At 49.9% G+C, this 71,181-nt stretch overlaps 1 protein-coding gene and 1 long non-coding RNA gene across 6 annotated transcripts; one reads left to right on the forward strand and one right to left on the reverse strand.

The window, feature by feature from the left end:
- Positions 1 to 4,411: 4,411 nt before the first annotated feature.
- Positions 4,412 to 28,189, reverse strand: LOC309842989. Its single transcript, XR_014299898.1, has 3 exons — positions 27,779 to 28,189; positions 7,143 to 7,309; positions 4,412 to 4,536 (listed from the first exon to the last, which is right to left on the reverse strand). It is a non-coding gene; the product is annotated as an uncharacterized lncRNA (long non-coding RNA).
- Positions 28,190 to 39,931: 11,742 nt separating this feature from the next.
- KCNA2 (potassium voltage-gated channel subfamily A member 2) lies at positions 39,932 to 54,704 on the forward strand. Of its 5 annotated transcripts, none has more exons than XM_082688038.1 (3): positions 39,932 to 40,006; positions 42,255 to 42,592; positions 43,082 to 54,704. In XM_082688038.1, exon 3 carries the CDS (start codon positions 43,245 to 43,247, stop codon positions 44,742 to 44,744), a length of 1,500 nt encoding a protein of 499 aa, XP_082544164.1. In that variant the 5' UTR covers positions 39,932 to 40,006; positions 42,255 to 42,592; positions 43,082 to 43,244; the 3' UTR covers positions 44,745 to 54,704. The 5 variants fall into 5 exon arrangements, with proteins under 5 accessions (XP_082544164.1, XP_082544161.1, XP_082544160.1 ...); XM_082688035.1 differs by lacking the exon at positions 39,932 to 40,006 and adding an exon at positions 40,152 to 40,468; XM_082688034.1 differs by lacking the exon at positions 39,932 to 40,006 and adding an exon at positions 40,659 to 40,800.
- Positions 54,705 to 71,181: the final 16,477 nt, after the last annotated feature.

The following is a 71,181-nucleotide window of genomic DNA, read 5'->3' on the forward strand; positions in this document are numbered from 1 at the left end:
CGCCCCTGATGCAGACGTATTTATTCAGTGCCTCTTCTATGCCATTTTCCCCTCTCACTTCAGTGAAAATGGTGTCTCAACCTCTGGAGCTCTGGCTTATCCACCATTCAACCTCGTCCCAGACTTGACTGCATCAAATATTGTCTGGCTTGGCCGTGGACTCAGTATCTCCGGACGCTGGGGTGTGGGATTACTACAAAAATGCTTCCTCAGCCACGTGTCCGTCCTCAGCTCTATTTGCCCCCTTTCCATTCAAAGTCAATCTTTTTAGACAGAACTTGCCTCTGCTCCCCACCCCTCATTTCCTTGACATTCTACTATCACATCATCCCCTGTCATCTGGCTTCTGTCTCCACTTCCTCGCTGGATAGCCCCTCTCTCCGCTTTCCTTATGGGCGGCTTTTAGTGCTCATCCTACCCGATCCCTGTAGAATCTGATGCCTTTGACCCCTCCCTCCTTCAGTTTTGTGACACCGTCCTCCTCCTTACTTCTCTTTCCATCTCTTCCTAGTCACATTCACTGACCAGTCTTTCTCTTGTCACTTCTTAAATCCTGCTACTCCCCAAATTTCTGATCTCAGTCCTGACCTATCAGAGTCTAAACTCTCCCCCAGGATATATCAACCAATCTCTTAGTTTTAACTGCTTCCCCAAATCCTTCTCTCCAGCCCAGATCTAGCTCCCGAGTCCTACCCCTACTGTAGCCAGGTATCGGTTGCTTTCCCAGCCAGTCATTTCCTCCCTGTCCAAATTCCCTTCTTTGAGAACCCACCACCCACAGTCTATAAGGGATAGCCCTGGAACCCACATAAACCCATTCTCTGTCCACCAGTGGTCACCTAACCCACACTGAGCCAGTAGATTTTCTCTCCCTGGAATTTGTAATTGAGTCTTGAAGACTTAGAAGCAATTAAGCAGAGATCTAGGTCTCGTGAAGTTGAGCCAAGGTCAGTCTCTTGACAACCCTAAATCCATGCAATGCACGTTCTAGTGAAGCAGTACTAAGCCTAGTAGAGAAGCAAAGAGAATGAAACAGAGATAAAGCAGAATCATCGGACTGTCTCAGGGAAAGATATGTAGTAGCTACAGACAAATTTCCAGTCTATGAGCGCCCCGAATCTAGCCACTGCCCCTGGGTTCAATGAGATTCGTCTACAACCTTCCCACAGACAATATTTTGTTTGCCAGCCTTATGGGGTTTTCTGACCCACACAATCTATCTTTTGTACACCAATCTCTTTGTTAGAAATATCTTATTGGATGGTCTCCAGGCTATCCAAGGTACCTCACTGTCAACATGCCCAACCCAGAGTGACTCACTTCCCACACTCAGCACCGCATTGTACCCTAACTATATTTCATAATCTGGGGAATGGAACCACTTCTCCTTAATGCTATTATTTAGAACTCTGAGATCATCTAATCTCAGACTTCTCCTTCTCACTCACTCTTTACAGCCAATAAATTCTTGCCACAACTTTCTCCACCCCCTCCATCTCTGAGTTGCTTCTGTGTCTTGTAATTTCTTGCCTATTTTGTTCCCATAGCCCTGTAAATTTTTCATACTATAGCCCAAGTGGTCACTGGAAACCAAAAATATGCTGATAGCTCTCTTGGCTAAAACACAGTGACTTGTCCTTTAGCCTTTCAGGAGAAAGCCCAATCTTTTTAGCATGACATCCAAGACCCTTCATCATCTAACTGCTGTTGACCTTTCTCACTGTGTAACAGGTGCTCTCTGCTTCAGTCACCCCGAGTTACTGTGAATTCCTTGTGTGCGATATGCTCTTTCTTCTATATACCTTCATATCTGCTGCTCCCTCTGCCCACATGCTTTTCTGCCCCATGCCACCCATCCATACTGTTTTCCTCAGCAGGGCAAACGCTACTTACCTTTCAAGACTGACTTTAAGTGATATCTCCTCTGGAAGACCTGGGGCAAGTGTCTTTCTGATGTACCTTCAGCTGACCCCTGTCAAAGAACCTAACACAAACTATCACTGTCCTCTCTTCTGTCTCCTTCTCAAAACTGCAAGCAACTGGAAAGACAACTCTGTGTCCCCGTCATCGCCGTATATCCAGTGACTGCTTAATAAACATTTGTTAAGAAGATGGAATTTTTGTCCTCAAAGACCTCACAGTATTAGTGGGAAATGAGAAAGCCTACGATTAAGGCATGGTGACAAGTTCTATACCAGGTAGGTTCTGGGTACTAGGAGAAAGAAGAAAAGGACCATTAGCTCAGCTCCCGGGCTTTCTGGAAAACAGAAGTTCAGGGGTGATAAATAAGTAGAAAGAACTGAGTGAAGCAAATGAAGAGGGGGAAGTGTGTTCAGCTCCTTGCAGCCCTGGCCAGGCTACTTGTCCTGTGCATATTGCAAAAGCTGCTACATATCGATAGACCACTGTTGAGAGCCTCTCAACTCTAGATTTGTAAGACAAATGCACTCCGAGGAAACGAGATCGTTGTCTTAGCAGTGAAAAAAAACCTTAAAAAACATGTCAAACTTTTGCAGTACTTAAAAGTATTTTGGAGTCAATATAACTCCAAATACGTCTCTCTCTTGGAAATTTTCCCTCTTAATTTTGAAACACATGAGTCGTGTTGAGGAACTTAATCTGTACTTTCAAGTCAGCCACACTTACCTCATCTCGTTGCTGTTTTAGAAGATCTGTTTATTATTCCAGGAACCTTCAAGGTCCTTATTGTAAGCTTTTAGACTAAGAAACAGGAAATCAGATTTTATCTCTAGGGTAATTTTAACCTTAACACTTAAACATTTCCAGTAGTTTCTAGATTTCATGAGAGGGCTACTTCAATCTCCGAGCCTTTGAAGTAGTCCACTTGGACAAGAGCTCTTGTGTTTAAACTGTACAGAATTTGCCTGTTGATATCTCTATAAACCCTCAGTCAGAATGATTCCCAGTTCAAAAATTATACACATTCTCTTATTCATGTGGAATCTGCTGGAAACAAGCCTACAGAAGGCACCAAACTTCAGATCATTACAATCACTAAGCACCATTCACTTAAAGCAAGAGTTGAGTTACTGATAATCCCAAACAAACTTCTTAACAAAACTTTAAATATGGGTTTTCCTGCTTGCGATAAAAGAGAAAGGCTATAGATTTACTGGAAAGGAAAAACTAACTCTAAAGGTTGCAAATGGGTCCCAATCCATATTATTCATTGCAACTCCTTCAGGCCTATTAAAGAGGAATTTAGGGAACCAAAGAGTAAGATATAATTAATGTTACTTGGTGTTGGTGATTTATTCACTGACAAATTATACGGCTGCTACAGTAACAGGTTCCCTCTAGCTCAGAAGGAACAAAGCTCTTCTGTTTTAAAGATGGGTCATAATAGCAATTCTCAGATAAATCTCATTTCATCTTTCCTGGTGGTTATATGCGAACTGAGGAGACTTTAATCTGGAATCCCTATTTGTGTGGTTTCCATTTGAAAAGACTTTTAACATCTAATGCTGAAAAAATAAAACCCTTTGTATTTTGAAATATATATTATTGTCCATTTCTGCCATATTTGCACCATCTCCTGACCAGGTTGGCACTTGCAAGGGTTACATCTGACATTAAAGGAACAATTTGTCCTTGGTTGGCATCAACATCTCTTGATCTGTGGGATTTTTTTTTTTTAAGATTTATTTATTTGTCTTAGAGAGGGATAGTTAAGTGGAGAGAGGCAGAGGAAGAGGGAGAGAGAAACTCAAGCAGACTCCCTGCTGAGTGCAGAGCCTGATGCAGGATTCAATCTCAACACATGATCTGAGCCAAAACCAAGAGTCTGGCACTCAACCAACTGCATCACCAGGTGCCCCAATCTGTGGGCTTTTTGGAGAAATGAGGCAGACCTTGTTTAATAACCTAGTAGGGGTAGATCACATGGCTAAAAGCCTACATCCGGTTGAGATGTCCTTTTTAATGAAAGGAGCATATGTAGTCCTACCATGATCTTTTGAATTATGGTCAATCTTGAATTTAAAATACACTTCACATTTCTTTCCCTAATGTCACGTATTTCTTCAAAGATTGCCCATCTCCAAAGTGAAGCTCACAGCTACTGGGATTTTTAAATCACACAACTGGTAATTGTGAGTCACTGGCTGATTCATCTTATAAAGTAGCTAAACCTCTCATCTTATACCATGGACCTTTAATTCCTCCACTGGTAATTCAGAAGCCAGCTTGCAGCTGTTACATATCACCATTATTGTTACTTGTTACAAGCATGTCAAGAGTTTTGTTTTGAGGTTGTTGGTTTTTTTTTTTAAACAAAGCTTAAACTGAAATAACAGATTGCTAGAGATTTATAGCAGGAAAGCCGTGCTTTTAAGCAGGAGTCGAAATTTCAAGTTAATGTTTTAATAATTATGTTTTTATTTGGCTCAGTTTCACTTGGGTTTCAGTCCAACAATCATCTCTTCAAAATATTCTGAATCAAGCTGTTGGGTATTATGGAGGGCACGTATTGCATGGAGCAGTGGGTGTGGTGCTTAAGCAATGAATTCTGGAACACTGAAAAGAAATAGAAAAAAATAAAAATAAAATAAAATCTAAAAAATCAAGCAATGCCCCCTCCCTCCTAAAATGTCACCCTAAAAATGATGGGCTTTATTGGCTTTATTTTATTTTTATCTGAAAAGACTTCAAGAACAAAACAAAGGGAGTCATCACACTTGTAAAGCAAGAGGAAATCACTTAACGCAGTCCGGGGCACCTCTGAGCTTTCTGGCCAAAAAACCAGATAATTGCATACAGCTTTACTTGACTTCTTTTGTCAAAAAGATCTCAGTTTAAAAAGAGACTACTAGCTTCTACTGGTCATTCTTAATCTCATCCATTCATGAGGACCCAGCCCTAGTAATATGGGATGATTTCAGCTTTGTATGTTAGATAAGAAATGGGAGGAATCCCTTCCTTTAAACCTACACCTCTGTTTAAAATAATCTTTGGGGAAAAAATTTTTTTAAAGTCATCTTTGGGAAGAGCTGGACTCAAAAACCTCATCATCTTGGTACTAAATGGTCCCTGAGGACCAGTGGCATCAGCATCACCGAAGAGCTTGTTGGAAATGCAGACTCTCAGACTCCACCCCAAGCCTACTGAATTAGAATTAGAATTTTAATAAAATCATAGGCACCTGAGAGTTTAAGCAGCACTGTTCTCAGGGTGCTTCTACACCACCTCACTCAAAGACTGTCCACCTGTGAGCCATCAGAGTGGCTGAACAATATCTTAAATTCAAATCAGATTTAAGCTAAAATAATCCACCTTGCTTCTATATAAATTTGTTTTTATCAAGTCCAGAAACACCAGGGTGAAGAATGATATTTTCATTTGTGAATACTAGAAGTAGAAAAGCTACCATATTTTCCCACTTACGATCAGATTCTATTTCATAATGCAGTCTACATGTTTCATTTCATAACGAAATGGCCCTCTGCCAAACCTATCCCTCAACAGAGAGGTAAAGGGTTTATCCTTGGTAAAGTCCTGTGTTTTATGAGTGTTGATAAACTGGTAAAACAGGAGTTCTTGTGTATCAAATGGTAATAATCAACAGTAGACACTTTAACAGGCAGTATTCCAAGTCTTTACCATATTAACTTAGTGCATTCTCAAAACAACCCTAAAAGACAGATTCTATGATTAGTGTCCCTATATGAGAGATAAGGAAGTTGATTGATGGACAGGGTAGTAACTTGCCTCATGTCATAAAGCAAGAGGTTTCAGAGCTGAAATCTGAAGCCACTCCAGAGCCCTGATGCTTAACCACACAGCCCTATAATCACCAAATGCCTAGAGTACAATATCTCTGCCCCTCCTAGCTGTCCTACAAGGTAGATAGTTTGCAGTTGAGAACACTGAGGTTTTAGAGCTGGTAAATGATAAAGTCTCTGTGTTCCCCTCCCTCATGTTTCCATGCTAGCTTTGAACCACCTTTCATTCTACAAATCCCAAGCATTCCTAAACAGGCTGGCTCTGCGTCAGCTTGGTGCAATCAGACCCCAAGACTTCAGTTCCCTCTGTCAGTGTAACAATGTGTATATTTTATGTGAATCTAGCATGGCATATTTCACAAGCCTGGGTGTTCAGCCCTGTCCCACTTATGGTTCTTCCTGTATACAGGTCAAACCCTGGTCCAGAATGCTTGCCCTGGAGGGCCCCTTCGCTGCCTCACTGGAAAGCCACGTTTTAGTCATTAGTATTCTGGTCAGACAGGAGACCTCACTTGCAGAGCAGCGGTGGAGGGGAATGAAGATTTGCTCACTATAAATAGTGATTTTATTAAAATGTGGCAAAGTTGTTGAGAAACAGAAAAGAGGTGGGGGTAAGGGGTTGCCACGGCAACTCAACCCTCCCTCAGTTTTCAACGAGCAGGGAAGACTAAGGAATAGTAAATAGAGAAAAGGAACTAGAGGAAGTCTGGGGGGCACGTGATCACTAATGGAATGAGACAGATCGGGAGAGACAGAGACAGAGACGAGTTTCAGACTGAGAGGTGAGCTGGGAAGCAGAGGGTGAGTCTCGCAAGGGGATGCCCTTCCTTGATGTACAAGGAGGCTAGCAGAGGTAAATGTGTGTTATCAGCTTTACCACACGGCTCAGCCACACAGGTCAGCAAGCAACACGGCCCTAGATAGATGATTTATTGATAAGCGAATAGATCTCCCAAAGAAGCCGGAATTCTCCTTCCATCCTTCAGAGAACTATCCGCCATGAATTCTGTGCATACTTTTAGACACTAGCTCTGGAACCACCATGCCTCATCCCCACCACTTACTCCTAGATCACTGATGGACTCCAGGCAGATCAGGACCGCCCAGGACTCCACTCATTCATTAGACATTAGATAAATCTACTTATAATGCATCCAAAATATATTATTGCAGGAAACTAGAATAAAAGAATAACTTTGACTCAGCACTGCGCAAGTTACCGAGTACTCCCACATTCGTTTGATGCATGGGAGAGCAACCCCAGGAATCTGGGATTCCTCAAGCCTACAGTAGCTCATGGAATTCGGTGTGCAGCACAGGCTGAAATAAAGTGGTTACACTCTCTTGCATGCAAGAATTTCCCATCTCTCCAGGAGAATGGAATTAATGCTGATGGCTTACATCATCTTCTGTCTTCACCGCACATTGTGACAGCTTGAACCAGGCACTATCCCCACTAATTAACACTTCCGCCTTGGAGGATGGTGGGGTTGGGGCTGGAATGGGTCAGCGGAGAGAGAGAGATGTCCATGTAGATTCATACGAACAGCTCCTGGAGAGGAGCAATGCTGGAGGTAAACAAAAGATTATCCAAATGTCATTTTTAAGACTTCAAAACGCTTGAAATATATTGTAGTGGAGGCCACTGCAGATGTTTGACTTAATTTGTAAGTGAGATTGCATTCCCCGCCCCCTTCAGGCACTCTGCAAGAGGAAGCTGGTTAAGGGGAGAGTAGTCTGGGATTAAAAGCTGGGTACCCACAGATTGCCTTACAGAGCAGCGAGCCATGCCACATCCTGCTGGGGTACAGTATTCATTCTACTGCCTTCTCACTGGTCAGCCCGTGCATGCATGGGGCAGGTCTCAGGAACTCCAGTATTGTGACTGAAGGGAGGAAGGTTGCTGGATGGTAAAGCTGTCTCCCCAGGCAGAGTAAGGGGTCCTCGGACTGGAAAAAATGATGCACGAGAGCGAAGGTTCTAGATGACATCAATGCATACTTGAGCACCGTATCTTAGAAGAGCACCCTCCCGTTACCAAATACTTGGAGACTTAAGTGTTGTTAAGTCCATAGACATTCAAAATAGTGCATAGTAGGTCATCATCAGAGAGGAAACCCAAATCTTTGGGTCTGATACTCTCAGTAGTCCTTTCATTTCTTAAGGTAGGGACTGGGGAGAAGGAGAATAGATAATCATTGATAAGAACAGCTTGCTAAAAAGTCAAAATGAGAGAACTCTGTGGCTCTGGACCATAAATTTGCAGGCTTGGCTGGGGAGTTGAAAAGGGGCACCAATATTCACAAGTGCAAACTGGGAAGCCCCACTCGGTGGGGTTTCCTGTAGTAAAGTCAGCCACGCAGTGGTGCAGTGGAATTCATTTCTACCAGTCATAAAATGCTGCCTGCCCCTAGTTTTGTCTTCTCTCCCTAAACACACACACACACACACACGTGTACATCTGTTATTTCCCCAATCTCCCCCTTCTCTTCCTTTTGTGAAGTCACACGCAATCTTTCCCCTCTACATCCGCTGCATTTATCTACCCAGGGCAAGTGTTAGCATCTGCCCAGCTAAACCCCAGGATCCTGACTGCCCACCTATTCCCTACAAGACTGCCAAAAAAGCTTATAGTAATGATAACTGGTATTGATGGAGCACTTACCTGCTCACAATATGGAAAGCATGGGGGTAATAGCTCTCACACATTCGGATTCCTGAATATCTCATCCAATCCTTACAACAATGCAACGACCTTGGGGAATGCTACCTTCCCTATTATACGGATGACAATCTGTTTCAACCTTGGCTTTGCATTTCCTCTCTCCATAGGTAGCCCAAAATCACAACACTGGTCAAGGACAGCGTTGGAGAAACATGAAAGCCTTCCCCTTTGCCTCTCCAGCATTCTAAATATATTTGATATCATCTAAGTCGTGTTCCTTAAGAATAAATATTTATATTAAAGTATTCTAACTGATTCAATATTCAGTTCATAATTGGGCAACTCTATTTTGTAAGTCATCTCTGTTTTCACAATGATTGAGTTTGTAAACACTGTCTCCTACTCTGCATTTCTGCCACTCACATCAACTTCTTCATAGTCTGGTGTCCAGCAACCATCCAGCCATCTTCTCTTTTTCTCTTTCCTGATCTTAATTTCCTGAATTAGGAAGGTAGGCGGGACAGGGTGAGCGCAGCAGTGCATTTTTCCTTGAGTCTACAAAGCCCCTCGGGTTTCCCACAACGCTCTGAACCGCCTCTTCCTTGCACTACCTTACTCTCACTCCTCACTTTCCCTTACTCTTAAACGTTCGGTCCTCACAGAGTCTGTTCTTTTTCAATAACCAACAATTATTCGGACCCTGTCGATATGGCCCCATCCCAGAACTGTATGCAGACGGCTTTCGGAGGTCAGCAGCAGCCTCCAATGAGCCTTTTCTCCGGTCTTACCCCCTTGACTTCTCCATTTTTGTTTGTTTGTTTGTTTGTTTCCATGACACTGAACTGCTTTGCTCCTCCTCATTAGTATTATTCCTCTGCAGTCTTCCTTGTGGCTTCTCTTCATCCACCTGTCCCATCAGTGTTCTGTCACCAAGGTCCAGCCTTAGTCCTCTTTCCTTGTCCTATAGTCCCTTCCTATAATTCATTCCCATGATGTGACTCTCTTTGGAGCTAGCTCCCAAATCCGTCTCCCTGTCCTTAGGCTCTCTCTTCAGTGCCTCCGTTTCCAGGGGTCTGGAGGTCACTGCCACTGCGATGACTCACCAGCACTTCCAACCCAAACTGTCTAAGCAGAGCCATTTCTGCCTTTTACTGAACCAGCGCCTTCTTCTGACTTCCCCATTTCTAGCATATATCACCATGCCCTCAGTCACCTGGGTAGAAAATTGTGTTGTAATCTTTGATTCTTTCATCTTTGTGACCCACTATAGGCTATTAGTTTTAAAATATAGAAAGACTCGACCTCCAATATCTCTTATTACTGCCCCATCGGATGGCCCTCTGTTGCCTGTTGACAAAGTGCCAAGTCTCAACGTTGGTTTTGCATTTCCTCTCTCCATGGGTAGCCCAAACCAACCCTTCTTATTCCAGAACCAAATTCGATTCTGCCCTGTTCTCAAATACATGTCAAATTTTCCTGCCTCCTCTGATCTCTGCTGTTCTTAACACCTGCAGCAGTTTTCTCCAATACACACAAGTCTTTCCTGACCTCCTACCCCACCACTTAAGGAGTCTTCCTAAGTTTCTGTGGCATTTCTCATGGCCTACTCTTTGTTTTTACCTGTCTGTTTGTTTCACCTCCTAAAGTAGACTGTGGATTCCACGCCTCAACTATCTCTGTTTTCACACAACCCTACATAACGTATGCATGGGAGGCTCCCATATAGGTTGGATGAGTGGAACTGAGTTGAGACTCACTGACTATGTGGAAAGCACCAAGTTGCCAGAACCCTCTCCTCTCCTACAACGAGGCCAATATTCTCTGAGTTGTCCCCATCCCAGAAATGAACCTCATTTTCCCTACCATGGCCTGAGCACTGCTCATGTGTCTCGTACTTTTCTAAGCAGGCGCCTGTTTTCCCTCCTTTAAACCTCTGAGCAGCCCTGTGAAGTAGACGCTGGAATCTCTCTGAAACACAGAGAGGTTGTGTGGTGTGTCGAAATTCAAACAGCTAGCGTGGAGGGATCCAGATTCTCACCCAGACCCTCTGTCTCCAGAGCCCATCTCAGACCACAACCCTATAATGAAATGCAGATTCAAAAAGGGTAGATTTTGCTTGTAGGTTTTGATGGTCAAAATCTCAAAATCCACAGCCTGGGGAGGTCTTCCCATATGTAGCCTAGTATGTACAGATGTGTAGCTGATTGTGAGTGTGTGTGCACCGGAAGGAGGGCTATGTCTGTCCTCACACTCTGCTTTCAGCTGATGCCTGTGTATTTGCTATTCTATGTCCAGCACAAACTTCCTAAGAGAAGACAGTCCCATCTGTGACTTTATTCTGCCACTGGCGTCTAATCCAGGGTTTGTCATATAGTAGGTGACCCACAATTTTAGGACCGAATTGTATTTTTAGATATCAAATGCTCATGCCATGCATTTCTGTTAAAGCTTCTGTTGTCTGCCCTCATTTCTCCCAGCCTCCTGACACACACCCTCTCAACAGAGCAGGTGCCGTTCAGCAGAATGCAAGCAAACCAGCTCTGAATGTCCAAACAGGAGTTTACACAATTATTACTTTGGGAGAACCAGGAGAACAGCAAACAAATACCCCAATGAGGTCATGCTATGAAGTATGTGAAACCCTCTCAGATCTACTTAATTTAGACTCTACTGTCTGAACAAATTTTCAGCTTTCCAGAGTCGAGCCAGAGGCCATCAGATGTGGCTTAGAATGATAGCTCAGCAGCTATGGAGGCCCAGTGCAAAGCCCAAGGTGGAATGATGGACAGCTTCCCTGTGTGCTCAGAGGGCAGAGTCTGAAATGTTTCTCCAACCAGACCAACTAGCTCAAGCACAGGAACCAGAGCCTTGGACTCTGGTTGAGTCTGCCACTTCCTTTTCTGCTGCAGAATTACTTTGTATTCACTGGCAGCATTTCCTCCCTCAGTAGCTGGCACAGGCTCATCAGTCAGCTCTGCAGACTGAGCGGTCCCAGGACAGCCAAACCCATCCATATCCCTTAGCTCTGTCACGGAGCCTTCGGGACATCAGGACCTGCCTGGGACCTGGGTCTCCCCCTGGGTGGGGCCTAAACACTACAGTTCAGGAGCACAGAAGTACAAGGGAAACATCCCACGTGTACCCCATATGTCTGGATCCTGACATCCGGGTAAGTCAGGCTGCAGATCAGGGCTTGGCCTAAAGATTCTGCAGGTGGCCAGGCTCTGGACCAGCATTAGCCTCCTGCTGCTTCCTGCCCTTCAGGCCAGCCAGAAGGGAGATCCAAGCACAGGAAGTGCCCCCTAGGGCTGAGGAAAGTTGGCAGGTTCCTGATGGCTGCTCTCTGACTGTAACAATTTGTAGGTTTGGGGGCCACCGTGAGTGCCACCGTGAGTGCCGAAGAGGAGAGGGGAAGAAGAATGGAGGAGCGGAGAAGCAACGGAGGAAAGAGATTCAGAGACTGAATGCCCTACTCCTTCAACTCAGCCCACTTCACCTGCCATCCTTGGCACCTATGTCTACAGCCGCTGTCCTCTAATCCAACAGGCTGACTTCCTGTGTCTTCCAGACCTGGAGGTCCCTCCCCATCTCTCCCAAGCTTCTGCCCAGACATATGGGGTACACGTGGGATGTTTCCCTTGTACTTCTGTGCTCCTGAACTGTAGTGTTTAGGCCCCACCCAGGGGGAGACCCAGGTCCCAGGCAGGTCCTGATGTCCCGAAGGCTCCGTGACAGAGCTAAGGGATATGGATGGGTTTGGCTGTCCTGGGACCGCTCAGTCTGCAGAGCTGACTGATGAGCCTGTGCCAGCTACTGAGGGAGGAAATGCTGCCAGTGAATACAAAGTAATTCTGCAGCAGAAAAGGAAGTGGCAGCCAGGGCCGGAACCCCGCCTCACTCGGAGCATTCCGCAGCCGCCCAAGCAGGTGCAAGTTTCTCAAGGTAGCACATTCTATTTTTTTGTTTAAGAATTTATTTATTTATTTGTTAGAGAGAGAGAGAAAGAGCAGGAAGAGTGGCAGGCAGAGGGAGAAGCAGGCTCCCCGCCGAGCAAGGAGCCCGATCCCAGGACCCTGGGACCATGACCTGAGCCGAAGGCAGACACTTAACCGACTGAGTCACCCAGGCGTCCCAAGGTAACACATTCTTTCCTGCTCCTCAAAGTTCCTTTCAGACAAAATCTGATTTTAATGAGCATCAAAGGCAGCCCTAAACCAATACCTCTGACTCAGTCTTTGGGGAAGGCCGAAGGAGAGAACTGACGTATGACCTATTTATTCCAGAGATCTTTGGTGGCTTTCCCCTCCCACAGTCCCTGGTTTCTGCAGGCCTGGTGTTGGGGATGGAGCCCCAAGGCTTTATGAGACTGTCCCCTCCACAGCTGGAGAGGTCCCAGGCAGCTAAGTGTTGGCGAGCTCTCACCAAGGGTCCCACTGTGTTAGCCACTGTCCATGTCTCTAACTCTGCCAGGTCAGTATTGCTATGATTTCCATATTCAGAAAAGGATATGGTGGCTTGGAGAGGTCAGCTCACTTGTTTAAGATCACGAATGCTTGAAAGTGGCAAAGGCAGGATTCAAACCCTGAGTTCTTAACTAGAGCAGGGTTAAGTCCCTCGAAGGGGCTGGGCCCCTGTGAATCAGTGAAGCTGTACAGGTATAAGGAAGGTGGGAGCAGGTGGCACTTGTGATGAACTGGGGTGCAACTGCCTTATTCAGGTTTACTGTTCCAGGACAGAATACGCACCTGGGGGATTAGCCCTTCAGCTTTTTCAAGAAAGGTTACAAATGTAGACTTATACGCATAAGTTCCCACTTTGTATCAGTTACCAATGCAACTTTTAAAAAAATCATGGTGCAGGTCAACACTGGATGGATCCCGTAACCACATTTGTGAGCAGGTTCATGACCATGCCCATTGAGCCCAGGGTCTTAACCCCTGGGCTTTACTGTGTTAAAGTGATTAAATTGGTCTATTCCTGGTGATTCACAGCATTTCTTCCTGTTATTACCATCTGCTGGCCTCAGTTCTGCCATCTGAAGCAACAGGAGTTCCAAAACACTCTTCTGTCCTCTTCTCTAGACTAAATGTCCCCCAAAGCTTCAAGCATTCCCCTCCCGGTCAGTTTGCAGGATCTTTGCACACTGGCTGCTCCTCCAGGCATGCCCCAGGCCCATTCCCACTCGCTCACACAACTCCCCAGATCCACTGCTTGGATCCGAGCCCTCTGTTTGAGGTCTGTGTGTGCCCTGTAGAGCAAGGCAGGCTCCCTACCCCACGAAGACTCATCCAAGAATGGAACCCAAGGCCCCTCGGCTTGTCGGGAGCTAAGGATTTGCCTCAAGTGAAGAGACTCCGATCCTCACGTCTGTGAAGGGCTTCTCAGTCTCCCAAGTGATAGGTGATTGTCACTGTGGTGGGGAGTGACAGCCCTTGTCAGCAGCGCTTCCCACCGAGTCTTAAACAAGACTCCAGTCCTTGCAGGGTCTGCTCCAGGGTTGCCAAGCTAACTCCTCTGGCTGTCGGGCCCACACCAGGCTGAAAACTGTGCACGGCACCAAGGATCCATCCCTCTGTGTTGTGATGCAAACCCCCTCCTCCTTCCCAGTTCCTCTCTCCTGATATCTGGGGGGACTTTTCCATGACTCAGCATGCCCACCTTAAGATGCACCCCGATTTCCTGACACTCACTGTCCGGAACATACCACAGGCAGTCAGAAACAAAGCGGGTGAGTCCATGGTGAGAAGCCCATGGGTCTGAGGAATAATTCCAATGGCTCCGCCCAAACCCTCCTCCCTCAATAGCTGTGGGCTTTCCCACCGGCCACAGGGTGGGGGGCCTCTTTGCTTCTAGTCCCACCTCCCAACTTCCCTTCTGAGATTGGGGGGGGAATGCAAATCCGGCAATCTGCTGAGAAAACTGAGGAAAGCAAAGGGGCCCATCTTCTACTCTTGCTGGGCCTGCTGGCCCTTCCCCGTGGCCACTGGGGCCGGAACTGAATAGAGCAGCTGGGCTCCCCCCCCTCCCCCGAGCGATGACTCACAGATGTCGTTTCTCTGGCACAGACTCTCCCAAAGGTCCCAGCTGGGAAGGTTTCCTGGTGGCCAAGTGATCCCTCACAGCTGTCAGCTTGGCGACAAGGGATTCCAGCTGGTGCTAGGTGACGAAGAACAGGTCCAGGCTTTGTCCCTTGGCTATGGGACCTGTCTGTCCCACTTGCTCGACTCAGGATGTAATTCATCATCGAGCTTACTGTGAAGCTCTCGAGCCCTCAGGCCAACACAAATACTTTAGGAAAACCAGATTTCTGGAAGGGCATTACGACCACCGAAGAAGAGCACTGGCTTTTCAGTGAGCTCCGTGCAGAGGTCCAGGAGCTGCTCAGTTGCCCACCACTCAAACTGACAATGGCCCCAAGATAAGGGCACATGGCCAAGGACACGCCCTACAGCACCGGATTGTGAAAGGTTCCTGCAGGGTAAGGCCCAAGTGAGACCCTGGATTTTAACATGATTTTGGACAGCTGAATCCTCACTCTGAACAAAATCTCATGCAGAACCACAGTATTCAGGCAGATCCAAGGGTAACTTAACTGCATGGGTGGACACCACGGTAGAGCCCATCCCCACTCAGACTCCCTACAATCCTGTCCCTGGGGGCCCCTCAGCCTCCTCCACTGAGTCCCTGGGGCTCCACATAACATAGCTGAGAACCCGTGGTTTAAGCCCTCATTGTACAGAGGTCCACAGAACATGTCATGCATTTCCCAAGGTCACATGGTAGATCCATGCTACAAATTCAACCAGACCACGCTTTCAGTGAATCAAAACAGCTGTACAAATGGACCGCTCGTGAAGATGGGGAAAGTAAGTGAATACACACATTAGGTTCATTTTAATTTTGTCTCAGCCACTTTCTAGCTGCCTGTCCTCAGGCAAGTCACTGCATCTCAGCTGGCCTGAGGCTGCAGCTAGATCCAGCACTGCCTGCACTCCTCACCTGAAGGAAACCTCACTCTCTCCTGCAGCCACGTAGTCTGCAGCCCTTTCAGATAGCAATGGTTCATTGTCCCCCATGCCCCTCTTCTCAAAGCCACTACCCCTGGCCTTCTATAAAATCCCTGCTCTATGAAGATCCTAGGACCTGGTTGCAGCACCAGCTTCCCCTCCTCATTGGTGTCTGTCAACAACCCGGCCCTTCTCCAGGCATGGAAAGCCTTGGCCCCTGGCCTGAAGGCTGCCCCTTAAGTCCAGCATCACCGTGACATCAGGCTCCTATGCTCTGTCCATCCAGCTCCTCTCCCTCTTCCAGTCCAAGATCTCACATCCTGATTCCACTTGGGTTCCCACCCAGGGTCACATCCAGGACTTTGATGAGACCTGCTACTTCTTGGGAATTTTAAACTCTCACACCCCATCTCACCCAGGCCTCAAGCTCTCCTGACTCCCTCTGCTTGGCTTGGACACCTTATCCACACCTCCCACCTTTGATCACTCTCTTTCCCCCCATCCTACCCACCTCCTCCTGTCGTCACTCCCACCTAGAGGTGGCCCAGAGCCCTTGATTATTGCTTTAAGTACTTTCTTGCTGAACTATCAACTCTAAGAACCCTCACTGTACTGCTCTCGCCTTCCCCCCCAGCAAATCACACGCTGGAACTGAATGGAGGCCACGGTGTCTTCCCGACTCCTTTCTCCAGAATAAAAGATGGCAGAGCCATGAGGGTAGAGGACTTCCCTCCCACTGTGCTCTGGACAGAGCTCAGTCTGCCTCAGTGAACAGTTTTCTGCTCCAGGCTCCAGACCCCGACTCCCACCAGCCTGGCTCTCAAGAAAGCCCACCGCCCTCTCTCTCTCAACAAGTGCCCCCGGCCTCACCTGATGGCTCTCCCCCACCTTGTCCTCCCCCTGGGAATTCTCTCCTTATTCTCCTGCACCCCTAACTGCTCATTCTATAGCCATTTCCCTCCATACGTTTCTTCCATCCCAAACCAAAAAGCCTCAAACAAACAAGACTCCTCTTGACTCTGAAATCCCCTTCTCCCACTGTCCTTTAAATTTTTTCTTTTATATTCATATTTCTTGCAAGGGTAGCTTTGAGTCCTTTTCCCTGCCTCCTCATTGCCCACTCACCCCCTGGCCCACGGCCAAGGCCTCTGCCCCACACGGTCCCACTGAAACCACCACCTCTGTGTTGCTGTCTCCAAATGATTTAGCTCAGCTGCTTTTGACATTACCGTCTGCCCCTATTGGGACTTCTCCATCATCACTGCTCCCAACTTACCTTCCTAATCTCTGGACCTGCCTTCTCCATTCCCCTGGCAGCTCTTCTTCTAGGTCTCTGAATGTCCCTGCTTCCCTCTCTAGGGCACCACTGCTCCTAGTGTCCTCTCATTCATATTGGAGGCCTCATCCGTGAAGACTCCAGATCTCCCTGGGGATCAGGCCCCTGAGCTCAGCCAACCTCTAAATCCCACTGCATATCCCACTCAGGCCTGCCATGGACCCCTCAGACTCTGCAAGGTCCACCCAGGTCACTGACCCACCTCTGCACCTGTCAGTTCATGCCCACATGGTGTCTGCGGGGACAAGCAGTACCTTCCCCACGGGCCTCCTCACCCCTGCACCACTCATTCCCCTCTCTCTCTCTGCAGCCAAACTGAATGTCCTTAACAGGAAAATCCAACCCTGTCGCCCCTCCACTTAAAATCCTTCCAGGCTATCTACCTCCAACAAAAAGTCCAAATGGCCTTTGCAGAGCCTTCTGGACAGACACAGTGAGATCTGGCTCCTGCTACCCTCTCCGTGCGCCTCTCTGTGATTTCCTGCATGGGATACTCTGGTCATAATAAATTGCTTATAGATCCCTGGCCCTTCCGTATTGTCTCCCCTCGTGGTTTCCCAAGTTCTGATTCCTCTTCCTGATTCTTCCCATGGCTAACTAGCTCCTACTGGCCCTTTGGTGCTCAACTCCTAGTCACTGAACCTTCCATGGCCTCACCCAGCCCCTCCCTTTCTGTGCTCCCACAGCACCCTGAACTTCCTTCCCTCATGGCACTTCTGCTCCACAATAATTGCCTGTTCACTAGCCTGTGTCCCCCTTAGGCTTTGAAGGTTTTGAGGACAGTCACTGGGTCTTTTTTTTTTTTTTTTTTCAGTCACTGGGTCTTATCTGTGTGTTCCTAGTACCTACAGCCCAGTCAGTGTGCAACACGTTGTTCTGAATAAATGAATCAATGAACGAGGACATGGCATTTTCTCAGTGAGCCTCAGAAAGCACTAGATTTCCAAGAAGAACAAAAATCCAGTTTCCCTGGGACTTTTGGCTTCTGTAGTGTCCTTCCCATCCTGTTCACCAAGGAGCCTTGGGCTCCCAGGGGATCCGGATGGTTTCCCCAAAGCTTCTTTCCAGGGTACCCTGTGCTCTCATCCCCCACACATCATCCACAGACCTCCTTCTTTCTCTCATCAGCTCATCTGGGATGATTAAGGGCTTGATGAATGCAGGGCACAGGCCAGAGGAGGTGGAAAGGACTTGATTTCCTTTGAGGACAACGACTTATTTTTGCCCTCCCCTACTGGGGTGACAAGAAACACCTGGAGATTGTTGGTAAAATATCATGTAACCAGGTCAAACCACCAAACCTGAAACCAAGAGGGCACTTACCAAGAAAGGAAATGCTGATAGGGCAGTCCACAGAGGAGATCTTCATCTGGTATCAGATTAGAAGACTTCCTAGAGGTGAGCTTTTGGCTGGGTCTTCAAGGAGGTGAGAGAAAAAGAGGGGCAGCAAATAGGAGTATGACGGGTGCATATTAACAGACAAGGAGCGATGTGAGCTAAGTACAGAGAGGATGGGAGAGGCCTCACGAGCCATACAGAGGAGCGATAGGCATAAGATGGTGAACTTTGGCGGGGACACATCTTAAGGGCCAAAAAGGGTTTTCTGAGCCTTCATGAAAATCACTATGTGGGTCTGTAGTGGAATGAAGGTGAAAGGAATGCGTTCTGGGAAGGATTATGAATAAAGATCCTACAGATACAAGGTGACCTCAGGGCAATAGGCTGGGATCCGGAGATTGAAAATTGAAAGGAAGAGGCCAATACCACAGCCTCGATTGTAACTCCCAAACAGCACATCAAGAACAGAGGGGCAAGGGTTAGTCCCTTCCTTCTTCGGGGTTTCAGAAGGAGACCAGGTGCAGGCGTGGACCCATCCCTGGCCTGTCTTGGGCCCAGCAATCAGTGGGCTTTGTGCTGCCATCTGGTGGTGGTGGAGTGGAAGAACAGTCTCCGTGGTTCCTGGAGTCACTGCGCCTGGCGGGGTGGGGCAGGGAGGGGTGGTGGCCAGGGAGGGTGTTAATGCTGCAGTTTGCTGAGGTTCTTTGAGCTATGAAGGTGGCGACATAGGGGCCCTGAAATCCTTACTCTTTCTAAAAGGTGCAATTGCTTTGCTCTTTGAGTTGTCTCTTTCTGGCCATTATTTAGCACAGTGGCTGGCACAGAGTAGGCATTTTCTATTTCTTAATAATAATTATGAATTAACAATTATGGAATGCTACCATGCACCAGGGACTTACATATATTATTATCTTAATTATTCCTTTGAATAACCCTGAGATGAGTATATTATGATTTTCTTAATAGAAGAAAGAACTGAAGCCATGACCAATCTGCTGAGTCACTTGGTAAATATTTACTGAGCACCGTATGTCATCCTGAGCTAGGCACTGGGGACACGGGGTTGAGTGCCATGTGTAAGGTCTGCCTTCCTGAAGTTAACAGCCTGGAGGAGGAAAAAGACATTATGCAAATAGCACCGTAGTAATTAATAGATGTTACTGTGATTAATAGACTAAAAAGGAGAAAAAGTACAGAGTACTTTCAGATGGTAACTAACTTTTGAGTCCATTTGATTAAAAAATGTAAGCTTCTTCCTGCCTGGCTTGCGTGCTGCTGCGCTACATGAATGAATGCTCTTTTCTCTTTTCTTCTTTGACTCTTACTCCCCTACTCCTCATGGAATCTGTATCGTTTTCTCTCTCTCCCTTCCTAATTAAATCCACTTCTCTGCTCATGCTTTACCTTCTGTCTGCCATTATTACCATTTGGTGACTGTGTACCTGCATAAATGAATGAATGAGTCAATGAATTAATGAATGAACTCAAGGACATGATGATAGCACAAACACGTTTCACTCATCCAACACGGGTCAGGCGCTTGGTGTGCTTATAAAGACATGGGTCCTGCTCTTGAGTTGTTCACGATCGAGTGAAGGCAAAAACATGGCAAGAAACAATCACAGGACTAAATAAGAACGCAGGAAAAAGAGAGCAGTCGAGGTGCCTGAGCCTTCTCCAGTGATCTGTAATTTCTGGCTGTCACAGCAGATGCTTTGCTCTTTGATAAATGTCCTAGGATGGTTACCGCATTTATGTTGTGCCAGAGGTCTGGGTGTCCTTCTTAATTTAACTTTCTACTTTATTGGAATACCTTCCAAACAAGTGGTTCCAAAATTTAGAGGCATTTGCAATCACCTGGGAATCTTTAAAAATCACTCACGCCAGGCTCTTACCCATCCCAAACATTCTTTTTTTTTTTTTTAAGATTTTATTTATTTATTTGATAGAGATCACAAGTAGGCATAGAGACAGGCAGAGAGAGGAGGAAGCAGGCGTCCCATTGAGCAGAGAGCCTGACGTGGGGCTTGATCCCAGGACCCTGAGATCATGACCTGAGCCGAAGGCAGAGACTTAACCCACTGAGCCAGCCAGGTATTCCCATCCCAAACATTCTTATTTATTTGATCTGAAATGTGGCTGGGATACCAGGAATTTTTAAAACTCCCCAGGAGGTTCTTGTGCACAAGTTTGGGAACCACTCTTGTGGGTCAACATGGATCTGGCCTGGAAAGTGGATGAAATGAGATGGGAGTTTGAGGAGAGCAAGTGAGGTCCTGTCACGAGGGACTCGCTCCTGGGTTTGAAGGGTAAGACCATGACGCCCAGAGGAAATGGCTCTGCTGGGCTCTAAGTCATTGGATGTCCACCATTGAACAATCATTGAACAGTCATTCTGCACTCACTTGGTGCCTGCTTTGAGCCCAAGCCAGTCCATCTCTGCTCTCAAGGATCTGGTGTGGGGACATGGGTCTAAAACAAACAAGAGAATCTTGTATGATTGCTGAAAAGATGTCCAGGGTGCCACAGGGATACTATGGTGGGACATCTAATCTGGGCTCCCTGTCCCTTACCTCATCTGCTGTTTTCCAGCCCTTTACAAAGAATCCTCGACCCATACAAATATACAGGGGATGCAGGGCAGGGGATGAGGTCCCTGAGGCAGTACAAGGATGAAGATAGATTCCTCCCCTCAAAGTGTTCACAGACAAGAGAGAAAAGTTTTTCTCTCTCATTCCTCTCACAGGAAACAGTTTGGGGTAAACCCGGTCACAGAGTGGAAAAATATGCTGTGGAACATGGAGGATGGCCAGGTCAGCTCCAACATCTTGAAGGATCTTTTGCAGCAAACTTTAAAAGATGGGTGAGGCCGGGGGCGCCTGGGTGGCTCAGTGGGTTAAAGCCTCTGCCTTCAGCTCAGGTCATGATTCCAGGGTCCTGGGGTCAAGCCCCACATTGGGGGTCTCTGTGCTTTCTCCTCTCTCTCTGCCTGCCTCTCTGCCTACTTGTGATCTCTGTCTGTCAAATAGATAATAAAATCTTTAAATAAATAAATAAATAAATAAATAAATAATGGGTGGGATTTCTGAGGGTGAATATGGAAGAAGTGGAAAGCAATTCACTCCTCCTCCCCTATTTTGCTAAATTCAGGACATGCCCAGGGTGGAGGACAGAGTTGGGGATTGCTTCTTGGCCTGGCACAGCCCATGCCCACTAACATTCTCGCTGCATACTACCTTCTCCTGCCCATCGGGGCACACAAGTAGCCTGTGATTAGTGAAAAGCCCTATCAACCACCACCATCGCCTGGAAACAATAAGGTTTCATGGAGTAAGGCACATGGGTACTAGCAGTAGCTTTTGACTCTCATTTCAATCATCCGTATTGTATTGAATTCAAGAAAAGGGGAAATTCAGCATTGCACAGGAGAAGCCCCTCTAAATATAAATGTCTCCTAAAGGCACGGCACTGCTTTCAACATCTCTTTTCCCCATTCCTGTCCTTGCTGTTTCACTTCCTGTCCACCCCATAGGGTTCCTGCCTCTCTTACTTCCTCCTGCAACCAAATCTGGCACCAACACTTTCTATAATTAAACTTTAATTTAAACCTTAAGATATCTCTAGTTTTATTTTAGTTTTCTTCTCCTACCTTTTCTCCCCTTCCTGTTATCTTTCTTCAGATTTAATTAATCATCAAATTTTCAATGAACATCTATTTCATGCTGGGTCTGATCATGGAGTGTCCATACAGAGAAGTGCAGAGCTAGTCCTGGTCCTGATCCCTTACAACCCAACTGATAAGGACACACGGAAGTGGGTAGAGATAACAAGGCATTAGCTGGCGTGATGGTGGTGACAAGAGAAGGCTCAGGTGGTTAGGACTTCGCATTTCAAGGGAGAGAGTCTTCTACATGGGGGGTAGTAGCTGAAGTCTGGAACTACAGACCCTTTGTGACTTGACATTAACTGAACATTTACTCTGCACATTGTGTGGAATGTTTTCTTCCCGGTGTCTCATGTAATCCTCAACAACTTCTTCAAGTAGGAACTTTTTATTATGCTCATTTTACTGATGATTAAATTAAAGCTTCTGTAGATGATGTCTCTTTCCAAAAATCACAGAGTCGGGAAGGAGCTGAGCTTGGAGTCTAGCCCAGGCCCATGTGACCCCAAACATTAAGATTAAGATTGTGGTCCTTGTGCAGAGCCATCTCTGGCTCGAGTTTCCTGTGTGTGACATAACAATTCCTCCTTCCTTGGTAGGAAGATTCAAAGAGGGGCAAAGGAAGGGTGCCAGGGTGGCTCAGTTGGTTAAGCGTCTGCCTTTAGCTCAGGTCATGATCCCTGGGATCCAGCCCCACATGGCCGGGAAGCCTGCTTCTCCCTCCCCCACTCCTCTTGCTTGTGTTCCTGCTCTCGCTGTCTCTCTCTCTCTCTCCCTGTATCAATTAAATAAATAAAATACTAAACAACAACAACAACAACAAAACCAAAACAGGTGCAAAAGAACACCTACCACAGTGCCCACACAGAAAGCTCCTAGTAAGTAGTGGTTACAACCATCGCCATCATCATCATCACCATCATCATCATCGTCATCCTTGTTACAGTCTTCGTATTAAGAATGCCTCCCAGGGAAGCAGGAGAGGGCACAAGACATTATTGCTTAAGAGGAAGGGTATGGCACTCCATGCAGGGAGGTCAAAGGAAAAGATTCAGGCCCCAGAGCACGAGGTGATCTTAGGGATTTAGGACCAACCTTCTTTGGCTGAAGCCTGAGGTCCCGGCAAGGCGGAGGCGGAGATGAAGCTGGGAAACGGAGACTCTGGAGTACAGGCTTAGAAGCCGTGTCTCATCCCGTGGACCATGGCAATGGTGTCTCAAAGCAGTGTGTGTATGTGTTTTATAACATACACTAACGGCGACCTCTAAAAATAGGATTTGTTGTTGTTTTGAAGGGTAACATTCCATATAGATCAAAATCAAAATAATAAAGGTATACATTGAGAAGTCTCATTCGCACTCTGCCCTGACCACCTCATTTTATAACACTTCATTTATCTTACATCCTTGCAGTACTTCTTTGTGCAGATATGAACAAATACAAATATATGTTTTTATTCCCCCGACTTTTATATTCAAATGGTAGAGTACTAAATATCCTATTTCCCCGGGGCTTTTTTTTCTTCACTTTATATGACATTCTGATGATATACACAGGCATACTTGTAGGATAAACTCCTAGGATGCGATTGCTGGCTGAAGGAGTAAATGCATTTGTAATTTTAAAAACTATTGCCAAATTGCCCTCCATGGGGGGTCGAACCAATTAGCACCGCTATCAACAACCTACTGATAAGAGCCCCAGCTTCTTCAGAGCCCAGAAAACAAAGTGCATAGTCAATCTTGAATTCTGGCCAAACTGATGTAGAAAAAAAAATGATGTCTCAGTATAGAATTAATACGCAATTCCTCTTAATTATGAGAGAGAGGGTGTATCCTTTCACTACTGTTTACTATTTTCTATTGTATTCATTTCCATCCTACTCTTTTTTCCCGTTCCTTTTGCTTATTTGGGGCTTCATTTGTTCCCCCTTTTTCTAGTTTCTTAAGGTGGAAACTCAGGTCAATGATTTGAGATTTTTTCTAATATTGGCCTATAAGGCCATTAATTTCCCCTAATTACTGCTTTTATGGCATCCCACAAAGTTGGATGCATTAGGCTTTCCTTTTTTAATTTATCTTTTTTGTATTATTCTCTTTTTTTAAAGATTTTATTTATTTATTTGACCAGAGAGAGATCACAAGTAGGCAGAGAGGCGGGGGGCGGGGGAGACTACCTGCCGAGCAGAGAGCTCGATGTGGGGCTCGATCCCAGGACCCTGGGATCATGACCTGAGCTGAATGAAGGCAGAGGCTTTAACCCACTGAGCCACCCAGGCACCCCTGTATTATTCTTTTAAAATAATATTCTTAGGTACATTTGACTTCATTTTTGAAGGATGTGGAGTGGATATAGAATTCCTATTTGACTCCCTTGCTCTGTACTTTGAATATATATCACTCCACTGCCTTGATACCCCCATTGCTTCCGGAGAAGTCAGTTCTTGACCACATGCTTGTTCCCCTGAACGTGAAGAAGTGTATTCTCCTGCTGCTTCAAAACTTCCTCTTCGTTTTCGCTGTCAAAAGCTTGACTATCCTGTATCTGGGTGTGGGTCTCTTCGTGTTTACCCTTTTTGAGGTTTGTTGAGCTTGTCGAATCTATAGATCAATGTTTCTTTTCAAATTTGAGTTTTTCAGGCACTTTATTCACACATTTTTTTTTTCTGTTCTTTTCTCTCTTTCCTTTCCTTCTGAGAGTCTCATTACACATTTGGGGGGCATATTTCCTATTGTCACAAATATATCATAGTTCTCTGTTCACTTTTCTTCCATTTTTTTTGTCTTTGTTCCTTATAGTGAATGATTTCTACTGAACTTCGTTTATGTTAACCACTATTCAGACATCTCAAATATGCTGTTAGGCCTATTTATTGAAACACATGGTCCTTTTTTACAATTTCTCTTTATTTACTTAGATCCCTTACTTGTTGAACCATATTTATAATACTTTCCTATAATTCTTTTTTTTTAATGGAGTTAAAGATTTATTTATTTGTTTATTTGACAGACAGAAATCACAAGTAGGCAGAGAGACAGGCAGAGAGAGAGGAGGAAGCAGGCTCCCTGCTGAGCAGAGAGCCCGATGTGGGGCTCGATCCCAGGACCCTGGGATCATGACCTGAGCTAAAGGCAGAAGCTTATCCCACTGAGCCACACAGGCGCCCCTTTCCTATAATTCTTTACACATGCTTAATTCTTTAAACATTGATAATAGCTATCTTGAAATTTTTTTCTGCTATGTCCAAAATCTGGGCCCACTGAGGACCATTTCAACTGCTTTTTTTCCTGAGTATATGGAGCACATTTTCTTAGGTCTTTGAATGTCTTGTAATTAGTTGAAAACTGGAAATTCTTAGATAATATTTTGTAGCAACTCTGGGTTCTGATTTTTTTTTTTTTCCCTCTGAGAATTTTTACTGTTTCAGTTTGGTTTGCTTTTGTCTTTTGAGTAATTTGCCTGGATTTAATCTCTGGTTATTTGTCTCTCTACAATGTACCTCACTGATAGGTCTGTTCTGGTTTTTTTCTTTTTTTTCTTTTTTTCCCCCCCTTATTCCCCTCCCCCTTTTTATAAGCCTGTCCTTAGACGGGCTCCCCTTGGTCTGCATAGCTTAATGGTCAGCCAATGATTGGTCATTGACTGTACTCAAGCACCTGAGCCAGTAAAACTTCCAGCCCTTACCTGTGAGTCTGAGTGTGGGCTGAGGAGAGAATTCAAAGCTCAGACTTTGAATTCTTAAGTCAGCTTTTATTTTCCATTGGATCCTCCTGGAACTTGTCTGTGCGTGAGCACAGCCTCCTAGTCAGACAGAGACGTGTGGAGTGTTTATCTAGTCCTTCTGTGACTATCTTATTTCCAGAATTTCCTGTTAAATTTCTGAGTACTCTACTGGTCTGCTGCCCACCCCAGGCAGCATGAAGCTTCAAGCAAACAGGGCTGTGGGCTTTCCCATTGGTTTCATTCCACATTTACTACTTCTTCTGAAAACTCCGCTGAACATGGGACAATGACACTGTTGGTTTTCACAGCTAGCCACACTCTGGTAGTTCTCTCTCTCCCAACCTTGGGGGAAGGAGGGCAGATCTGAGCAGGAACTCCACAGCCTCCCATGCTCTGACCAGGAGTTCAACAATGTGTGTGTGTGTGTGTGTGTGTGTGTGTGTGTGTGTGTGTGTGTTGAATAAACAATTTTCGATGTGTTATTTTCTATTTGATCAATTTTCAGAGCAGATTGTTTCCGACAGTGTTGTCCAGTTTAACATTATTTTTGGATGAGAGGATTTGCCAACCTTTTCACTCTGTCATAGCTGGGAATCTTACCAGTTGTTGTTTTTAACGGAGTTCTACTTTTATGTTCCTGAGGCCCTAGTCTCTCACTGAACTAAGGCATTGTGCCACCTGGGAGGGCTAGAGTTAAAATTAGCCCACTCATCCACTTTTTTATGGAAGCTTGTGAAAAATTAGCTAACAGACCCTTACTCATCCACTAAAGAGCAGCATTCTAAGGAGTGGGACTTTGAAGGACGAATCATGTCAGCCGCCAAAGCCAGGGGCCATACTCAGGAATCACTAGAGACTTGGTGTCCAAGGAGATAATACCGCTGCCCTCTGGTTATTTTAGAATTTCAAAAAGCCCGAGGAAAAGTCACACCTTTCCTTGTAACAAGGCTGCCCAGGCAAAACAGAATGTCAAGTGGCTTTACTTCAGGCTGAATTCTCACACTGGAGCGAGGAAGTCAGCAGCCTCTCATGCTGGCCAGAAGCCTTGTTGGTTGTTATAAATGTTCCATTGCTTACAGTGGATAGATACACTCATCATTACATAATACAAGCAGTTTGTTTTGCAGGCAGAATGATCCCACACATGGGGTTCCTGAGGGTGGGTGGGGAAGATATTTTAAAAGGAGTTTTCAGTGGGAATGACCAAAAAGCAGAGCTATGAAGGGTGGGAGCAGCTGGGAGCCTGACTAAGCCTGCTTCAGGTGCTGCGTGGCCCCGATCCCGCAGTCGACCCCTGCCCACATCCTCACCTCAGGACCTTGTTTGGCAAGACCCACAGTTCACCCCTTCACTCCCTGCCCCGTCCTGCCTACCCACTCCCACTCTCTGGCCCTCTGCTAAGTGAAGACCCCAGTCTCTCTGGCACAACGTTCAGCCCCTGGGAAGGAGCAGCGGGACAGACAGACAAGAGAGATCATGGGCAGTTGTGCCTGGGAGAGAGAGGATGCTTACCATCAGAAAGACGTTCCACGGATCCCAGTGAGCCAAACCACACCTGAGGACCTAGGTTGGGGTTGGGGGTAGTGAGCAGTGGGTTTCCAGTATGCTGGAGGGGCCCAAGAAGTGGTGAGTTACCTCTAAGACACTATTGTCCTGCGGGCTCACCCAGAGGGCATGAAAGGGGTTGGGAGATGGACAGTAAGTGTGAGGACAGGGTGTGAATCTGAATGCTAGGGACATCAAATTTGGTCTGGTGGCCAAGAAGTCGGAGAGCCTCCTGGCCCTGGTATCTCACCAAGTGAGTGCTTAACCTCTCTCTCCCTCTTGTCTCCTGTCTCCCTGTCTCTCTCCTTCTTGTCTCTTTGAGAGTCACACAATTATCATTCAGAGCAGCACTTGCTATCATGGAACAGTGGTCTCCTAGGAGGTTAGACCCAAGTCAGCCTGGAGAGGCTGGGAATGCTGCTCCAGGAGGGGTGGAGGCTTAAGTGGATTTGTTGCGAGAGGGGTTTGTGTTCCTTAACCACACTAAGTCTCCAGCTTCTGGACATTATTTGCAGGATGGAAAGTAGGGGGGATTGCGGTCAGTAACATGACCTCAGGTGACTGGAGCTGCCAGGGATTGGGGTTTGAAAAATAAGAGGAGGAAATACCAAAAGTGCCGTCGGACCTCCTTCCTGTCATAAACCTCATCCCTAAAGGTAACCATGGTCAACCACTTGCCAATAAAGGAAATCCTGATTCAACATGAATAAAATAACATAAACAAGTGGGGAAGAACATTTTTAACCTTCAAAATCTCACCTGCCTCTTTTCAAGATGCCCTCAGCAGATATGCCAGGAGCAGGTGTTGGTTCGGAATGTCTACTTCCCATCTCTCCCGTGCTGGGGGTGGGTGGCTTGAGCGGGGGGGGGGGGGGGGGGGGCGGGCGGGGGGCGGTCCGGCAGGGGCGTTCTAAGGTCCCCAGGCTGCCGCAGACTCAGCCTGTGCGGCAGGGTGCCGTTACCAGTGCGTATGGCGCCCTCTGGTGGCCATTCTCAGTACCTGCATCTGGTCCTTCCGCAGAGCTGATTTCCACCTCTGGGTGCGTTGGGAGCGGATTTGGTAGCCAAGACAAGAGAGCTTAGGCCAGGCTAGCCCTTCCTATGTGCCAGGCACGGGGCTAATACATTCACTCACTCATTCATTTATACCTTCAATACGTGCCAGGCACTTCCTAGGAAATCACATGTAAGCAGTGACCCCATAAAGGAAAAAAATTCTGAGAATGTTTGGGGTAAGAGTCTTCCAGAAAGGGCGGGGGGGGGGGGACAGCCAACGCACAGGCCCTGTGGCGGGGCTATGCTCTCTGGGGTTGGGGATAGGCGAGGAGGCAGCTGGCCCAGCCGAGCGAACACAGGAGGTGGTTGGAAATGAGGTCGGAAAGGTATCCAGGGCACAGATGGTACAAGAGCTTTCCAGGCCACAGAAGAGCTGTAGGTTTAGTTCTAAGGCCAGTAAACAACCATTGGATGTTGAACAAAGGCATGACACAACCTGATTCACGTTTTTTAAAAAATTCACTCTGGCTTCTCTGCAAGCAGGGATGGAAGCAGAGAGAACTGTTGGGAGCCCAAGGTGAGACATGGGAGTGTCTGGCCCCCCGCCTCGCTCCTTGGGGGAGCGGAGACATCAGAGTCAGGATATAGAGACAATAGGATGTGCTGACAGCTTAGTAAAAGCTGGTCTCCAGGGTTTGGGCCTGAACAACTGAATGGGCAATGGTAATGATGGGGGGTGGGGGGCGGTGGTCAGGTTTAGGGGCGAGGAAGTAGAAAGGAGAATTCCTTTGGGACAAACCAAGTTTGAGTCGCCTATTGGAAGTTTTGGTCATTGTTGGGCTGGCCGAAAGGGCTACTTAAGATGGCGAAAGTTCCCGCCACAAGACCTGAGCTCGGACAGGAGAGCGAAGGCCCAAGCAGGAATCTGAGAGCCCCGCCCGAGGGTGCCCACCTCCTCCCGGCGCAACTTTCCCGGCTCCCCTTCTCCTGAGCCCTGAAACTTCGCCGGAGAGCGTTTTTAATAAATCTTGCCTTGCACCCACTTTGCCTGGTGTTGTGCTTATCTCGCCAGAAAAACTTCACAGTCATGACATCAAGTACATCTGAGCAGGGCTCGCTATCCTTTTCCTCTTTTCATTATGTCTCTTTCAAAGCCCCCTGGGTCTCTTTCCCATTGGAGGGCCACATATTCTCCATCCCTCCTCCCAAAAGGAAAGTCCACCCAGAGCAGTTACTCCAAACAGAAGGAGCAGAGAGTATCACTGACCTTCCAGGGCCATACCTCAACTAAAGGCAAAGCCAGAGTAAATGTTGAGATTCTGGGCCCCTCAGACACTCCAAAAGATAATGAGAAGAGAAGCAAACCCTTTTATCCCAAGCTGGCAGGTCTCTCTTCATGTGGCTGAGCCCATCCTACTATGGGAGTATGGACCCATGGACCCCAGCAGGGAGCAGGTGGGACACTCGTTCCAAGGTGAAGTCCTGAGTCCTCTTTGTGTCTCCACTCCCATAGCCACATGGCAGAGTGACTCAAGCTCCCATGGTTTCCAACCATCTCCTGCAAAGATTTGCACCCATCACCTGATTTCTGCAACTCTGTCTCCCCTATCCATCAGCAAGCCATGTGAAGGAGGCGGCCACCACGTCTCCCTGAAGGCACAGTGCCCAGCACTGCTCCCCCCCCCCAACTTGTCCTCTATGAGATCAGGTATTTCCAGGTCACAAACCCTGTTCAAAATTCATCTGGGCTCCCCTTTCCCCAAACCAACATCTGGACCCTGGGTCCCAGCTCGAGACGGCAGTCCACTCTTCCAAAAGGATGAATGAGAAGGATAGGGCTACTCTGGAGAAAACCCTAATGAGACTTTGCCAGTTTTTCAAAATGCATTAGGTTTACCTCCACAGATGCCACTAAAAAAATAAATTATTTCCTCCTCCTGAAGCAGAAGTGTTGGCCCCAAAGTGGCACAAACATTGACCCGAAGTAGGAGTACAGTGATGTCAGACCCTGCGATGCCCTATGCTTCTGTGTTGGAACAAGGGAGCGAGCCATGGGACTCAGAAGCCGAGGCTGTCATGTCGGTGGGGGACGAAGGGGGGGGGGGCGTTGGTGAGCATGTCAGGGAGCCCCTGGCCCACGGGTAGCTATCTGGGCCACTGTTCTCTCCCTACCCCCTGACCACAACTCTAGGGACTCCTCCCCCCTCCTCTCTCTTCCTTTCCCCATAATACGGGTGTTCCTCTCCTCTCATTCCATCTACACTCTCATCCTGGAGGACCTCTTTCTCCTCCCCCTGCCCCCAACAACAACTCCAAATACCCTGGCCCCAGCCCCTGGCCTCTCTTCTGAGCACCAGGCCTGCATTTTCATCTGTCTCATTTCCAAGGACAGGCAATATAGCTATAGCTGCCCCACAACCCCCACGTCTGCCAGACTTCCCCGGCCATGGGCTCCCTCCAGCAACACCCACGTGAGCTGACACATACCCTGGCTTGGCCAAAGGCCCTGCCATTCTCCCTCCCCCTCTCCCACTCCCATCTCACTCCCCTGTAGTGGCTCCCCCTTGATCTCTACTCTCTACTCCCCTGGCCACCGCTCAGTCACTCCCTCCCTGTCACCTCACACCAGCAGGAGCACTCTCCTCACGGGGTTCCTGCTTTTGCTCTCAGATCAGCCCCCACACGACATCTTCATGACAAATTTCATTATGAATTCTATTACATTCCTAAGTTATCTTCCTTAAATCCAGCTGGATCCTGTCACTCTCCTACACAAAACCCTCCAAGGTTCACTCTCATCTACAGAACAAAATAAATCAGACTCCTCAGTGTGGCACTCAAGGCCTTCCCCAGTCTTTCCGAAGGTCGCACCGTGTCCTTCCATGCTGCTTGCTCCGGTCCTACTGTATGACTCGGTATTCCTGGGACATGCAATCCTGCTTCTGTGCTCTGTCCCTCTTGGCCCCTTATCCTGGAGTCGACTCATCTGTTTAGGCATGGATTTAACAAAGTTGTATCAGCATCCCAGGCAACTGGGGATATGAGAACAAGAAAAACCTTCAAAATCACTCCTCACAGAATTTGTATTCTAACAGCAGGGAATAAGACAAAATAAATGGAGGCGTAAATAGCTAATCGACAGGTAGAGATGAGTGCTATGCGGAGAAATACAGCACCATAAGGTGCAGGACACCTTATGCAGGGCATAAGGTGCAGGGGGCAGCTGTTTGAGATAGGCTGGTCCGGGGAACATTTCTTCAGGCAGTGAGTGCAGGGGTGAAGCGTGCAAGGGTGAAGCGTGCAGGCATTCCCATGCAGAAAGCCCCACCCCACCCCTCAACACCCCTTTCAAGGCCTTTGGACTTGAAGACACTGTCAAACACCAATCTTTTCTGACGGCCTTCCTGTTCTTAAACACTTTCGCACTTCACTCTTCAGCTGAAGCCAATCCATTCTGTCCTGAGTCAGTCCATTGTCAACAACCTCCTTCCCTCTCCAGCTCTAGGGAAAGATCTACTTCTCCTAATGTTTGCTGAGCAGCTCCTACAGGTAAAGCCCCGTGCATTCCCCAGCGGTGCTGGGCCTGGGGCCTGGTTCAGAGCTGGGGCTGGTGAGTCAGGCCGACCACAGCCCATCTCCTGGCTCTCGCACCTGCTTACCGGCTGCGTGGCCGCCGGCAAGTTACACAAACTCACGAAGCTTCGGTTTCTGTATTTGTAGAATGGGAATGAACATAGGACCCACCTCTGTTAGGTATTATCCTTAACAAAATCCTGGGCAGAAGGGTTCCTTTGAGACCCTTCCTCCCAGGTTCTATGGTGTTTTTCTTAGGAACCACGCCACCTTCTTTACGATCAAACTCTGGGGTCTGGCCTTTCTTAGAGGAAGAGCTCTGCTTCTTTCCTCAGAGCTCATGAACCTCAGAAAGGCTGAGAAGAAGAGAAATGGTATGCAGTCCATTGTGAACTGCCTTTTAGCAACCTCCCTCCCAACTGCTGGCTCAGAGACCCCATTGTGCTAACCTCACTACAACCATGACCTTGACCAGGACCAGATCAACGCAGGGGGAGGGCCAGGTGGCAGCTCCATTCTCATTCTTTCATCACCTGAGAAAGGGGAGTCCTAGGGAAGGGGCTGCAGACAACCTTATCTCCCCAGGGGCCTGGGGGCCTCTGGATTAGGGGAGCACTGGCTTAACCCAGCAGTTTCTAAATTCCAGAGTTGAGAGAAGAGAGGAAGTCCTTCAGGGTGTGTGCAACATAACAGAACAGCTCTGCCTAGAACCAGAAACCTGTGGGAAGTCCTGTGCCACATCCTCAAGGGAGGAAGAAACACAGAGCTTTCTATTTTTCTGGGAGCCTGGTACTTTTCCTTTCTCCCATCTAATTTCGGCTTTCCTCCGCATTTCTCTGCACCTCTCCCACATGGCCACTGGGTGGCACTGTTGGATGATCCCGGAATTTCCGGAGACCAGAAGGAAAGCCAAGCCTGGGCCGGGAGTTTGCAGGGGCAGAGAAAAACACCTTTTCCAATTCCCTGTCCCTCTGTCTAGCCTTCTCTCATCCTAGGCCTTTGTCCACTTCCCTTCATTTTTCCGGGTGCGTCCTGGCTCTGCAACACCAGCAAAGTTGCTGAGATGGCTCCATCACCTGCATTCTCCATCTTCCCTTTTCCCTAATTCAAAGCTGGGTCAGGGAGGATGAGTCATCCAGAACCTCAGCTCTGAGCTTCCTGGACAAGGCCTGGCTGCCTCTCCGGACCAGAGCTCATTCCATTCAACAAACAAACATATTTGCCACCTGATACTCTCCTATCCAACCTTTTACTCCCCTGACGCTACCTCTTTAGCACTAGTAGGAAGGCCACACCTGACTGTGTGGCAGTCAGACCCCTGCCTTGTTCTTTATGATTTCCTTGGGTCCCTTGGTCCGTCAAACATCCCATAGGGCCTGTCGTTACCCGCCTCTACCTGATCTCTCTCCCAGCAGGGTCAGCCCCATTCTCTCACCGTAGGGCCTCAAAGCTGAAGGATCCCTGAGTTCCCCTGGTAATGACCCTTCTTGGATTTAGAGAACATCATTAAGATGCACTGAGCATCAGGTTTGCACTGTTTTGAATTTTTTCAGGACTCATTTCAAAGTGATTTAGCATCTCCAGAATTCCTTCCTCCCTTTTTAAGCAGGCAGTGAGATGTGATGGGGGCTGCTGACTTGGGGGTCAGAGGGCCCTGGGCGTGAAGCCTATCTAAAGTGGGCCTTTTGACCTTGAGCAGGTCACATGCCTGTCTGAGCCTCAGTGTCCTCTCAGCAAAATAGCTATCCGAGGAGCACTTACGATACCAGTTCCTGACATATGCCCATTTGTTTGCACAGTGCTCCCATTCCTTAGCTGGGATGAGGTTGAAGAACTAGTCCTAGCACAAGAAGGGGGTCATAGATATCGTGCTGTCCAGCTTTCCCATTTTACAGGTAAGGAGGTGGAGGCCCAAAGAAAGGAAGTGACTTACCCAAGGTCAAAAACCCAAGGTCACCCAGGCAACGGCAGAGCTGGGGCTGCAGCCAGGCCAGTGGATTTTCCCTAGTAAGCTACTTCTTACTTGTCTTCTCTATTCCCCCCGATGCATGGACAAAGGCCATATATGGAAAGGAGGACATAGGGGTCAGAATAACAATCAGGCCCAGATGAACCAGCCACGGGACATGGACACTAAGGAATCAGTGGGTACCAGGCTGAATTCATGCGGCAAAAGGGGTGCTAACATCTCCCACCCCCTGCCCCCCCCTCCAGGCTGGTTGGGCAACACCTGGGTCAAAAGGCTCTTCCCTGGGGACCTCAGTGTGAGGTACACTTGCAACTAGAGTAGTTTTCAGAGAATGGCAAGGCCGCAAGAGAACAGCACCAGAGGCAAAGCCCTAAGTTATGGAGTGTTAAGGGGAATGGGGGGCCTGGGGATGTTGGCTTCAAAGAAGAGAAGCTGTAGGACTCCTGGCCACTCTCTTCAGCTGCAGGAATGCTGATGTGTACTGGGGGGGACGGGTGGGAAGGGAGGAACATTGCGTTTCAGCCACGGGTGGAATGAAGACCCCTGAGTAAAGGCTCGGGGGGAAGATTCCAGGTCCACATAAGGCCCTGAAAAGTCTGAATGACACATAGTGGGAAGCCAGAGCACTGGTCCCTGAAGGCATGTCAGAGCCAGAAGGTGGAAAAGCGTGAGTCAAAGGGTCCTGAGGAACTCTTGTCGAGCTTCTAGCACAGAGCGGCAGGTGGATGAGATCCAGGGCGGCCTCCAGCTCCTGAAAGAGCAGAGCAGTATGGCTAAGAGCAGGATTCCTGGAGCCTGAGGTCAAACCCGGGCTCTTACCTGGACTAGCTATGTGACCTGAGCAAGTTGCCTACCCTCTCTGTGAGACAGCCAGAAAGCCACCCCCCACCGGAGAACCGTGCCATCTCGGCCTTCCTCGGACAGATGCAGGGGTGGCTCAGGTGTGTTCCCCCGGGGTGGGGGTTGCTGGAAGGCCAGCCCTCTCCTTGACCCCTCTCAGCGGATGAGGCCAGAGTCAGCTCCTGGCTGGCCCTGTGGCACCTGAGGGTTCTTCAGAAGCAGGGGCCTTCCCAGTCTGGGGGCTAACAGGCAGAGGGGATGGCTAAGTGGGGGGGTGCCACAGAGTCTGGCTGCTTCACAAACACCGCTGGGCCAATGGCTCTGTGCCTCGCCTGGACCAGACACACAGAAGTAGGCAGAAGATGCAGGCGCCTGCCCTCAGGATGCTCCCTGCCCAGTGGAACATAGCGTGGGGGTGGTGACAGGCCCCCAGAATTCGATGTGATGGGTCTGTGCCCTGGGCAGCCAGTAGGCCTTGCACTGATGGATGGAGACCAGGGAATGGGTCCAGAAAGGCATCATGGAGGGTGTGACATGAGTTAAATATTACAAAAGGAGTCACTGGGGAGCTGACTTGATTTTAGCTCAGGTCATGATCTCAGGGTCCTGAGACTAAGCTCCATACTCAGAAGGGAGCCTGCTTGAGGATTCTCTTTCCTTCCCTCTCCTCCCCAAACCCCCAATGCTTTGCCCTCACGCTCTCTCTTAAAGAGAAAGAAAAGAAGGAAGGAAGGAGGGAAGGAAGGAAGGAAGGAAGGAAGGAAGGAAGGAAGGAAAAAGAAAAGGAAAGAAGGGGGGTGTGCCTGGGTGGCTCAGTCGTTAAGTGTCGGCCTTTGGCTCAGGTCATGATCCCAGAGTCCTGGGATGGAGTCCTGCATCAGGTTCCTTGCTGAGCAGGGAGTCTGCTTCTCCCTCTCCCACTCCCCCTACTTGTGTTCCCGTCTCACTGTCTCTGTGTGTGTGTGTGTGTGTGTGTGTGTGTGTGTGTATAAATAAATAAAAATATCTTTTAAAAAAAAGAAAGAAAGAAAGAAAAGGAAAAGAAAGAAGGAAGGGAAGGAGGAAGAAAGAAAAGTAGCCATTGGGGTGATGAGGGTTGGGGAACCAGGGTGTTCTAGGTGAGAGGCTGCTAGCCAAACCAGGAAGACCTGGAATCATCTGGAAGCTCTTATTCCTTGAGCCCATCCTGCAGGTGACGCACTGAGAAACACTCTCTGCACACTATCTCATTTGGTCCTCAGAACAAGCATTAGGCTTTAGTCCCATTTTACAGAGCAGAAAAATACCTCTGGAACTCAGAGCAGAAAAATACCCCACCTCGGGGTCACTTGAGTGGCGAGGAGCAGAGCCAGGACTCAACCCCAGGTCTGTCTGCCTGTAGAACTCGATTTAATATGTATGTCTGTTTGAAGCCAGGTAGAGCCATCACGGTAGTTTAATTTAATGCTAGTATAGACTTTAAAGATGGGGACCTCAGGGAAGGGACAGAGGGGGAACACCAGATCATGAAGGGCTCTGCTTGCGTTTTACAACGTGTAGTCTGGGTCGCAGCAATAGGGGGCCAATGAGGAGTTGGGGGTGAGTGACATGATTGGATTTGCACTTTAGGAAGATCACTATGGCAACTGTGGGGAGAAAGGACCAGGGGGAGTTGGTCTGAACAGAAGTGGCTCAGACCCCGCCTGCTGGTGGCTGAAACCGGGATAGCAGGGTGGGGGGAGGGAATCAGAGAGAAGCGAACAGTTGCCAAGGCCATGTGATAGACTGAGTGCAGAGGATGTCGGAGTGGGGTAAGCAAAGAGAGCTGATAGGGACCCCAGGTTTCTGATTTGGGCAATGGGAGAAAGGGGGGGTCTTTCTCCCAACCAGGAGCAGATGAGGTAGACTTAATCCTGGAAAACAAGGCTGGCAAGTCTACAGTTCTGGAGACAGACCTGGGAGCCAGCTCAGCTGCCTGGAGCTCAGGGGCAAGGAGTTGACTGAGAAAACTTGGACCAGGACCTTGACCTGATCCAAGCTCAATCATGTGACCAGCTGGCTCACGTGATTGAGCTGATCACCTCTGAGCCACTGGGGATCCATACAGATGGGGGCCATCCGAGGAAATGTCCCTTTTACAGATGGCAGGGTGGGACATTCAGAGGTGCACCCCCCGCCAACCCTCACTAATATCCAGGCCTTGTGCCATTCCACCTTTGCCTGTTATCAGCAGGGACTAGAGATGGGACCACCAGCATGGTGCTAGAATAGTGGCTCCAAAAGGCAAAGGAAGGTCCACCCCCTTCAATCATTCCTTAATATCCTCTTTTGGGGGCAGGGGGCCAAGACTTGCAGTACAGGATCCAAGGCCTAGACCTCCACAGAGGAGTTCCTTGGAGATAGCAGGAGTTAATCTCAAGCTTCCTACAGGAAGCCCTCAGGTAAGCATGGGGCTGGGGTGCTCTTTCCACTTCCAGGGGAAATCCTCAGATGTCAGACAGGATGCACGCTGGCAGGGCACAATTAGGATAGAAGCAACAATGGTCACAGACCAGGGGACTCTCCCACACTGACCAGGCTTTCCGTTTTCCCAAGTGCCTTCACATGAATTCTTCTCTTCAATGAGAACAGATGGATTTTAATACACACTAACAATGAATGTTAGTGTCTTTCCTTCTTCCCTTCCTTCATTCCACTCTCTCTTTAAATACTGTGAAGCAAGAGGAACCAGGGGACAAATGCTATCCTTTCCGTCTTACGAGTAGACTGAGGCACAGAGAGGTTGAGCGAGTGACTTTGGGTCACACAGCTCTGCATGCTAAGACAAAAGCCCCGGGGTGAGGGATGCTCAGCCCCGGGCCCCATGGACGTGACAAGCTTCAGTAGAGCTGTTTCAGGCAAGGACACAGAATGGAGACTTCCAGGTCCCGAGTCTTGACTCCACCACCACTCAGCTTCTAAAACGAGAACTCCCATCAGGTTGGGCCACATCCACAGCATGCTCTCCAGGTCTGGAAGGGCCCCTGGACCAAAGCCATGATCCTCAGACCAGGAAGCAAGCCCAGAGGACTGGCACCCACTACCGGTCGAAGTGGGCAGCAGAATGGAACAATGATTTGTAGAGTCAATGATTTGTAGAACTCTTGAGTTCCGTCCCAGCTTCACCAATTACCAGCTAAATTACCCTGGACAGCAACTTGTCCTCTCTGAGTATCTTCATCTATAAAATAGAGATCATGGCATCTTTCCCCCTGATGTAGTGCCAGGGGTTGAATCAAATGACCTATGGACAGCTGTCAACCTGGAGCTTGGACCCACATTTCATGCCTCCCTGACCTGCTTTCTGTGGACCAGGGCACCATCTGACGGTGGGGGACCAAGCATCAGCAGAGATGACAGTCATGCAAGGAAGGAGAGCCACTGCTCTGGGAGGGACACCCGAGAAGGGAGCTCATGGAGTCCTCTATGCTCATGAATTGTGGTGAGAAAAACCGGAGGACCCCCTCTTCCTGTACCTGCAGCACCTTGGTGTGTGTGTTGGGGGTTGGGGGGGGGAAGGCATGGACACACACTGTCATAAACTCTTCCTTCCAGTGACTGTAGTCACAGAACGTAGGAAGCGACAACTTCGCTCCGAGGAAGAAAAGGCAGGGTCCCCAAGCAGGAAGCCCGACTGAAGGGCAAAGGAGTGGTCTTTATGGGTTTGATCCGCTCCCAGGGAGAGATCAAGGGGGCAGTTCAGCTGTTCTTTTGTGGCCAAAAATAAGAAATGGTGACCTCTTTAGGGCTGGAGGGAGCTAGCAGTGCTGAAACAGCTAGGTTAAGCTCGCTGGCTGTCCACTAAAACTCATTTACTTCTGACCGCCCTGTGAGTAGTTCCACTGTCCCACACACCAAACTAGAAACTGAGGCTCAGAGGGTTCAAATAACTTGGCCAAGTTTACACAGCTAGCAAGTGTCAGAGGTGGGAATTGGGTCCATGTTCTTTTTCTCACACACACCATGGAACCAGGAGAAAGCTCTCAGGGCGAGACCCACACCCTGTGCCCTCGTGGAGCAGGTGTTAGGTTTCCTTTTCTTTCTTTCCTTCTCTCCTTAATTTCTCTCCAGTCATTGCTCACACTTAGATCAGGCCTTAAAGCAGGGGGAAGTAGGATGACACAGCCCTGAGGCCCATCAGACAGGACAGGGGTCAGGGGTCAGGGGAAGATTCCCAAAGATGGAAATGAAACTGAGGGGCTACTCTCTGAACCCCAGCAGTGTGGCATGAGGGCTAAGGGTGTCTGTCCTGGAGTCATAGACACCTGATTCATGTCTCAGAGCCACGGCTTAGTGACCTCAGGCAGGTTGATTCCCCTGTCTCTGCCTCAGTTTTCTTTCTCCCGAAATGGTACTGATGTAGAAACTAGCTCACAGAGATGTCAGGATCTAGTCTCCCGCCAGGCTGGAGGTGCTTAGCACACAGTAGGCACATGTTACCAATTAGCACGGTTATTCATTCTCCCCCGAGAGCTTTTCTCTGTCCACGGCTTTCATTTTAACAAAGGAGGGCAGGGGACGCGTAGAGGTGTTATCAAATGGATGTCCGTTGTGCTCCTGTTGACATGAGGGCCCGATGTGTCCAGAAGGAGAAACAAAGCCTTACAGCGTTGGGCAAGGGAGGCTTCCAGAAGGCGTATGGAGCAGGGACTGGGGGACAGTTTGCCGAAGGCAGTAGGAAAGGCTGTGAGGGCCATGTCAGGGCAAGTGAGGAGTCAGGTACACTGGGAGGCAGAGAGACAGGGCGAGCCAAACCTGCTGATTGGGCTCCTAGAGAAGCAGCCAGCAGCTAAGCTTGAGGCTGGGAGTCACACAGACTTTCACAGGGAAGCAGAGCAGAGAAACCATCATTTGTGGAGTGCCTGCCAGGGACTAAACTCTTCCCATGAGCAACTTAAACCCTCACAACAGCCCGTGAAGTAGCCTCATTTTGCAGACAAGGACACTGAGGTCCAGAGACTTGAATTAATTCACCTAGAACTCCAAAACACCCAGACCGTGCTCAGGCTAGGACACTGAGAGGCTAGCTTCTAGAAGCCCTAGACTAAACAAGATCTGCTTTATAGTCATCTGTCATCCCCAGAGCTCACTACGGTCACTGTCCTCCTGGACTGTCCCTGTGCTCTGACTAAGCCCCCAGTTTTAAACCATACCCAGCAGACTAGCCTGATGAAATGCAGAATTTCACAGAGCTGGACTCTGTAGGCTCTCAGAATTTCCATCAGAAGCTATAGGCCTCCAGAGGAAGGGTCTCAGCAAGGAGACCCAGCAGGAGTCTCCCTGGGACAGGAGCCCCTGGACATCTAAGCTCCGTCTCTGGGGCACTCTGGGCTCAAGGAATCACTGTTTGGAACTGAGATTTGGACAGAGATCTGGAGATCAGAACTCCCAGGGGCAGGGGGCTGTCACGGGGCTCCCAAGAGCACCCTGGACCCTCTTAGATCCACCGTCTGGGCAGAGGGCAGATCGGGCTTCCCACGCACTTTCTTCCAAAAGCAAAGGACATCCGCCTCTGCCCACCCCGTGGTGCCAGGGCAGCAGAAGCTACACTCCTAATTTCTGAGCCCGGTGGACCAGTGGGCTCTGTTGAGGTCTGTGAGGGGACCGGCTCTTCCCCAGGGCAGCTGCAGGGCCCTGTGGTGGGCGTGGGGGGGGCGGGGGCAGAGGGCCGACTCTGCAGTTCTGCCCCTTCCTGTGGCTCCTTGGCAGGAAACCAGCCACGAGTTTCAGCCACACTGCAGGGCCGTACCTGCTGCATTCCCTTGCGAAGCCGGGGCTTCGGCTGGGTAAGAGAGAGCTGGGGAGGCAGAGCTGGAGGAGAGGGCGAGCCGGCGCGAGAGGGGTCTGCAGATTGTGTCTGGCAGCATCGTAATAATAGCAACACATCTCCTGCGGGGGCCGGAGCCCTCCTCGGGCTTGGGATAGCGCCTATCGATTGTTTCCTCCTCGCCTACTTCATTATGTTGGCAGGAGCCTCTCACGACCGCCCCTCAACTTCTGTCCCCGGTTCCCCGGCCCCGGCGGCACCCAGCTGAGCTCTCCACGAGGTTCTGGTTAGTAAACTGGGCTCTGCCAAAGCATGGGTGTTCTCTTCGTAGGGTGGGGGCCCAGGCCCTGGGGGCCCAACTCAGCGGCCACCTGCTCGGCTCTGGTCCCCGCCGGCCCCTTTAATTCGAGTTCGCAGCCGGGCCAGGTGCGGCGCTGCGTGGCGCGGTGCGGCGCGGTGCGGCTGCGGGCGGCGGCCGGGCGCTCCGTACGCGCCGCCCGCGGGACTGCAGAGCCGGCTCCCGGCTGGCCGCCCGCACCCCTGCCGCCCGCCGCCGCCGTTCCGCCGGCGCTCGCGGTCACCCAGGAACATGGAGGCCCCGGGTGCCCAGCGGGAAGGGTAAATCAGTGTCGGGGCGTGGGGCTGCGCGTGCCGCTTCCCCTGCCCGGGCTGCGGCGTGTGGAGGGGCTGCGGGGCACCGGGCGGCGCAGCCTGCAGCGCGGCAGGCTCCGGCTGAGACCCAGCCGGGCGACCGGGACTGGCGCCCTGCGGAGGGAGAGGGCACGGAACAGGCTCGGGACCCTTGGGCTGCGCACGGCGCGGGCGGAGGGCGCAGCGAGGCGCTGGCGGGTGATGGGAAATGCAGCTGACGGCAGAACCGGGTCCGGTGAATAGCGCCGGTTGGTAGGACCCGAACCACTTGGGACGCCGGCCTGCATCCCCCTCTTCGGCTCCGATTCAAAACCGCTTTGCGGCGGAGCAGGGTTTTTCCGCTTCCCCGGGGCTGTGCGCTGCGGCGGAGCCCCGGCGCTTAGGAGGAATCGGAGATCTGGGGCAGCACCCTCCTCCCCACCCCCCAGAGTTTGGGCTCCCGGGTTTTTGTTGGGGTGGGGGGTGGAGGAGATGGACCCCGAAGGGCGAGAGAGCCGGGCTGCGCTCGGGCCCGCGGCGGCCGGGCAGGAAAGGGTTAAGGCGGCGCTCGCCCGCGGCGGCCAGCTGCTAGTGGGTCCGGTCCGCCGGCGCGGAACCGAGCGCGGAGCGCGCCTGGTGGAATCCCGGCCGGAGTCGGGGCGATGGGGAGAGGGCCCGGACCCCTCCCCGCCCTGCGGCCGGCGGGATTGGGCCGGCAGGGGGCCAGCCCGGAAGCCGGCTTCCTCCAGGCTCCCCCTCTCGCGGCTGCCGAGCCGCCTGCAGCCAGGGTGGCCGAGCTTCGTTCTGCGCTCCCTGCGGAGGAGATGTGAGGGCTTTTCTCTTGGGGGAGAAATCGGTGGTCGAGCGCCTGTCCAAATCACATGCCACCCTGCTCAGAGGGAAGCCTCCACCCCAGGGATCCCCGAAGGAGAGTAAGTCTTGGGACCAAGCCAGCCAGCTTTTGTAGAGTCGACCTTTCCGTATGAGGAGTCTCCCTAGATGGGCTCCGCAGGAGTGTGCATCTGGGAGGTTGCCGGGGAGGGGGTCTTCCTCCTCCGGGATCCTGCCGGGGTCAGAGCTTCCAGTCCGCTGCGGTGCAGGAAGCCCTCCCCCTTGGGAGTTGCCGCGTCCTGACCTGGGGGCTGGAGGGCTTTGCCCCGCGTCCCTTCTGAGGGCTGCTGGGGACCAAGGGAGATCTGGCTCAGCCCTGGGAGGCCCCTGGAGGAGACAGGCCCAGCCCAGCCTGAAGGCTCCTTGCCTGGGAGAAAAGGCTTCCAGCTGATGGAAGCCTGCCCAGAGGAGGCGGGGAGGCTGAGAGGTAGTTCTCAGGTGTGACACCAGCATGGAAGGTGGGCATGGAAGGAAAGCCACCAGAGCCCTCCTAAATCTTGGCACCTGCCCCCCCGAAAGCCCTGGTTCCACCTTGCTGCTGTTTTTTCCAGGCAACGTCACACTTCCTGAGGACAGCCAGGAGGACTCTGGCTTCTGCTGAGCTTTGCATCTTGCCTCCTTCCTTCCAAAGGCTCCAGACCCAAGCTCCACATCCTCGAATCCCGCGTGCCCCTGGCCAGGCGCTCCACAGCCCCTCCGGGCCAGCCCAGTTCTGGAGCTCACCTCCAGGACCTGGAGCCCGCCCTCCTGCCCAGAATGACTCACCATTATTTCTCGCTCAAGTGAGGAGACGTGATGGGCAGTCGGACTGCCGATTTGTGTATCTAGGATTCCCACGGTATCTGATCAGCTCTTCGAGGAAGAGAGCTTCCGGTTCCTGCCTTGTCAGGTAAATCAATCTATTTTTAATAACAGCCATGTGTAGAGTCACTGGAGTAGGGGCAGTGAGGGAGACCCAGGCCCAAGATACACCCCTGTGAATACCTCCCTGGGGACAGGCATTTGGAGACATTCCTCCAAGCCAGGAGAGGACTCACTTTCAGCCTCTAGTATGGGGGTTGTGCTCCTTGAAACCTGGGCCCTGCAGAGGGGGCCTGTACCAGCCCCCTTCCCCCAGGGCAGGGCCATCTGGAACTTTCTAGAGAGACTGGCATCTGCTTGCCTCTGATCCCTAGCCAGGTTTAAGGTGAAAGTAAGTTTTTTTTGTTTTGGTTTGGTTTGGTTTGGTTTGGTTTGGCTTGGTTTTGGTGGTGGTGGTAGTGGTGGTGGTGGTGATGTTTCTGAGCTCTTGGCTCAAAGATAGAGACAAGGAGCAGCAACGCAGGTCAGGCTGCCGGTGGGGAGGGGTCTCATGCCCTTAACTGCCTCTGTCTTTCAGCCAAGGGAGGCTGTCTCTCTGGTCCTCAGAGAGCCCTCGGGGCTCTCCTGCAGGAATCCAGGCCAATGCTTCTGTGTTTCCTGGGGCCGTAAGCAGCACCCTGAGTTCCCTGCTGCCGGGCAGCTGGAAGGCATAGTGTGAGGCCCTTCTCTCAGCCCCCATTATGACAGTGGCCACCGGAGAGCCAGCGGATGAGGCCGCCGCCCTCCCCGGGCACCCGCACGACACATACGACCCCGAGGCCGACCACGAGTGCTGTGAGAGGGTGGTCATCAACATCTCGGGGCTGCGCTTTGAGACCCAGCTCAAGACCTTAGCCCAGTTTCCAGAGACCCTCTTAGGGGACCCAAAGAAGCGGATGAGGTACTTTGACCCCCTCCGAAATGAGTACTTTTTCGATCGGAACCGGCCCAGCTTTGATGCCATTTTGTACTATTACCAGTCGGGTGGCCGCTTGAGACGGCCCGTGAACGTGCCCTTGGACATCTTCTCTGAAGAAATTCGGTTTTATGAGCTGGGAGAAGAAGCAATGGAGATGTTTCGGGAAGACGAAGGCTACATCAAGGAGGAAGAGCGTCCTCTGCCCGAAAATGAGTTTCAGAGGCAGGTGTGGCTTCTCTTTGAATACCCAGAGAGCTCAGGGCCTGCTAGGATTATAGCTATCGTATCCGTCATGGTCATCCTGATCTCCATCGTCAGCTTCTGCCTGGAGACCCTGCCCATCTTCCGGGATGAGAACGAGGACATGCATGGGAGCGGGATGACCTTCCACACTTACTCCAACAGCACCATCGGGTACCAGCAGTCAACCTCCTTCACCGACCCTTTCTTCATTGTCGAGACTCTTTGCATCATCTGGTTCTCGTTCGAATTCTTGGTGCGGTTCTTTGCCTGCCCCAGCAAAGCCGGCTTCTTCACCAACATCATGAACATCATTGACATTGTGGCCATCATCCCCTACTTCATCACCCTGGGGACGGAGCTGGCCGAGAAGCCAGAGGACGCCCAGCAAGGCCAGCAGGCCATGTCGCTGGCCATCCTCCGTGTCATCCGGTTGGTAAGAGTCTTTAGGATTTTCAAGTTGTCTCGGCACTCCAAAGGTCTCCAGATTCTAGGGCAGACCCTCAAAGCCAGCATGAGAGAATTGGGCCTCCTGATATTCTTCCTCTTCATCGGGGTCATCCTTTTCTCTAGTGCTGTCTATTTTGCAGAGGCCGATGAGCGAGAGTCCCAGTTCCCCAGCATCCCGGATGCCTTCTGGTGGGCAGTCGTCTCCATGACAACTGTAGGCTATGGAGACATGGTTCCGACTACCATTGGGGGAAAGATCGTGGGGTCCCTCTGTGCAATTGCAGGTGTGTTAACCATTGCCTTACCGGTCCCCGTCATAGTGTCCAACTTCAACTACTTCTACCACCGGGAGACAGAGGGAGAGGAGCAGGCTCAGTACCTGCAAGTGACAAGCTGTCCAAAGATCCCCTCCTCCCCCGACCTGAAGAAAAGTAGAAGTGCCTCTACCATTAGTAAGTCTGATTACATGGAGATCCAGGAGGGGGTCAACAACAGTAACGAGGACTTTAGAGAGGAAAACTTGAAAACGGCCAACTGCACTTTGGCTAATACAAACTATGTGAATATTACCAAAATGTTAACTGATGTCTGATTGAAACCTATTAACACACCCGCAGCTCCATGGAACTCCTGCAGATACAGCATAAATAGCCTGCATTGTAGTCAGTGTGTTCTACAGTGTACATCTGGTTCTGCATGGGAAGCAGTAGTCGTGCAAGTGACTTTCGATCTTTTGATTTTTGATTTAGAACACAGAATATCTATCCCTGGCTTTCATGCAAATAAATCTTCATCACTGGCCTAGGGGTTTCCAAACAGGGGAGTCCCCTATGGAGCCAGAATTTCAGAAAGACACACTGGGGCCACCTCATAGTGGACACATAACCCGCCCCATCGGTGCCACCTTCCTTTCTGAATTAAATGCGCACACCCTCCCCTCCTCCCTGGGAGACGCACCCCACCCTCCCCAGCCTCTGGGGCCCCGAACCCCCTGGGCCCATAGGAGCCCCACCTCCCGCTTCACAGAGGAAAACCATGGTGGCTTAGCTTGAAAGCACGGGGAATTATTCAAAAGGTCATTTCCCATTTTTGCATTGAGAAGAACACGCAGGCCTGCCGTATTGGAATTAGACTCTCTGTGTCACGGGCTGGGGTTTGTGAATTGCACTTGCCAAGTTGATGCTTCGGAGGCTTGTGTTTCATAACGGAAAATGCTGCATTTGGTTTTTCTCTGCAGTGTGGCTGTGAGGGAACCCCAGGGGGAGGGACAGTCAGGATGACTGAACATGAGTGGTCGAGTTGCACGCTGGCTCTCAGGCCGCTGGGGAGAAGCTAACCAACCCAGGGACCTCTCGGCTTCGGATCTCTCCATTTTCGCAGGCTTCAGGGTCACAAAACGTCTGACTCCCGCGTGCCGCTGGAGTGTGCAGACATATGCTTTCCTTGCGCCGTGCCCGCGGTGCTGACCCCCGCAGTGCCATTACCAGTAATGAGCTAGAGCTGCATGGGTGTTTGTTGCATGCATCTCGATATTTAAACCACAGGAGATAACCTATTTTCTTAGTAGCCTACACAGTATTCATATCTAGAGTATTAAGATCCCTGGAGTGGCACTGAGCTAGGGGGTGTTTTGGTTGGTTTTGGTTTTCTCCGCCCCCCCCCCCGCCCCAATCAGAAGACAAAAAGCCCTCAGTCAGGAGAATAAAAAAGAGACTGTTTGGCATGGGGAACCCCAACTTCCGGCTCCCCAGTCCACCCCATCCCTGTTCTTCGACCTGGGGGCACAGACCTTTGCAAAGCCCAGAAGGGGGAGCAAGGGAAGCCGCTCTCTGAAACCTCACATCACCGCACCTTACGACTGAACCTAATTATGGGGATGACTCTCTAGCTGACCCAGGCATCTGGGCCTGAGGACAGGCGGATTTGAGGATCCAGTGTATATAAGCATATATTGAGTATCTCTCTCACGAGTTCCTCTACCTAGCTCGCTATAGAAGAAATTGCATTTGAACCTTGTATAAGCTTATGCAATATTTCTGACACAGGGCAACTTACGCATGTGTTTGACTATGTGCACTAGCGTATGTATGTATATGTACTACATGCATACATACATGTGTGTATATTATATACATGCATACATACCTGTGTGTATGTGTTATATACATGCACACATATGCGTGTGTGTGTGTATATGTGCACACATGCACACACTTATATATATATATATGCATATATATATATATATATTCATTCTCTGGAGTTCAGGTTCGGGAGCAAATCCACTGCTTGGTGGGTTGGTTGTCTGAGAGGCCTAATGGGTTAACTTATCTCATCGATAAACCCACTGGGACTGGGTTTGCTGCCATCGCCTCAGACACTCCAGTCTTCATGGATTCCTAGATGTTAGAATTGTCTTTCTGCCCTCCACGTGCTGCAGCTTCAGTTCCCCGTGGCTGAAGCTTGTCTCACCCAGTGCACAAGGGCCTGTGGCCCCCACGGCTCCCGCTGCCCTGGGCCACACTGGCCCCAGGCTTCTCTACAGCCCATCTTGTTAATCATCTCCTTTCTCATCTTCACCCGCCCTCTTCAGGTTTTCTTGGGTTTTTCTTGTCGTCTGGCTCTGCATCAGTCACTTTAACAGCCCTTTCCCTAAAGAGCCAGAATGGATCTCCTGCTTGGAACCAGGGACCCAGTGCCGCAGGTCTAGGCTTGAAGGGGGGCTTCCTCGGGGCGGAAGCCTCGGAAGTCCTGGGCCAAGGGATGATGATGCTAGGTGACCTACACGCATCATTTCCATGGCCAGGCTCAAACGCTTTCCCCATGGCACTGGCCAACAGAGCTGCTTAAAGAAACCCAAGGCTGGATAGAAAATCATTCCCCGCCCTGGGACAGACTGAAAGGGAATGAGTGCTGTGTCGCCTGTGGGTGGAGTTCAGGCTGGCCCTGGAATGGGTTGAGGTGGTCACGCCGTCGCCTCCCAGACTGGGCTTTCGCTTCCCAAACACAGTGAGTTGTGTGCTTAGGCCACCCAGCCTTGGCTCCAGCCCGAGCCTTCCCGTTGGCTGTCTAGCACCTACAGTTACCTTGGGGGGTGGGGCACCAGCTCAGGGTGCTAGGCCCAGGGTGCTCATTAGTTCCTGGTCACCCACATCCCCAGGGATCTGCAGGACACCCCATGCCCAGTGCAAAGACTCTGCGCTTCTCTTCCTCTCCTTCGCGGGAGGTGGTGCTGAATTTCCAAGACATGGGGTGGGAAGGGCACAGACCTTGGGCAACAGATGGTAAACCTATACCCAAGGCCTGGGTCAGTGGGGAGATCTCTTATCCCTGTGGCTTTGACCTAGGACGATAAAATACCCACAGGTGCAGACACAATACCTGCATGCCCACTGCAAAATAGATACCCTGTTGTCCCACACAAATACAAAACGAGCAATGCAAATGCACAGAGGCCAGTTAATGAAAAGGGCATGCACAGATGATACGTAACTACACTGGTGTCCAAAATATGCACATTCAGCACGGACCGAGAACATACTTACCAATACAGAACAGATCACAGAAGACCTACACACACCACATCCAAGGACACAACCACCACTCAGACGCAAAATGAATAAAAAACCCCACGAACGTGATGGGTCTGTATATACAGTACAGCAAGGATTCTTTACATAGTTTCTGCCCACCGAATACACACACACTCTGTTTATACACACAATGCATTTACTCATTGGAGGCACACAACCCAGCACACACACCCAAACAGATACACACACAGTTCACATGGAGTGTGAACTCAGATCACACTCTGTTTATTCACACAATGCATTTACTCATTGGAGGCACACAACCCAGCACACACACCCAGATACACACACAGTTCACATGGAGTGTGAACTCAGATCACACTCTGTTTATTCACACAATCCATTCACTCATTGGAGGCACACAACCCAGCACACACACCCAACAGATACACACACAGTTCACGGGGAGTGTGAACTCAGATCAAGCTCTCTGTCCCCACAGCTATAAATCAGTCAACTCTAAAAAAAGATGAGATTTCATCACTTTTCCCCAGTCTGCATCTGTACTCCCCCAATAGCCTTCAAGAAGCCTCTTCTTCAACCCTCCTCTCTTTCTCCCATGTTCAGATTTCCCAGAGAGGTAACCCCTGAGGTTTAAAGCAAAAAGATGGGCTACCGCTGTTGAACAGATCTCTGATTAAAACTGGGAATCTCACAGGACTTCTACTTACTCACTTTTCTCCCACCAGAAATGCGGGTGTGGAAGGACCTGGGACAGCCCGCGCCCTATTAACCCATGCCTCCTTGCCATGCCCTAGCCTTTGGAGTAAGCCCCCATAGACAGCCCCCTAGCCCAGGCACCCCTTCTCCCAAACCCTGGGATCTCCAGATTCGGCTCCATTCTCTTGAAAGCAGGGACAGCTCAAGAAACTGTAGGGCCCTGGGCCCAAAATCAGAGTGAAGATGGCCCCAATATTCCATCAGTCCTCAGACCTCACTGCCCTTCCATCCTCAATGGCTTTGTCAAGGGCGGGTCAGAGACAGTCAAGACCATATGTAGACTCGTCTCTTCAAATGAGCCACCTTTCCTTGCATGGGGCATCTCACTTGCTCTTGGGCATAAGCCCAGCGGGGTCAACTCCTGAGTCCCCTTTTTGGGGTCTCAATCCCAGCATGCCCGTCTTCTTTGCCGGGTCTCCAGCTGGATGCCCTCCCTCCCATCCAACTGCTGGGTCTTGAGGAAATGCGCGCTAACTCAGCTTACGAGAAACGCGAGTAAGGATGTGAACCTCGTGCCATGCTCTCAAGCAACAATTGTTTAGAAGGCCCGATTTTTATCCTATATTCTAAGGCCGGATTTGAATACTTTGTAAGATTCCCCACTGTTTCGAATGGCACACAGAGCCGCTTCTTCCCACGGGTGGGACTAGCTGAGAGAGCTGGGCACTCATTGGCCAAGGCATCCCCGCAGGAGGAAGTTGGGAAGTGAAGTCAGGCATCAGCTCAGGCACTTCGGTCTTTACTCCTGTGGCCCTCCCAAACATGTCCCTCCTGTCCATGGCCACAGCTCCCCGTCCCCACGGAGGAAGCAACAGCAGCAGGGAATGGACATGTGGGGTCCAATGTTCATGTTCAGAGCAAGACGTCCGGCCTTCTATGGGCTTCCAAGTCAAGGGAGCAATTTACCCTTCAGCTTCAGCAGGTGTCTCCATGACCTCCAACTTTAGGAGGCTAAAGAGAAAGAAGTCCAGGAAAGGCAGGGAGATGATCAGGAAGAGAGGGGTCCAATTGCAGTGTAAACTTTGCAGGAGCCGAAACCTAGTTGAGGACAGAATGAAGGCTCTGTGTTTCTGTGGTGTCTGACACACTGTCTTCCTCTCTTCTTCCCTCTGTCCCTCGCAGCTGGGCTTCTGAGGATGGCGTAGGCATGTCACCGGGAGAGAAGGCTTTTGAAAGGAGCCCCCAGGGAGTGTGCCTCCACTCCATTGTCTTGATGTGGAAAGGACTCCATGAGAGCTTTGTGGGCCTGAGTGCCCTTGTAGCTGCCCCAGGTGGGGAGGATTGCAAGACTGGCTTGTCCTATCTGCTGTCCCTGGATCTCTCATTCCATCGTAGTGAAGACTTTGCCCATCTTACTTCCTCAGAGTCAGTCTAAAATACTAGTGCTAACCCATGTTGAGAAAAGGCGGTGCCACCTGAAGAGCCTCTGGCTGGGGGGTTAGTGCGGCCCACAGCAGGGGAGGAAGGAGGTGGAGGCTGACTTTCCCCAAAGGAGACTCTAGGACAGTTTGCAAATTGCATGTGAGGGTGGCACCACAGCCCCCAAGGCAGGCAGGAGAAGTACGGGCTTGGAGTGTTTTACCCAGGAGTGGGGATGGTGAGCTCTGCTCCTGCTCTGGCTCTCCCGGGGGCCGTTATCCCAACAGCCTCCACCTGGGTGATGGCTGCCTGGTCCGAGAGGCTGGTCCACATAGGCTGTAATGCCTGGGCAGTCCTTGGCTACACAGCGGAGGTCCCCCAGCCTCAGCAAAGTGTCCATTGCCAGGTTTGAATGCACAACCTTAACCTCTAACATCATTAGCCACCTGAGCCAACTAGCAGGGTGCTGGATGCTGGAGGTGTCCCTGTGGTTAGTGGGGCCATCATTGGTAGCTTCAGAGTCTGCCCTTGTTGAGACCAGCCCCAAGCAGGGTTCGGTTGAGGGGAAGGGCCCTCTGCAAGCTGGGCTGGGTCTCTTCCTCAAACTCATCTAGTTCACTTTTCCTTTCTTTCTGCTTCCCTTCCCACCAAAGCTCCGTTCCATCTCTCCTAGTTTGTGTTTGAATTTTTTTAACGAGGAAACGTGCAATAAACTAAATAGTGACTGTTTTCTTTAGCAATAGCTATTTCAAAACCAAGTTCTCAGGACTGAAATGTGATAGCACCGGGATTCTCAGATAATGCCCTTGGCTTCTGGGCGTTAGCCCCCTGTCTGTGGTTCCCTCTTCTCCCTGCATGTTCACAGGGCTCCTGGCCTCTGAGGCTCTGACCCTCCCCGGGAATGTAAACCTTGGTAGAGGTGCAGCGTATGCTCGAGGAATGTCCACGGGAAGGCTTTCTTTGTCACTCTCTTTCCCATGTGTACTGCGCTCTGTCCCTATGTGCACCTCAGTCCCTCTCTCCCTCCCACCTGCCCCTCTCTGCCAGCTCTCAAAGGGCATTCTCACAACCCATAGGCATGGCAACCTTGACTTTGGGTGACCTCACGCCAGCCCATCTCGTTGATTCTCAGTCAATCTGGCAGGGTGTAATGGAACCCTGCAGAAAAGCACTTACCAATAGATAAGAATAAAGCATCCTGAGCCATTACAGAAGATCATTTCCATGCACTAAAAGCCATTACTTGATCCATTTGTTTCCCTCCCCCCTCCCCCAGGGAGATGGATGCTGGGGGAACAAGGCCTGGAGGTTCATACCTGGGATGGGTAGCCTGGGCAGACAAGCTGACTTGCTTTACCAAAAGGGACTCCAGGAGAGCTGTGGAGGGAAGCAAGCTACTGGGAGGAGAGGTCTACAGGGATAGAAAGTGGGTGGTTAGGGCATGGCATGGGAGCAACAAAGGCCCCACCACCCACTACTGTGTGCACTTGCATAAGTATTTCCACACATAACTGGGGGGTTCAGAAGACTCGCCCTCTCCTGAAAAAAAATCTGTAAGGTTAGATACTCAGACCAGACAATCCAGGAAGGCTGACAACCCCAGGGTCCTAGTCCACTCCTCAATCTACCTTGCTCTATATAGATGTACAGCAAAACCTCAGTTAACTGACGGGGAATTCCTCAGGGAAGGGAGCATCCTGATTGCTTTACAATTAGGGTGGTTTGAGTGGGAATGGGACACCATGTCTGGGTTCAACCTTTGCTATTGAAAAACAAAACAAAACAAAACAAAAACCCGTTTCCCAAGTAGGTTTGTATAAACGTGCCTGCCTTAGCAAGTAGAGTGTTTGAAGACGACGGAAGACCTTGCGTGGCTCAGGGTCAACACTGTAAACCTCAGTGCTCATCGTAAGGAAATTACAGATGGAGGAGACCAAAGAGATAGGCTGCATGTACGCCGGCCGCAAGGCTTACCGGAAGTTGGCCGTTTGGGCACATGATGCTTCATCAGATATGCCCTTGCTGTCATTTGCTTCTTTCTACGGAAAGCAGAGCAAGAGAACGTAATGCCTGCATTAATCGCGGTTTGGGTTCGTGGGTCCTGAGTTATCAGAGGTTTCCCATATATACATATACCTATGTATATATGTGTATAGTATATGTATATATGTATACCGTTGTTTCAGAAATTATACAGTGAAGACCCCCTTAGCTTCGCTAAATGTGGAATAAATTTGGCAATCCGAGGAATAAACTGCATTTATTTGAATTTTTAAATGACCTTTCTTTGCATTCTTAACCCCCTCTCCAGTTCAGTTCTCTTGCTTCTACGGAGGTACCTCTCTAGAAGGCTGTTCTTTCATAACAGATGATCGATTGGGCTCAAGGATTACCTCTCTCCTCTCCCTCCCAGGTGGCTGGCTGACTCAGGGATAAAAGGGAAGTCGGATCTAAGGGCCAGGTGCTTTATCCTTTGTTCTGTCTGCCCTGGTTGGCTGTAACCTCATCACTGAAGCCAAAAAAGCTATTCCAAACTTTTGGTTCCAGTCAGGGTGGGGGGGATGGGTGCATGAGGGTAGGGGGAGGGGTGGAAAGCTTGAAGACATCTTGGGGCCCAGGACTATTTGTCATGGGTGGTGTCCTAGGCTTGAATTTCAGGAGAGCTCCAAGTAACGTTTCTGATAAACTAGAGAACGCCCCTGCCCTAGGGAAAGCAGGATGTGTGATAACCAATGAAAGCAACCAGCCTACCCTTTTATTGTCCTGAACGACAGTAGCTTGTGGGTCTGGGTAGGAGAGCAGCTCGGAGGCACTGGCCTCTTTGGAGAAACAGCTATCTCCGAGCTGCACCGCGCTCTCACTCTCCATCTTCCCAGCAGCATGTTAGACCCACGGGAGCGAACTCCCTGCTCACGTCCTGCATGAGACTCTGCGCAGTCCACCTGGAGGAGGGTAGGAGGGATTCCTCACTGCTGTCCTGGTAACTGGGGCACTGCAGGGGTGCCTGCTACCTCCCACTACCCGTGGTGGCCCTCCAGTGTCGCCATGCTGGCTGGGACCCAGTGGGAGAAGCCTGTTACCCAGACTTAGCATGAGCAGCGGGCAAACTGGGGCAGCCGAGGCTGCCTGTCTGGATGGCTGCTTCTGACACTGCATGAACCTCGGCGTGGAAAGAGATAGAACTCTTTGCTCCTCTGCACTCCTAAAATAGTCAGATATGTTCCAGATGAGTTTGCAGCTGAGAACTCCCTGCATCGTTCCCGTGACGGATGCACAGGGCAGGTGTGGTTACGTAATAGCGTGGACAGCTGCTGCATCATCTAGATAATTGAGGGCAGCATAGACGTGGCTGTGTGCTAGGACCTTCAGTAGCTACACAGAGGACTCAGTCCTGTGTCCCTTCTCAGCCCTTGGGAGAGGCTCGAAGCCCTGCTTCTCCCTAAAAAGGATTCCCTAGACACTGGCTGCCTTGTTTGTACAAGGGCTGCTAGAGAGAGAGAGAGGTAGGGCTGGGAGCAAGGGAATATCCAGCGGCCCACTTTGCTTCCAAACCCTTTCCATGCCTGCTGCTGACGTTACTGCCTTTTTCGCTTGTGAAGTGCGGGGCAAGGATCGTGCCCTGCCAGGTAGGGCTGCGAAGGAGCAAAGAGCCGCAGGCTAGGACATGGGGGAGAAGAGCAAGAGCCGCTCCAGCCGGCGTTGGCGAGGGTGAGCATTGGCTCCGGAGGGTCTGAACACACTCTGTGCCTGCCCCAGTTCCGCCTTCACGTGGGATCCGGCGACCCAGTTTCCTTTTGTTGTCGTGCTTGGATGATTCCTTCATTTGAAGGGCCCCAGGAAGCTGGAAAGTCCCATGATCGAGCTCCAGCCTGCTGAGCCAACAGTGCCCAGGCCAAATTGGCCTCTGCCTGGGTTTCTGCATCCCTGCACCCCTCTGTCCACTGAGGGCAATCTGGGACCAGTCGGAATTAAGGGTGCCAGCCATCAAGGAGGAGTCTCCACTTTCCAGCAGGGACGCAGCTGGAAAGCTCCCGAGGGCGGGATGCTATTTCCCTCTCTAGACCTGTGTGCTTATGTGCTGATACAGGCTGTCTCTGGAGATTTTATATATTGCACACATATATATATAAAATGTGGAAATGGCCGCTCAGGTAGGCTCGTGCAGCAGAGACTCTAATTAGGGCTTGCACCGGCTTCCTTGCTGCTCATGCATGACTCCGCAGCTGCCCTCCCGTGCCCTGTCTCTCATAATTGCTGAAAACTCGAAAACCTGAGGCAGATAAATAAGCCTCCCTGGGATCAATAGGAGAAGGAACTCCAAGGCTGATGGTAAAGCTTCGTAAAGATGATGCCGAAAGGGAACCAGGGTCTCCATGGTGATAAGAGGCTGGGGACCAATGGGAGCAGAAGGTGGGGCGGGACTTGCGGGGGAAGACTCCTGGGAGTCCGGGAGGAGTTTAACTCTTTGTTTGCTCCGTGAAAATTGAGACACTAGCTTTAAGTGCATTGCACAGGGTGTGTAAGTATGATCATTCTTGCTGATGTATTCTGGAAGCTTTCAGCCCCACCAACACTGCCCCACCCAGGACTTCTGCCTCTTGGAGTTCCTGTGTCCGTAGGGTCTGACATTTGTACATAGGTTATACATATGTATACATATTATACATGTGTATAATATATGGTTATACATATGTGTGTACATACATGCCTCAATGAAAATCGCCTGTCCACCAGATCATGGGTGTACATAGACTTCCTAGAGCTCCACAATCTTTTGTAAATATCAACACAAGTACATAGGTATATAAATATATATATTACTGAGGATTTATTTTAACATCATTCTGTGTGAAATGAAAAAAATAAAATTTTTGACAGACGCGGATGGTCTCTGCCTTCTTGCTTTCTTGACTGGATTACAACATGCCCCTGAGCTCCCCTTGCCTTCACTCTGGTTTCTGCGGCTTCGAGGTCCCAGCCAGGGACTCAGGCAGGGAGGCTCCCCTGGTTGCATCCAGGGCCACCTCAGCCAGTGACCCCCACCTCTTGCTTGAGGGCCCCGCACGCACCAAGCAGAGAATGTGGATGGGACAGTGGGTGGGTGAGTCTGAGCTCCCTCCCCACGTTACACCAGTCCTTCTTGCGTTTTCTGCGGAGCTGGGGAAGGGGGCATCCGGTTTGAAGACCAAAGGCTGTCAGAACCCTGGGACTCATTTAACTCCAGCACACCCACCTCTGCCCATTCCTGCTGGAGCCCAGGGACCTGGATCAACCATACTCTCAGCACACAAATGAGGAGGACCTTTGCCTCCCCGGGAGGAGGGGCCTGGATCTCCTATCACAAAGTGATGCAGTGGCTCCTCCTTGGAAAAGATTCTGATCACAGAATCTTTTCTGTGATCACAGACACACACAGACACCCACTGCTGGGGCACATCTGTCTGATTTCTTCTGAGGGCTCATCTAGTCCCTCGCTGGACTCCCCAACATTCAGATGGCTCAAAGGTAGCCATGGCATGGGGTATGACAACAGAGAAGTCCTGGCCCTCGGCCACTAGCAAGCACATTCCACCCTGCCCTTGGTCTCTTGTCCATGATGTCCCCATCGCCATCTGCCATACCCTGCCTCTAGGAAACTGACCAGCTGAAGCACCTGGTCCCTGCTCCCCCCCCCCATCTCACTTGCAGAAGGTGCTGTTTCTGGGCAGCAGGTCCTGCGGTGACAGGGGAGAGGGTGATAAACAGATGAGAGCCGCTGGGGACAACGGCTGCAGCATGGGCATTTCTCCGGGCGTGGAGCAGGAATCCAGAGGTACCCAGAAGAGTTCTAGAGCCACCAGAACAGCCCCACGCAGACCAGTGGTGCCTAATAGGGCTCCTGGTCCCCAAAGAAATGGGAAACTGAATCAGGCTCCCAAGGTCCAGTCTCTCCTGCCAGTTTTTCCTGCAAGACATGGAATTCTTGCCTTTGAAGAGTGGGCAGGGCAGGGGGAATGGGAGCTGGAGAGAGTTTTGTCTGACCCTGACTGTTTGGATTTTGTTAGGCAGATACGTCAAGGGGAGAAGGAAAGGGAATAGGGATGTGTGGAAGCTACAATGCCAGGATTCCCTCTTCTTTTCTACATTGGTGGCAGGGGTGGCTCAGCTAGTTCCAGTGTAGACTTGAGTACATTGGGCCCTCCCCTGCCTGGCCGGGATGCCTTCCCTGTGCAAAGTCTTAGACTCTGGGCTTAGCCCACCTCATTCCTCCCAGTGAAGAAAGTCACTTAATGGGGTGGGGTGCGAGCTCACCTTGTCCTGGGGCCAGTGGACTGGGCAGGAGGAGCGGAGCTGTATTGGAACAAGGGAGAAACACAGCTAACCTTAGAGAAAGAGAAAGGGTCTGAAGCTAGAGGCTTGGGTTTGAATCCCATCTCCAGAGAAACCATTTCATTCTCTTTGAGTCTTGTGTTCTTCATCTCTATTAAAGGAACCATGTTGCCTGCTTTGTCTTATGAGAATTAAATGAGCACCTGGTACCTAGTAGGAACCCAGTAAAAATAGTAAATTCACCTTCTTAGATTCCCATGCTTGAAAGACCCAAGTGGGCCAGGATATTTACAAATCTACAATGTAAAAGGCAAAGGATTTTCAAACTCTTCTGGTCCGGGGGTTCCCAATTTGGGCTAAGAGATATAAGAATTGACTTCAGAGGGTCTAGAAAACTTGCAAAATTATATGACACGTTGTGGTATGGTCATTTTTCCAGGGATGGTGTCTACAGCTGCCCAGGGCCCCAAGAGTCAAAACCATTATTCAAAGTTACATCCCATACCTTCTCCCCAGTGCCCAGGAAGAAAAAGTAATTGTCCCAAAGTCATTGTCTTTGGTTCAGAAAAAATTCATTTATTCAAAAAATATTTTTCTACTCGGTGCTTAGGATACTCTTCCAGGGGAAAACAAAACTTTTTTTTTTTTTTTTTAAGATCTTACTTGTTTATTTGACAGTCAGAGATCACAAGTAGGCAGAGAGGCAGGCAGAGAGAGAGAGGAGGAGGAAGCAGGCTCCCCGCTGAGCAGAGAGCCCGACGCTGGTCTCAATCCCAGAACCCCGGGATTACGACTTGAGCCAAGGGCAGAGGCTTTAGCCCACTGAGCCACACAGGCACCCCAAGACAAAACTTTACCCACAGGGAATTAGTGGCCGACATAGAGATAGACCAGACCGACTCTTAGGACATCTCTTTCTAGCGGTACTTAGACCTCAGATCTGAAGTTTCCCTAGCTGGATTAGCACAGCAGTGGGGAAAAGACCTCATATTCTGATATGAAATCAGTGTTATTTAAATGATATGCAAATGAGGCAAGTCTGCCTCTCTTTGACAGGAGGAGGCCTGGACAGGACTGAATCTGTCAGTTCTGATTATCTCTCCCTTTTGTTCCCCGAGGTCACACCTCATACCCGCCCCTCACCTAGGTCCCTAAGCAGCACTTTCACAAGTGATTGGCTTATCAAAAGAAGATCAAGGCTTTTTGGCTTGGTACCCACCTATTCCAATCTGAACCCTAGCCAGGGCTCCATGCTTAATGATTTGTAGTGAAGTTAGAAGGGAGATCTCCCAGCTGCGTGGCTTTTCGTACCAAGAAGATCAGCCTCTTCCCATGTCCATTCTGATGAAGATTTATATTTTTTCACTGATCATATGGGAAACTACCAACAACCATGTGAGAATTAAAACCACAGCCATTTTGTGTCGCTAGCTTGTGGTACCTTCTCTCTCCCAGCTTCAACCAGGCTTCTTGAAGGGTGTCATTAATCTCTGAATCCCCAGCATCTGAGACAGCGGCAGGCACAATAAACATGCATTGAGTCAGTGACTACTTACATCACATCATCACAGTGGTGGCCAAGATATCCATGTCATTGGGGCAACAAAGATATGGCCGTGTTTAGGACTTCCTTACTTCTGTATTTCTTTCTGGTCCTACAGGAAACCTCCAATCTCCACTTCTGGGGTCAGGCTGGTCTTTACCTACAGGTGGTCTGACCCCTTGGGGGCAAACTGTCCAGGGTTAGGGTGCCCTGCCACTCCTAATGCTTTGTCCATTGCACACATTGCCACAGGTCCCAGAGAAGTTGTCCTCCAAAGCCTGCCCAGCCCCACAGCAGGCCAAACCCTTCCCATTTCCCAGGGGAGTAGAATCTCAAGTGTTCCAACAGGCTTCCCAAAATCCAAGACTGAAGAGCTCTTGGTGCTTTAGAAAGTGCTGGGCCTTAACAGATACATGAAAATATGCTCAGAGTCAGTTCTCATTAGGGAAATATTAATCAAAACCACAGTGAGATACTACCTCATATGGGTCAGAATAGCTAAAATGAACAAGTCAGGAAACAACAGGTGTTGGTGAGGATGCAGAGAAAAGGAGACCCTCCTACACTGTTGGTGGGAATGCAAGCTGGTGCAGCCACTCTGGAAAACAGCATGGAGGTTCCTCAAGAAGTTAAAAAGAGAGCCACCCTATGAGCCAGCAATTGCACTACTGGGTATTTACCCTAAAGATAAAAAGGTAGTGATCCGAAGGGGCACATGCACCCCAGTGTTTACAGCAGCAATGTCCACAATAGCCAAACTATGGAAAGAGCCCAGATGTCCACCGACAGATGAATGCATAAACACACACACACACACACACACACACACACACACACACAGGAATACTATGCAGCCATCAAAAGAAATGAGACTTTGCCATTTGCAACAATGTGGATGGAAATAGAGGGCATTAAACTGAGCGAAATAAGTTAATCAGAGAAAGACAATTATCATATGATCTCCCCGATAGGTGGAATTTAAGAGACAAAACAGATGAACATGGGGGAAGGGAAGGAGAAATAAGACAAAATCAGAGAGGGAAGAAAACCATCAGAGACTCTTAATCATAGGGAACAAACTGAGGATTGCTGGAGGGCAGTGGGTGGGGGATGGGGTAACTGGGTGATGGGCATTAAGTAGGGCATGTGACATGATGAGCACTGGGGGCTATATGCAACTGACGAATCACCAAATTCTACCCCTGAAACTGATATACACTATAGGTTAATTAAATTTAATTGAAATAAATAAAAAATTTCCAGAAAAGAAGACACTGGGCCTTGGAGTCAGGGTTGGATTTTACACACACACACACACACACACACACACACACACACAGGTATAGTCAGACAAATCCCTTACAAAGTCCTAGGGCCTGCATTGATCATTCTTAGCTTAACCTAAGGCCTTGACCCTGAATGCTATCAAATCAAGACAAAGAAGGGCTCTGCAAAGTGGATATTCAGTAAATATGCTGACTCAATAAACAACACAAATCTCTCCAAAATGTAAGGCGCTCGTGCATAGACATTCTGCTGGAGATACTGTCTGCCTCATTGCGTTTAATCCTTACAATAACTGCGTGGTCTTTATCACTATCTCAATTATCAGGTGAGGAAGTTGAGGCTCAGAGAGGCAAAGCAATCGCCCAACTCAAAAGGGACCCAATAGGACTCAGATCTGGGAGAGCTGGAAGCCACAGAAACCAAGTCTGGTGGCCCCACTAGGACACCACAGCACCCCTGGTGGGGTCAACTCCAGCTGGGGTCTCACAAAGACACTGCAGCGAAAACCACCCAGCACAGCAGTGCTGCCGTGCCTGAGCCCTCTGGTCTCAGGGAGGCTCTAGGAAAATACAGGAATGAAGCACTTTGGGGGAAGAGTCCGGAAGTCTAGGGATTACGAGGTGCGATGGCATCTGTTCACCATCCTCAGGTGTTTTGTCAACAGGATTCACGAGGCTTCGAGGTGTGAATGAGCAATTGCCATATTAAAAGTTCCTGAAAAAGCCTTCTTCCCTGGAGTCTCAGCTCCTGATCTAGAGAAAGGAGGCAGTCTAGGGGGTTCTGTACCCTTCCCCCAGCCTCCTCCTCCCTCCTGGAGCCTGACCCCAGCTCCTCATTGATAAAGCAGAGATGGGGGTCAGGAGGTAACTGCTCTTTGCAGGAGGATGAAACGTGTATTAGAAGGCACCTGGCGCAATGCCTGGTATACAGTAAGTGCTCACTAAGTAGTACCTTCTCCTCTGGGGGGAAGAAGTGGCCCGGGGAGCAAGGAGCCTCAGCGCTGGGCTGCCGGGTCTGCCTCGGAGTCCCAGTGCTCATTTCTGTCCCAATAACTGGGCTCATGGAGTCCCAACTTGCTCATCGACAAGGTGGGGTGGTAACCCTCACCCCGAGGAGCGGCTATTGTTCTCAGGGAGCCTGACAGGTGACCAGGATTTAACCGAGGCTCCTGGGGCTGGGGCCTCCTCACCGCGTGTTCCCTCGGCCAGTGTTTGCAGAGCACCTCTACGGGCCCCGTAGTGTGCGAGGCTCTGGGCATCCAAGGGAAATAAGATGCCCTCCTTGTGCGAAAAGATCTCAGGGTAAGACCGCTCCTCCCCGCAGAAAGGAAAGGGGGAGGGAAGCATTCAGCTGGGGAAGGGATGGACATGAACCTTGAACCAGGAATAGCGCATGAAGAGGCTCTTGATAAACAATTACAGAAGGAATGAACGATTCGACGAACGGATAATAAAAGCGAATATTTATAGGGCACTTACTCTCTGCCAGACCCTGCTCTAAGCACTTTACCTATATTAACTAACCTCATCCCTGGGACTCCCCTTTGTGGTGGACACTAATTATCCCCATTTTATAGACAAGGGAACTGAGGCACAGGGAAGCTTTTGTAACTTGCTGTGGTAGGATTTGAACCCGGGCCATGGAGCCCCGAATCCCATGCTGCTAAGTCTTCCTCTTATTCATGACCCAGACCCCACAGCAGTTTCTCACCTATTGAGCCTCGTGATACATGTATGGGGTAGCCAGCCCGGCAGGCATCTTTGTTTACAGAATAGGAAACCGAGGCGTTGAAAAGATGGTAACTCGTCAAGGACACCCAGTGGGATGCCAAAACAGAACCCACATCTGTTGTCACGGAGAGTGAGGCGAGGGGTGGGGAGGTCAAGGGTAATAACTGCATGGTCAGATCTAGACAGGGACGAGACTGACTGCTTCATTTTACAGATGAGAAGATTGAGGCCCAGAGAGGGACAGCGTTTTGCTCAAGGCTACACAGCAAATCAGTCATTGGAATGCTCACCTGTCAATGGTCAATCAAGCTCAGTGCATCCCATTTTTTCTACAAAAGAAGTCAGGAGCTGTAGCATTTGGCAAGGGAGACACACAGCGTCAGGCAGCATGGATGAAACCTCTATCCTGTTCCAACACCTCCCTTGATTTTATGAGGAACACAAAGAACTGAACCCCTTTCCTTGCTAGTCTGGGCATATACATCAATAAACCAAATGGAGAGAGCTCCTGCTCTCCTGGGGCTTGAGGAGACAGAAAACAATGGTAGGGGGCTTTTGTGTGCTGGGTGGGCAGGAAGGGTTTCTTGGATAAGGCGGTTTCTAAGCAGAGACCTCAAGGAAGCATGCAGACTGATGTAGGAAGAACATTTCAGGCTCAGGGGACTGCAGGCTTGGAGTCCTTCAGGCAGGAGAGAGCCCGCCTGGGAGGCCAGGGTTGAATGGGCAGAGGAACGCAGCAGCAAACCAAACCACAAAGCTTGGGAATGGGTAGGATCTTGAACTCCAGAAAGGACTCTGGATTTCATCCTGGGTAAGGTGGAAAGCCACAGGAGGCTTCTCAGGGAGAAGAGAGTTAATTGGACATGATTTTCTGTGATCACACCAGCTGCTGTGTGTAGAATAGTCCATAGCAAGGACCAAGGCAAGGATGGAGACAGGAGGACCAGCAAGAAGGTGCCTAAGATAAAGCAGGCAAGAGAGGCTGGCAGCATGGAGGGCTGTGGCGGTGGAGGGGCTGGGGAGAAGCAGGTGGATTCTGGAGCTAGCCCTATGTGTCCCTTGTATGAAGATGGAGCCAACGGGATTCGCTAGTGGACTGAGACAAACAAAGGTGTCCAGGATGACTCCAAGCTTTTGGCCTGAGCATCTGGCTTCCCAGAGCTGCCCTCTCTCGTGACAGAGAAATCCATACAAGCCATCAAGACACCATGTGCCAAGGAGCTCATCTCAGGGTCTTCACTTTCCAGCCCGCACCCCCCACACACACACACACTCCTAGCTATGGACAAAGGGGCACCATTGAAGGGCCTTCCCAAGCCATGGATGGAATCACGGCAGCCCTCTCATAAGGTGCCCCGTGGCCCATCCCCACCTAGCCATAAACCCTCTGCCTTCTCAGAGGCAAGCCCTGGCCCGTCCTGGGAGCCACTGGCCCGTCCTGGGAGCCAAGGGCCAGAGCCCAAGTAGGGTCGGAGCCCAGACGATCAGCCAGGCCTGGCCCTGATTTAATTACAAGATCAATCTGACCAGCTACCCTGCCAGCAGGAGTGTCCCTGGGCCTCAGCTTGGCCAGCCTCTGGGGCACAGCTCCTGGGCTTGTCAGAGGGAGTTAGCCTCACTCGCCACTCCCTGGGTCCTGTCCAGCAGGCCCAGCTGGCTCTGTCACTGGCCATCCAGAGTCTGGGAAGAGCGCAGTCCAGGCCAGCGCCAGGCCATGGGCTTTGGGGCACAGGGCCTGTTGGGGCTTGAAGAGCTCGGGCTCCTGGGAAAGGAGGAGGATCACAAATAGTGGACCTGCCTCCTGGGCCCCCAACTGAGGTGCAGGATGGGGTGGGGCCATGCTGAGTGCTAGTCCCGAATCTCAAGCAGTGTCCCTTACCACGACTAGGAAAGTCCCATGGAAAGTCCCATGCATTTACCAGACAAGGCCATACCCTTGAGGGCATAGAAGTAAGACAACACAAGAGGTTTCAAACGCTGCTTGGGGCCTGGGTAGGGTCATCCCTACAGGGCGCAGAGAAGCTCAGCTCTTCTTCCTGGGATCAGGAAGGCTCCCGTCTGCGGGGTGAGGTGCTGACCTTCAGCGCCCCCTCTGAGCTCCTCCTTGCTCTTCTCCAAATGGGCTTATTGAGACACTGGTGTCTTTCCGCATGTCTAAAATGGGGCCGCACACTGTCCACAGGGCCCCACATGGAGATTTTCCAGCCAGAGCCTCCCCACCAGACCCACAGGTGCCTCCCTCCAGGGCTGCCCCAAAATGACACAGCTTTTGTTTCTACTCAGATATAAAAACTATGCTTGGGGCTCAGGTGAGCTGCCTCAGCCATGAAGAAATAAAAAAAAATCAGGCCAAGCATGGACCTGGGAGGTCAGACACAGGAAAGGACTAGTTCAAGGGCACCAAGTGAGTGGTTGATAAAACCAAAAGTCAGGGGCACCTGACTTCCAGTCCAGCCCTATCTCCATGACCCATCATTTATCAAGAGAGCCATAGAACCTTCCTCCCTCACTAGATTACCCTTGGGGAGCTCAGGAGCTTCCCCGAGGGACCCCGTCTCCTCCAGCTCTTCCCTCCAGCAACATTCCCTTCTTCCCGCTCCTTCCCCTAGGGTCTCTGCTCAACTACTAAGCTGAAGGAGTGAGCAGGGGAGCCATGATCCCCTATCACCCACCCCTCCCAGGCGATGCAGCTATGAAGGACCCTGGGTCCTTCCTCTCTTTATAGTTCTCTTCCACACACAGTAGCTCATCCGAACTGGAGGTCCACCACCTACCACACCTGTAAGGTAGGAATTAGGGTCCTGTTTTAATAGGTGGAGAAACAAAGGCTCAAAGAAGTCCCCCTCGCTAGGAAAGTGCTGCACGGGGCTCAGACCCAGATATGTCGGATGCTGTGAGCTGTGTTTTCTCTGGGACGCGCCACTCTTCTGTGGTGGGGGTTTCAGGTGGGAAAGCCTGTTAGTCACGCTTGCTCCTTCTTCTAGAAGATGAAGGGCTTCAGTGAGGTGATTTCCTCTTGGCCCAGCCTGTGGCTCCTTAGGGATTTCTATGAACGACGGTAAGGTCATGATATTTTCCGAGTTTATAAAGAAGCTTCCAGGGTCCTCACTTGCGTGGGCCCTCCCAAGGCCCCTTCTTTCTTCTTTTTATTCTAGACGATTATCCACTTTCTTACCACATGTTGTGTTCTTATAAAACGTCTGTCTTCAAGACCCCACCCCTGCCATCACCCCTCAGCTCACCATCCCTCCTCACCCAAAATGGAATAAGCTTCAGGCTCCACAAAAATACGATCAGCCTTTGGGAGTCAGACAGAACTAGATTCATATTCATTTACAGGCTGTGTGATTCAAGTTGCTTAACCTCTCTGAACCTGAGCCATCTTCTATGTGAGTGTTGTGAGGGTTCACTGGCTTACAGTATGGGCCCTAAGATGGCTGGATTTCCTCTGTTCCTTCTGGTTGTACAGAGATGGGTACAGACCTAAGTTCCCTTGGCCTCAGGATGAACCACATAGGACACTGACTTCAACCAGTCACTTACACATCAATGGAGAACTCGCTTGCTGTCTCTGGTGAGACTCAGTCCTTGCCCTCACCTCAAGAGTAGCTCCAGTTCAGCTCCACAACCAACATGCCCTCTATCTGGGAGGTGGGGGTGGGGAGTGCAACGTGAGCTCAAACTAGACTGCTCAGCCCTTGGAGTATGGGGGTCCCCCCTTATCCACGGGGGATGCCTTCCCAGACTCACAGTGAATGCCTGAAACTGCCAATATACAAATGCCACATATACTGTTTTTTCCTATATGTATGCGTCTGTGATAAAGTTTAATTCTTAAATTAGGCTCAGTGAGAGGTTAACCACCATCAGCAGTGATAAAATTGAACTATAAGAACGTACTGCAGCGCAAGTTATATGAATGTCATCTCTCTCTCTCTCTCTCTCTCTCTCTCTCAAAATACCCTTTTGTGCTGTCCTCATCCTTCTTCTTGTGATGCTGCAGATGACAAAATGCTAACATGAAGGGAGGGCGATGACAGGGGCCTGGGGACATATTCTTAGGCTACTGTTGACCTTCTTAAGATCTGTCAGGAGGATCACCTGCTTCCAGACCATGGCTGACCAAGGGTAACTAAAACCATGGAGAGCTGGCCAGCTGGGTGTCTCAGTCAGTTAAGTGTCAGTCTTTGGCTCAGGTCGTGAACTCGGGGTCCTGGGATCAAGCCCGTGGCAGGCTCCCTGCTCTGTGGGGAGTCTGCTTCTCCCTCTCTCTCTCTGCCTACAGCTCCCTGCTTGTGCACGCTCTCTTTCTCTCTCTCTGTCAAAAAAATAAAATCTTTAAAATAAATAAATAAATAAAACCACAGAGAACCAAATCATGAACAAGGGATGGGCCATCATACTGTCATATTCTACATCCCATCTTCACCTCACGATGACCCCAAGGTAGGTATTCTTGTACCCCTTTGGCAGATGTGAGAAAACCGGGGCCCAGAGACAAGGAACTTTTCAAGGTCATGCAGCTGGCTGGGCAAGAGAGCTGGATTGAGGCAGAGCTGCTCAAAGCACTTTATACCCTGATGTGGTACAGCCATCCTGGGAGGGGGAAGGAGATTCATAGAGACCTCGTGTGTTCCCTGACCTGACCTGCCAAGGTCACCAAGCAGCAGGCATAAGAGCCAGGCCTGGAACCAGGACCCCAATTCCTGGTCTGTTTCCTGTATCTGCCCCACCAGGCTGGATGGTCTCTAGGGTTAGCCCTTTGAGGGCTTCGATCTTACAGCCTCACTGCCAAGAGTGATGCATGCCCCAGGCCCGGACTGGAAACTACAGTGAAAATCGCAGTAACACCGGCATCTTTCCCATGCTAGACTGTGGGGTGTGTGCTTTCTACCCACTGTTAGGATTCTAGGTGAATCCTCTCCACAGGAGAGTCCCCCTCTCCGCAGAGGCATCATCACATCCTTTTCATAGACGAGAGCTGGAAGGTTGGACACAGCAACCGACTGGCCCAAGGTGGCGCAGCTGACACGTGCCGAGACGGGATCCCAGAGCCGCTAGCTCAGCCTTCACCACAGGCACTTCGACAGCACCTCCTTAGGCGGGTCCTTTCTAAGCAGCCCCTTTCCAGGCCTGGCTCCTGGCATTCTTGGTGTCCTCACTTTGTTACCTTCTAAGCATCCATCAGCTTGTAATTCGTTTCATTTTTTTAATTCCCATTTATTTTCTCGCACTCCTGCTAAAAGGTAAATTCCCCATCCGTCCTATTTACTGCAGAATTGCTAGAATGGAGCATAGCACCCAGCAGATGCTGGCCTTGCGTTGAATGAATGAATGAATGAATGAATGAATGAAGACTCTCAGCTCCCGCCCACAGAAGCACAGCCAAAGTGCAGGGAGTCTGGCTGAGTTGGGCATGTGAAGATGAAGCCTTGCATGGCCTAGTATGGCAGAGAACACACAGACATTGGAGTGGCCAGACCTGGGTTCTAACTTCCACATGACATTTACTCTCTACGTGACCTTGGGCAAGGCTTGAGTTTTGGGCGTTCTCGTTGATTAAATGGGAACAGTAACCCTCCCTTTCAGGGGCAACTCTAAGGATTCAATAAGGTCATAGAGAAGGAGAATCCAGAGTAGATCCTGGCTCCAATAAGAGCAGCGCCCTTCCCCCACCCTGCTAATGACGGGACTCGGGACTCCAGGCTGGGAACCGTCCAGAACTCGGCTTGCATGAGGAGCCAGGCCTCAGAGCCCGATACTGCGCCCCACCCCATGCATGCAGCAGCCAATTTCAAACTATGTAAATGCGCCAGACTGCCTCCTCAGCAAGGAAACAGCTATACTTAGTGCAATTTGCATGTATTTTAAGCCGACTTGTTCCAGGCAAAGAAGCCGATTCATGAATTTAATAACATTCATAGATTCCCAGAATGACAGCACCAGGAAGACGTCAGAGACCACACAGCCCAGCCCCTCCCGGGCAGAGGATGCCTAGGGCAGCGGCGTGTTCAAGGTCATGCTGCTGGGATGGCACCGGCCCCTTGGCCTCTGATTCCAAGTCCAGGGACACGTCTGTGTTTCACTCAGGCCCCGTCCAGCATGCGTCTGAGCAAGGTATGAATTTACAGCCTTCAGCCCCTCATGTCACTGGGACCATCTAAGCCCAAGGGGAGCAGTCAGCCCTCCAAGGCTGCCTTGCAGGCAGGGTGTGGGTGTGGCTGTGGTCTGGGGCAAGCTGGGGGACTGGCTGTGTGCAGAGGACAGAGAGCCCAGTGGGCGCCCAGTCCAGGGTTCCTTCTCTGCCAGGACAGCGAGGAGCCCATAGGGTGAGATCTGTGAGTGTTCCCACTCCCCTTCACAGCCCATTAAGACAATGCATTAGGTCATCCGGGGATTTACCTAGAGCTGACTTTTAACTCTAATCAGCAGTGATTGCATCTGCCTGCCCAGCCAGCCCTCTCTCTTCTTCTGGTAACTGCGCACGTCTTTGCTTTATGGGAATGGGGCCCCCTCCACGGATTCCAGCACACCTGTCAGACAAAAGGTCCTCAGGGCTGAACATGTGATCCAGCCCCAATCCGGTCAGGGGCTGGGAGTGGTGGTGGTGGTAGGTGAGGCAGTCATGTGACTCAAAGTGTCGTTTTGAGGAGTGTGATGCTTGCTCAGGGCAAGGCAGTGTAGCTCTTTCCTCTGAAGCAAGCCTATCCGGCACCCACCACAGCTAGCTTTGACACCATGAGGAGAAAACCTGCCTGAGAAAGACATCAACACAATGGAAAGGGCTCGAGGAAGACAGATGGTAGGCTGATGCCATTGTTGGAATGCCTGGATCAAGCGGTGCCTGAAGCCCAGCTCAATTCCCTGGTCTTCCCTGTTTTCAAGCTAATTTGGGTTGGATTTCTTGACCTGCACCTGAAACACTCCTGACTTTGTCCCTAGTCTGTATCATCTCCTGGGGCAATAAATCTCATGAGGTGATCCCTGCCATGGAAAACTGTACCTCTCTGGGGAGAGAAGGTCCTAAACAGACCTTAAGATTGATGAGGTATCCTCATTCTAAGCCAATGTTTTTGGAGCCCGTCTTGTGCCAGCTGCTTTTATATTAAGTCATTTAGTTACCCCAACAATTTTCTGAAAAGTATCATTATTGTTGTTGTTGTTGTTATTAATTAGCCCTATTGCACAGATTAGGGAGCCCAGGCTCAGAGTGGTCAAGAAGCTTCACCAGGCTCACGAAAAAACTAAACACTGGAGGTAGTCTCCAACTGAAGTGGTGTGACTCCAAATGCACTAATAAAAATGTCCAATGATGATGATGATAAAGAATGCTCCCCATTTGGACCACTCACCGTGTGTGCTAGCCACTACACTTTCCCTCTGTCAGATACTCCCCCAACTACCTTGGACTTTTTACAGCTGAGGAAACTGAGGCTCAGAGCCCTTACATAACTTGCTCAGCTAGTAAGGGGGAGGTGGACTGGTCCCCATGTCAGCACTGGGTACCACCTCTCATTCCAGTATTCTAGATGGCACGGTGAAGTCTCAAACTCTTCCTGAGTTTGAGTTTGCTTGACTCTCATCCTCTCAGGTTGTGTCTTTCTGGGCCAAGGAGAGACCTACTGCCTTAGAGATGGCCCCAGTTCCTCTTCAGCTCTCCGCCTGCCCCCCCCAGACACCTGGCCTGGCCAGATTCACACAAACACTGCCCACCCAGATCCTCACCTCCAACTCCAGAGCCCAAAGCCAGGCGCCAGACCCCTCCCTGACCACCGCTGTCCATGAGGGGCCAACAAGGGGCTGAACGAGGTTGAAACCTCCAGCTTGGACCACCTAGAAGTTGACCATGGGTAGACTCCGGGTCTCTGTCTCCCTGACCCTCACCTCTCTGGGAGCCCTGCTTAGAGGCACACTGGGCTGCCGGTCCCTGGGGGTGCTGGGCCATGGCTCCACTGCATTTATTTACAGAGCAAGAACAGTGCCCGCCTGGAACACTGGCACGTTGCCTACCTTCCAGGAATAGCTCAGTGACCTAGGCCAAAGAGTCCCCATATTTGGCAGAAGGAAGAAAACCTTTCCACAGCACAACAGAATGGTCTAGAATTGCTGCCCTTTGCCAGGGCTGCCTCTCCCAGACTTTGGGTCTCACTCTCCCAGGAGGGATACTCCTGCTCCTTGGTGAGCCCCCTAGGTACTCCTCGCGGTGACAGACAGCCAATGATAGGGTATAGTCTCTGTTGGTAGTGCTCCACATGAAATGCCAAGGGGAGCTGTAGGTACCCATCTGGCAGGCAGGAATTTAGTTTTTCATCACCTAGTCATCCAGACAGCTTCTCGGGCTGAGACTGGGTAAAAATGCCAAGTCAGCCTTGAGAGGAAGCCTCCAGGACAGCAGACACAGATGGCTCCATCAGTGCCCCCTCAGTACAGTCCTCCATCAGAGGCCACCAGGCCCATCTGTCCAGTCCTCAGCCAGCCTCCTCTTCCTCCATGGATGAGAAGTTGTAAACTCTGTTTTAGAAAACATCATGGGGAGAACAACTCCATGGATTCTCTCTGCCCCGGTCCAAGAGTTGGTTATCCTTTGGCCTCATGGAAATCTACCTTTGATCAACCTCCAACCTTCTTCCCTCCTTGCCCATCATCTACTTCCATCCAGTGTTCCCTGAGTCCTGAATCAGAGGACATTGCTTTTTGGATAAGACAGAGCACCCGCTTCAGTATCCAGTCAAGGCTTGAAATCTCACCCTTCTGCTCAAAAGCTGTGTGGCCCTGAGCAGAAAACTTAACTTCTCTGAACTTCGGTTCTCTCATCTGTATAGAAGAATAACTCCCTGCTTCCCTGGCGTCTGTGTGCATTAGAAAGTATATACATGAAATACCTAGCACAAAATAACTGTTCCATACAATACAGTTAGTACGTTTTTATTGTTATTTTTTTTTATGTTTTCCCTCCAGAAGCCCAGTTCTTTCTTGCCACCAGATCCCTTACCCCAGCAGCTTTCCCAGGTGTACAGTTTCTAGAGTCCTCGTCTCATGCCCATTCAAGCTCTGTCTTCCCTGAGGTTTTCTGGAGACCATGTCCTAGTACCAGATGTCATATCCTACAGTGAGAGGTTTAAGGTCATTCTCACCTTTCAGAATCCTGGGCAAGAAGACCTGGTTTCTTCTCTCTTGCCATCCTTAGAGCCCTTGAAAAGCCCCATGCCTCAGGAAGGGACTGCTATCTCTGTCCCAGCCAACCCTCCCCAAACACAGAATATGCAAAAGTTAATTTAAAATGGATCATAGACTTAAAGGTAAAACACAAAATTATAAACTTTAAAGAGAAAATCAGGGAGAAAAATCCTTATTATTTGGGGTTAGGCAAAGAGTTCTTAAGAGATGACCCCACAAGCAGAATCTATTTTTTTAATTTTTTTAAGATTTTATTTATTTATTTGATAGACATCACAAGTAGGCAGAAAAGCAGGCAGAGAGAGAGGGGGAAGCAGACTCCCTGCTGAGCAGAGAGCCCCATGCGGGACTCTCAGGACCCTGAGATCATGACTTAAGCTGATGGCAGAGGCTTTAACCCATTGAGCCACCCAGGCACCCCAAAGAATCTATTTTTTTTTAAATGACAAATTAAACCTTCTCAGAATTAAAAACGTTTGTGAAAGAGACTGAAAGGAGAATGAAAAGACAATTCACAGGCTAGAAGAAAAGATTTGCAAATGATGCATCTGACAAAGGACTTATATCCAGTATACATAAAGAACTTCCAAAACTCAACATTGAAGAAATACAAACAACCTCATCCCAAAATAGGCAAGAGATTTGAACAGATATTTTATTTTAAAAAACATACGGACTTTTTTGTTCTTTTTTTGTTGTTGTTGTTCATTTCTTTTGTTTATTAGATTCTGCATAGAGGTAAATCATATGGTGTTTGTCCTTCTCTGTCTGACTTATTTCACCAAGCACGATATGCCCTAGCTCCATCCATGCTGCCACAAATGGCAAGCTTTCATTCTTTTTTTATGACCAAGTAATGTACAGAATTCTTGAATCACTCTGTTGCACATCTGAAACTAACCTAACATGATATGCTAATCCTACTTCAATAAACAATGAGTGAATTAATAGACTTGGAATTATTGGTCTTAATGAAGACATATTTGGAAATATTTGTCTTTATGAAGACAAAAAAAAAGATACACAGATGGGAAATAAGCACGTGAAAAGGTGGGAAACATGATTAGTCATAAAAGAAATGCAAATGAAAACCACAGTATGTGCGGTTTTTGTAGATACCACTCTATACTGTTAGAATTGCTAAAATAAAAAGTCCTAACAATAGTGAGTACTAGGAATGGGCCATAACTAGACTCAATACATCACCGGCTGTAAATTGCTACCACCCCTTTATTTTTTTTTTAAATCTTTTTTATTTATTTGACAGAGAGAGACATAGCGAGAGAGGGAACACAAGCAAGGGGAATGGGA

Source organism: Mustela nivalis (genome assembly GCF_964662115.1).
Source record: "Mustela nivalis genome assembly, chromosome: 10".
NCBI lineage: Eukaryota > Metazoa > Chordata > Mammalia > Carnivora > Mustelidae > Mustela > Mustela nivalis.

Excerpts from the sequence above, each read along its gene's own strand:
- KCNA2 (XM_082688038.1), top strand. The coding sequence starts at position 43,245 with ATGACAGTGGCCACCGGAGAGCCAGCGGATGAGGCCGCCGCCCTCCCC.